Here is a 72,089-nt window from a genome sequence, read left to right on the forward strand (position 1 = left end):
ACGTGACATGCTCCGTGACGTTCTGTTCACAAAAGCTAAGAGATTTTTCCGAGTCTTATATTTCTTACTATGCAAGTCATTTTTTATAACAAGAACAGTCCATTTGTCAGAAATGACCAAATCTCGGAAATAGGATGGGTGGATAAGGGTATCCTTTCAAAGAATGAGCATGGTGACCATCATAACCCGAGTCCTCTGTCTTAGGAACATCGTTTATCCAATATGGATATAGTATGGGTGCCTTCTTTTTTCATATCTGATATGTTTAAAGTCTAAAGTAAACGACATTTTAGGGATTTAATAATTACATTAAGATATTCAACTATTTTTCGAACTGTTACTTGGCCATCTCTCATAACAAATTGCTCTACTAAAGACACATCTCTTCCCCAGCTTGCTTTCACTGTGCAACAGAACAAACATCATTTTTAACCATCTCCTTTCCTACACTAAAACAATCAATTTAATAAATGATTGAAATTCTGGCAAGCCTTTTGTCTTCATAAACCTTGTACAAATTATTATATGCTACTGTAAATGAATTTCCAAGATATACATTAAACTTTACAGTCGTTCCTTGCTGGAGTACGACTTAATGTACCATCTTTTGTCACAAAGCACCTTCATATTGACGTCATTTTCACATCGTGACGTCACAGTCAGGGAGCAACTAATAAAATATCATCTGCTATTTATAGAACATGTGTATGACTATATGTGTGCCAAATTTCGTTCTGATCTGAATTGTGGTTTTCTAAATATAGAGATAGTTCGCGAACTTTTTGATCACCCCTCGTATGTGACAAAAAAATTGGCTTTTTGATTGTTATTTTACAGTATTTTTTCAATTCTGGTTTGAAAAGTTTGTATATGAAAAAATATGAAGCAATAAATTTCCCAAAATTCACTTTTTTGTCCGTTCAAGTCAATTCTTTAAATCTAAGCCAAAAAGAATTTTCATATACGAGTTCTCTTACAAAAAATGCTAGATTTTGAAGTGACCCTATGTTACATTGTTGTGTTGCACTTCTGACATCTTATATGTATTTTATTTAACATTTTTTTTTAATTTATAACACACAATAACCCATTCTTACTTAGTAAATCAATTTGTCGTTTTGATATTTTCATCGTTTACGGCAGGTTTTTCATATTTTGAAGACCTTAAACATGATTATTTGCAAAGTGTAATATACCCATGGTATATAAATTGTATTTAAAAATATACGTGAAATGATGAAACTATTCCTGAATTGACTGTAAAATTTCTATAATTTGTTGATAGACATAGTGTTTTGAACATCAAATAGTATCAAACATTTTTTTCGACTTAGTTTTTAGTAAAGATGGTTAAAAAGCATTGGTAATTATAAAGCAGTATGTTGCACTCCTGACTGCAGTAAAATTTAAAATTAAAACCATACAACACAAAAATTCATAAAGTGTTGGCATCATCAAGTGGTAATGAAATTGTACAATACTTATAGTCCAATACTTCATAATTAAAACAGATGAAAGTATTTAAAATTCGCATTTTATCTGGAATTATTCCCTATTTATGCCCAAAAAACTAGCTTAAATGTATATTTAGAATATAAAATATATTTTATAGCATATTTTCCTTTAGAGGACAAACACAGTAGCCCTCCAGAAAATTCTACTCATCATTTTTTCTTTATTTTTATTCTTATTGGATAATTTATCATTCTAACATATTTGATGCACTCCTGACCAAAAGCATTTGGGCCTTTAAAGTAGATAGTAGAAATTTACATAAGAACTTGTTCTGTTGTTTCAATGAAGTTGAGGAGGAATTACTTTAATTTTATGACAATTTTTTAGTGTGTTTATTTTTAACATTCATTAAAAAGTCACAAAAAAGATAAAAACTCATCAGAATTGATAAAATTGAAAAAAGAAGGATTTTAATAATAAAACTGTCAATAATTTAGTATTTGATTATACAAAAAGATCATTATTAATTAATAAATACTTCTAAGCATGAATAGAAGTGTTTTCGTCACACAACTTGAATCTTTAAAAAAAAATGTGTTGCACTCCTGCCCATAGAAATATAGATCTGAAGCACAGACAGATCCTGTAATTGATAAATCTTTTTGGAAAAAAAGGTCTTTGTGTCTTTATTTTCAAAAAAAAATCAGAAAATCATATAATGATAATAGTTTTTTCATGCTTGGGAGCAAAACATCAAATGTTGCACTCCTGACATTATTGGGTATGTACATATACTTGACTCTCATTAATGCTGCTTGCGATTTATATAACATTTTTAAGTTTTAAAATGTATATCAGCTATTGTTTTACACTTCGAAAATTCTTTTTTGTCTTCATTTTCTTTTAAAATTTTACAATTGATGTTTTTTGGCAACACTACATTTTTTCTGTTGAACTCCTGACATGGTATAATTTTTTTAAACATCAGCCATGACCAAAACTCGATTAGACAAAAGTTACTACAGTCCACATTTAAAGCTCAATACTTTAAATATTATCAGGAATTTTTTTTTCAACATATAGCATTATTATTTATTTCACAGATCTCCAAAAAATATTGAAATTTCAAAATGTCACAAAAAGGTGTTGGTACTCCTGAAAATAGCATCATTTTTGGTCATAACTTTTTTTGTGAATTGAGATATCAACGAGATATTTGGCAGGTATTTAGACACTATCTAAAGACATATGCTGAGACAAAGAAATCTATTTTTATGTGGGTTAATAAGTATGCGTTTTGGTGATTTTTTTTAAATTCACCCTGTTGTTTAATGACAAGATGTCTATATACATGTAGTGTGGATGGGTCAGGGAGTGACCAACAGAAGTTGATTTTGATGTGTAGTACGCAGGTGAGTTAAGGCTAGGTATAGGCATTTCTATGCAAATAATCTAATTAAAATGCCTAAGGACTATATCTATTATACAGAGAAAGTTAAAACTTGTTGTCTTATACATACTTGGTACCCACGACATGAGATAGCCAGTACACATTATGACGTCATATTATGACGTCATTGTTCTTTACTACACAAAATTATAATGGATATCAACAAAAATGCTTTGGCGCAAGGGCATGCTCTATTTAATTTAACTGAGACAAGGTATATTTTGAAGCATAATATTCCAAAGTTTGCTGGTATTGCTGCACAAATATCAACAGCTCAGTTGTATAATTTCTATTTGTAAAGTTTTAAGTTGAATAAGGGTAAAAATGTACAGCCCGGTATAAGTTTCCTCAGATTCCGATAAAATGAAAAAATGCCTAGGATTTGTGCAGCATTTTTATTTATCTATAGAATATTCTTCTTAGCATTATACAAATTTTATGTAAAAATAAATAGGGTAATCCCTTGCGCCGAAGCTGTTTTGTTGATGTGTTTCATTACCTCCAGTAGGTAAGATCAGTGACGTCATAATATGACGTCATAATGTGTACTGGCTATAACATATCGTGGGTACTAAGTATGCATAAGAAAATAAATCAACACTTTCTCTGAATAATAAATATACCTCTTATACGTTTTTATTAGCTCATTTGCATAGAAACGCCTATACCTAGCCTTAACTCACATGCGTAGAGAACTCGTTTTAAAGGTTGGTCACTTCTAGTCGCCGACTTAAACGCGAGCAACATCGAATTATGGACGCCGACTTACGTTCAACAGCAAATAAACATGTCACTTCACAGGCAAACAATGAGATGATTTTGAGCCAGTTTTCCACTTTTTTGCACAGTAAACTGTCGACAGTACAGAGAAGTATTAACGAAAATCAAAAAGTTTCGCCAAGCGGCAAGAAGCTAATTTTGAGCAAGTTTGTGCAGATAATTACAAATTCAAACAGAAGGCCCATGGGCCACATCGCTCACCAGAGCACATTGGCTAGGAAAAAGAACAAATCAGTTCAGTTTTGAAAAGATTACAGGGGGGATTGAATTTTATACTACCTGAGGATGCTTCTATATCAATATAACAAAGGCTTCGCTGTTCTTGAGCAGAAGGTTTTTAAAGATTTTTTTTTTTCAATATATTCCCTTGTTAAAAAATTTAAAAATTTCGGGTCATCTTTTGAACAAACTTGAATTTACACTACCTAAGGATGTTTCCATATCAATATGACTAAACATGGCTTTTCTGTTCTTGAGAAGAAGATTTATTCCTATAATTTCCTATGTAAAACTTTGATCCCCCATTGTGGCTCCACCCTACCTCCAGGGGTCATCATTTGAATAGCCATAAATTTACACTATGTAAAGAAGGTTTCCTATAAATTTCATCTTTTTTGGCCCAAATCTTCTTGAGAAGAAGATTTTTAAATCATGCCACCAAATCTTCACTATTTCTGAATTATCTCCACTTGAATGATGGCGTGGCCCTTCATTTGAACAACTTGAATCTTCTTTACCAAAGTATGCTTTTTCGCAAGTTTTGTTGAAATCCCTTCACCCAAGGATGCTTTGTGGCAAGTTTGGTTGAAAATGGCCCAGTGGTTCTGAAAAAGAAGTCGAAAATGTGAAAAGTTTACAGACGGATGGACGGACAGACGAATTACAGACAAAATGTGATCAGAAAAGCTCACTTGAGCTTTCTGCTCAGATGAGCTAAATTCGCGGTAATGAAAAACAATACAAACACAACATGAAAGTAAGGGCAAAGTTGAAGGAGGCAAATGAAGAAGTCGGAGAGATCGCATTCAAGGAGTGAGACAAAAGATAACAGAAGGTTATGATTTAATTAAGCAGAAATAAAAACTTTATAAGCTGGCAGATTCGTCATCGGCTGGTTGGAGAGCTGTAGATGAATATGCAAAGAACCCCATAGCTTCAGACTCGGATGATGAAAAAAGAATTTCCAAAGCGCAAACGAGGGCGGAGAGAAAAGTCACGGAAGAACTTACCAAACGTCGATATATACGGGAGAAAGTGAGGCCCTACCCTTTTATCAGTGCTGCAGAAGGAAATACTTCATCCTCTACAACGGCCGATGTATGGAGATCGGGTCAGTGCTACAGGTGTCATAAGAAGGGACACTGGAAGAAAGACTGTACTGAGAAAATAGATGAAAAGATAAGTAGTTTTGTATTTGAATATTTTGACACAAAGCAGTCATGTGAGACGAACCCAGGTAAATCGCCGGTGGGTAGACTGAGAAAAAAATGTAGGTTAATCATTATGGCGTTCGATTGAAGCGAGCAAATACCATGGGTATCATTCCAATAACAGCGTGTCAGTTTGCTTGATCAAGTGTGCTAAACTTTCACACGTTGATTACCATATTACTCATTGATTGACTGGTTGATTTTAAAAAATGTACACATCTTTACATATAAAACACAGGACCTCCAAACACCACCGAGAGTATTGACCAATCGCATCGAACACGTTGAATGATTGTTTACTACGGTAGAAAACAACAACACGTGGTCAGTCAAAGCCTGTTTTACATGAATTGACTGGATAAAAATATTATAAGAAAATTTACATAAAAACTAGCAAAGCAACACTCCTGAGTACTAGTACATAGGTGCGGTATGCAAGTGATGGCTAAAAAAATACATTTTACAATACATTTGATCCACACAACAAAGTGCTAGAGTTTCATTTTAGATGTTCAAGAATGTCTAGTGCTTTATTGTGTTGATCAAATATCGAAATAAATCAAAATCTTTAAAAGAGTCTCAGCTACGACCGCGGAAAATTAACTGGCAAGATTAAAATTAGTAGTAGCTTCCGTCATTTCCATTGTATACAGTCAAAAGATTTTATGATAGACAATAACATTTTTTTGGGGGAGGAGGGGGGAGGGGGGTATAATTCTGCGGCACGACCATCTGGAAAAAAACAAACATTTGATTGGAATTTTAGTTTGAGATCCATTTTAAATCCACCTCAGCTACGCTCAGAAGCACAGTATTACTACTTGATCAAGAAGATTAATAATTTCAATTTAGGAATATATAGTTTGAAATTCATATAAAACAGAATTTTCTGTCAATTTTTTTTTTTTTAAATTAAAACGGGGACCTGTTTGGGGGTTGGGAAGAACTTGGAAGTAAATATAAGCTTTAGAGTTTCTTCAAAAGCCTCCCCGTATTTGTTTGTCAATAAAGGATGACTGCACTTAAGGACATGCGAAATTTGCTACAAAATAAACTTTCAAAACAAACATTTTTCTTTTCATTGCAAGAATGGTCAACATCCAGTCTACAACTTTATGTAATTACGGTTAATAAAAGTGTGTATTTACGAAGTTCGAATCTGTTTTCAAAGGCAGGGGTCATCACAATTTCTTGAATCTCCGTTCGATGATGAGGACGCCCACTTTTTTACTAACTATATACATAGTCAGCGCATGTTTGTCTATTGTTCTACGTTTAACAGTAGTTGCATATTTGCATAAATAATAATGTGTCAAAAGGAGATTAATAGACAAACATGCGCTAATGGTTAAAAAGAGAAAAAAAAACTGCTTCTTCTTACATTCGCTCTCTGTGTTGTAACCAAGGATTGTGACATATTGAATATTATAATTCACCACGTGATTTCTTACATCAGGTAACTTTGTGAATACTAAATTCCGTCACGTGACTTGTAAGGTAGCATGTTTTGTGATAACTAGGCCCCGGGATCATGAAAAGTCTTAAGGTTAAGTCAAATTTTTATTTTGTGATAAAATGATGTAGTAGTCAAACAATCACAAAATTTAAAATATTGTTCTATATTACTTTACAAAAGTGTTGTCATCTGCAAAATTAGAGATTAATTCAATAATAATTAAACATTTTACAGGCGATTGAAATTTTGACTTAAGTCTTAGTCTGTTTCATGATCTTGGATTAAGGACATTGTGATCGAACACGTTAAGTCATCTGGCATTGATATAAACCTGCTTTAATTACATTGACCTGCTCATATTGTTAATTTCGTTTTGAAACCTTTGTCGGAAGTGTATTTGTGCCATACAAAATGGAGAGGGAGATTGGAAAGAGAGATCACGTTCTTTTTTCCAAACATGTCATTGTTATTTATGAAGTCTAATTTTAGACCATTTTCTTACAATGTTAGCTCCACCTCTTCTGCATATCTAATATTCAATAAAGGGCAGGTAAGTGTAAATTCACTATTTTTGGAAAGCAGTAAGGACAAAAAACATCGAATCATTTTATTGTATCACAGTCTAAAATCATTTTAAGATTTAAATGTGGTTACAAATTGACAGGATTCTTTCATAAACATACAAAAGTGAAATAAGGTATAGATATAAAAGCAACAGAAGCAACCGAAAAAGACCCAAAAACAGGCGTTAAGTGCAGTCATCCTTTTCGGTGAAAAAAATATCTCTTGCCATTTTAGAAATAAATATATTCTGACATGTGAAGAAATGAAGATACATGTATATAATCTGAATCGATAAAATTTGTCCCCCCCCCCCCCCGGGAATTAAATGACCGTCACTTGAAAGAATATATTTATATCTTATTCTATATCTTTGCACATCTTTAAAAATATTGGAAAGAAAATTATGATTTACATTAATTTCAACTGCATGTAAATGTATTTGAATTGAAATCATTTGTCTTTCTAGTCATAAGTTTACAATTTGCTAAATAAATGAAAGTAGCTAAAATGGGTTGAAAATGAAATTCAAACTAGAATTTCAACCTAATGTTTTCTCAGACGTCCGTGTCCTATTGTCTCTTATCAAATGTTTTGACTAGGGATGTCAACGAATATTCGAACATTCGAATTCGATGAGTTGATATTCGAATATGAATTTATTAAGATTCGAATATTCGGTGTTTTTCAGATTTCACAAAAAAGTAATAAATTTTAATTAGAACAGTGCTAGAATTATCCCCGTTTTATTTACTAGCGATCCCTGACTGTAACAGATGGAAACGTAAGGCCGTGGAAAAAATAAAAAAATATCTTTCCTTTACGTCTCTTAATTCTTAAAAAAGATAATTAGCAAAATATTGACTGATAAATGTGAAAGAATATGTCCTTGCTTGTATTCTTTAGTTTAAAGTACTTTAAACATGAGGAAAACTGCAATTTGAATATTTCACACAATACCATAAAGCCAACTTAAATTTATTTAAATCTTTGCTTTCTTTTGTAGAATTTTTTTATTTGTCTCAAAGATTAAGAATAATGTTGCCTTAAAATTTAATAAATTTGCAATATTTCCCAAAAAAAAAATACAGAGAGAAATTGTTGAGAACCTGACAATTTTTTTCTTAAATTCAAAACTGGTTTGTCCTTTTCTCTATCCAGTTTTCGCTTCCGCTACGCTCCCACATACACCAACGTCTGGCCTACAAGATAGAAAAATTGTAAAAGGTGAAAAAAGATTATTGAAAATGGTTTTTACTCATATTAGCTTTAGTTACTTACCATGATTGCAATAAATTCATATTGACTGTAAATATGGAAGAAACGATGCATGCGATGTGTATACCTCCAGTGCATCAAGTGGTACTGCAAAATGAGTTAACAAACTTGTCTTCATCAATATATACGTGTTTTTGGGCTTTTGCAACTTTTCCTACGTGACGTCATACATTTCACGGTTGAGTAATTTTGAACACCGTAATAAACATTAGTATACAGTTATCAAGATATACCTCTGACCAGTTTTCATAATTTTCGGACACGCAGTCAAAAATATTGCGCATATTTATGTTACCCTGCGTTTCTTTTTCAGTATACATGTATTTTTCGGCTTTAAGGGGACAATCGATTAAAAGTAACAACTTCGACGGAAGTTCCATTCGGTCAATTGCCTAATTGAAGAACCCCCCCTTTTTTTCTGAGTACAGTATTTTGCTATAGTAAATTTTCCTTTAGATGCTGGTTGCCCCTCCCCGACTTTTTGATGTTGTACGGTCGAGCACTGGCAAATTCCAGGATTTGGACAGTATTCTTTTTTTTTTTTTTTTTTTTTTTTTTTGCTTGTCAGATAATTTTGGGAAGTCCCCCCCCCCCCCACTTTTGGTCATTCTTTTTTTTCCTCGTCAGATTTTTATTTTCAAACCGTTGCTACTGGCCTCTTGGCATTACCACTGAAACCGATATTAATACAGTAGGCAATCATAATCGTTACATTCACTGAAACTGAAAAAAAAAAAGACTGTTCTATTTTGGTTCGTCAGCTTGTCAACTTTACGTCGGTGTTACTCTCACTCGCGCACGTGTGCGTGGTATGCCTAATTTTTCATCATGTTCACCCCCCCCCCCCCCCCGAGAAAATGTAGCCAGTTTCTAAAGACTTTCTTGCAAACATTCGCATTTACTAAATCAACTGGATTCCTTATATTCCATCTCTTTCTCCAATCGAAAATCTGTGGGACTAACTAAACGGTAGAGTTTGAAGCTCGGAATGCCCTAGCTTCTCCCGTCTAACTAAGGGACTGCCCTGTCGAAAGGGTAAATAAATCAAGAACCGGGGGGGCACGGGGAGGGGGCGTGCCCCCCTCCGCCATAATTTTGCCGATATATATAGTACTATAGAAAACATAGCAATTAAAACCTCTGATCACCTTTTTTTTTTTTTTTTTTTTTTTTTTTTTTTTTGCTTGTCCAGGAATTTTTGGTAGTTGATAGTGCCCCCTCAACTGAAAGTGTATGGCTGTGCCCCCCCCCCGAACTGAAATTGCTTCCTACGGGCCTGTTCATATCCCTTTGAGAACGATATATGCACTTATGAACTCCTTGCAGAGGAGAATATACGCTGTTAGAGATGTGGGAGATAATGAGAATTTTTATTTTCACTTTTGGGGGTTTCGTCATATGAATTTCGTTAACTCATGAATTATCGGTCAAAATCAAATGAGATTTTGGTAACTTTTTAATTAAAGATGAGTTTAAATGTTAGATAACAATACTGGAGAATACCTTCGAAAAAATAGCATTAATTTACTTCAAACGTTATCTACGTTTCTTTTTCCTTTCAGTAAATAACCAAGAAAATAAAATGTTTTGATTAAGGGATGATCGTTCTAAAATAATTGATAAAACATCATCTTCATTGATATTAAATTAATTAATTATGATTTTAGCTTTTAATATTCACCATTCAAAACTTACAAGAATTCTGTACAACGAACGCTGAAGGAGGTGTTCAGAGAGTAGCGGAAGACAACTCTTGATAGAGAATGTGAATTTTCCTGAAAACCCTACCCTCCAGGGGACGTAGTGGTGTAAGCTGTATATTTCCAATCTTGCCAGTTTATGTGCCGTGGTCTTAACCGAAAAGGTTCAAGAAGATTCCTTATCCAGCATTCATAGCGATAGACCTACTCGTGACTTTCCAGGTGGTTCATCTTCGACTGACATAATCTTTATGTAGTTCCCGAAGCATTCCAAATATCCATACTCAAAGACGAACTACACTGACTTATAGGTGAGTTTCATATTAAAATGTAAATAATTTCAGGGGCCTGATTTCCATGTCACTTTCAACTTTTATCAGATTGACCCCCCTTCTCCCAAAAGAGAGAGAGGGGGGGGGAGGACTGTTTCAGTGATAATATTATAGGATTTGCAATCCCATAAAAAAAACGGTATGAATTCACTTGATTCATTTTTCGTTTCATTTTTTTTTTTCTCAATTTCAGTAAATATTGAATACTTTGCCGATAGCTGTTCAAAAGCTTTGTCTTCTCTCGAATGCAGATGTAGATGGGAATTAAACTTTGGAGAAAGAGAATTAAGTTTATAATTTCTAGATATTTATAAAGTAATTGTCGAATTTTTACTACGTGCTTTTATACTTTCTTTTTACATTGTCACTTTTCCGTCATCCGCCACTGCTTTCCCGAGAGAAAAAGAATACTGATTTTCCGCGACTAATCATACTGCTATTCCTCGATTCAATTTTTTTTCCGCGATCTATTTTAACATGTACCTCCGTTAATGAGGTAAAAACCTTACAACAGCCTTACAACTCCTTTTGCATCAGTTGAAATTTTGGCTTTGCATACTTTTTTCATTTGCTAAGATAAAGAAAATCGCCATTAGTTACTCGTAAAACATTGACTTTTTCTATAGGTGTATCCATCGTATACTCAGTATTATACCACAGGTTCCTTTTTTCAGCATTAATGATTAATTTTAATGACTTCAGAAACTATCATCGAGCAATACTGACCAAATTTCTTTGAAGAAATACGGGCAAATACAGGTTAATTATATATCAGCGTTTGATGCCAAGCACTACTCGTGGCCATTTAGAAATAGCGGAAAGGATGTATCAAATAGAGGAGATACCATATAACTTTAGTTTTAATCAATCTCGGAAGGACAGTTTGAAGAAGTCGTGGAAAAACAGATAGGGGAAAGCACCTGTTTACTATAACTTTTAGAGATCATTTCAGAAAGGAAATTTCGTAAAAAGCTTTCGAACATAATAAATTTGGTTTCATTCACTTTCATTCCTGTAATTTTTAAAAATGTTGAACACTTTCTCACTGACAAGAAAATTGAATTTTTGTAATTAAAAATTATAATTAACCATTCTTTCAAGTAACGTTTTCCCTCTGTAATTTTACGAAGCTGTAGTTAAGCAATCATTAACTTGGGGGGGGGGGGGGGGGTCATGAATCAGAATATGCATTTTCTTCACTAGTTCTCATAGCCAAGATAATTATTTTTTTTAATGAAGACGAGAACAATTTGAAAATATAACATCAATTATATCAAAACAAGGCAAAATATAATTCAACAGTGAAGTAAATAAAAGAGGATTTTTATTGTCAATTTACTCCTTTTTTTAATTTTGTTTACTCTGAGGTACACGTAAATGTAAGATCAACATTTTTGCATTGGCTAATTATGACGTTTGAAGCTGCATTGACGTCACAATTTTATTTACTTCACAACCTAACAGAAGGATCGAAGATACAGTATAGTGAGTAGAATTTTTTTCTCTCTTTTGTATCTTTTAACTCTTTGCTGTTTTTGTTGTCAAATGTAAGAGTTCAGTGTTTAAAATCAGCACCAGTAGAAATGTAGAAGATTATGCAACATTCGACACCTTGAATTTTTTTAAGTCTTGAAGAAAGCAGTTTTAAATCTGAAGTTGTTCTCCTGGGGTACGAATATAAGCATCATTTTAAAAAAAACCCCAGAATTTGCCACTATCCATTCAGTGCATTATATACGAAATATCAACTCATAAAAAAGGGTAGCTTTAATAATAAACCTTGTATTTTTCATTAATATATTAGTTGTCACATCAAGGATTTAATTAATATTAATGCAACATTAGAAATATAAAACTTGAATTCATAAAAAAAAAAAAAAAAAAAAAAAAAAAAAAAAAAAATCAGAAATTTCTGTCTGACAGAAATGCATCTGGGAGACAATTTTCAAATTCATGAAAAATTTCATCCCCTATCCCAAAAGAATAAGTAACAGTGTCGTGAAAAGGCAAAATAAAAACAAAATGAATATTCTTGTGAAGTTTTTCTCTAATACTGACGTCATAATTACATTATCACGAGATCGAACGTCACAAACAGTGTGACGTAACAATCATCACTACAACAAAACAAAACAGTGTTGAGCTTAGAAGTAGAAGGTATTTTTAGCCCAGAGCTTAGCAATAAATCTTCTTGTCACAGTTCTTTTAAGATGATACATTTCAATACTATCTATATCATGTATATTTCAAATTTCTGATAAATATAATTGTTTCTTCTTTGTGTAGCAAGCAAACATGGACATCGATATGAATGAGATTTTAGATTTCGGAGAGGATGCGGTCACAGATGTTGTAAGTTTAGCATTCATACATAAATAGTAACTAAACTGACTTACTATTTCTTTTTGTAAACTTAAGATTTGAGAATGGTTTCGTATGCTTATATAATTAACATGAAAAGCTAAATACATCAACATCTGCGTGTTATGCTTTTTCGGATCAAACTAACATTATTTCTGCAAGCATTTATTTCGCAAAATTGGGAAATTGTGGGGGGGGGGGGGGTATTAAGGCATTTTAGAATATGTCATGTTTTTGTATGCATTAAATCACCCCTCCGCGTTTTGAAATTATAATTATACGTTTTGCTTATCCACTAAACGATTGTTTTCAGGACTCAAAGCTGAAGATCTTGAAATTTAGTTACAGTTGGGCTGATGCCGTTGAAGAGCATGAGAGACTTATGGAGGTGAATATAGGGAGTAAAATGCATACAAGTTTAGTAACAAACAAAATGTATGCTTATATGAGAAAAAAAAAACTATCAAATTTTTAAATTCAATTGATTTCCATATCGGCATACTTTTAAGATAACTATTAAACAAAGTTTATAATTAGCGTTCTTAAAAAAAAATAGGAAATAGTTATATTTCCTGTAAATGTGCACATAGTCATATACTCTGATATTTTAGGCTCAAAAGCAGCAAGAAGAAATGGAAAGAGTGCTAAATAAAGAGACAACAGGAGAACAGACAAAAAACAAAAACAATGACAACATCAGGTATGACTGTCACTTACCCAAAGATAAATACAAATCTTATATCAACACATCATATAGTTTTGTCATATTTCAATCTTTCTTTTATGTAACACTGAGATTACCAATAACATTAACGTGTATTTCTCCTCGCAGAGAAGAAACATTTCTCGATTTTGGAGATGAACCGGTTAGAGATTGGGTAAGTGCTGTTTGAATTGCATCTTTAAATTAAACTCAATTTTGAAATTAATAACACCCTGAACACAATTATATATCAGTATGTACTGGACATATGTCACACATTTTACTAAATTATTTATTTCCCATGTAGATGTATTTATTCTTTACTTTCAGAGAACAAAGCTTCAGATTTTAAAGTTTGATTATTCCTGGGCCGAGAGAGTTGAAGAAGAGGAGAAAAAACCAAGGTATTTCAATCCATTGAAATTTATTCAGTGGTGACAGGAATTTTAATGTTTGTATATATATATTTCTGATAAAATCATTTATAGATTAAGATAGGTTTTTGTGATCTCTCCATTTATTGTATTGTTAATACTTATTGTCATTTTCAATAAATGACAATTCACAGTTATTGTTTTACGCTATTTTATCCAAGAAAGAGGTCTGTATATTTATATTTGGAATTTAAATCAAATACGTGTATTTCTGATAGTTTGTATTATTATCATCTGGCTAAAATTAAAAATCGTTACATCTGTCTTAACTAAGCAGATCATGTAAATGTGAAAACTTTGTTTAAAAAGTCGGAAATATACCACTATTCGCCCATAACAATTTTGGCCTTTTCTTATTTCCAGATAGAAAATGCTGTGGGTCAGAGAACTAGCATGGAGAGAAACAGACTTGAGCAGACTCGTAGAAGAGAACAGAAAGACAACTTAAGGTAGTAACTCAATTTTGTGTTACATTATCCAAATTTCAGTTTCCGTTCCTTCAGACTATTCTATTTCTGTGAATTATTTATAATTCCGAGTGATCGAACAATACTTGGATTTAAAAAATCTGATTGAAGATAATACTTGTAATAATGTTGATAAAAAATATATTTATAAAACCAAACTTTTTTCCCCTTATAATTTTAATTTTTAATGTTCTTTATGATAGATTGAATTATTATTTATAGATTTGAAAATATAATAAACAAATCACCATTGCAAAATTGTTTAACAACATTGATTTCATGCTGTGCTCCATTAAAGACCCGGATGTAACTTAAGGCAGTACAAAAACCTATTTTATATTTTAGTCAAAAAAGATATGAAGCAAAGAAGCTGGCAAACACTTCAGCAAAAAGAAGAAACTATTCTTGGAAAATAAAACAAGAGGTATTTTAAAGTGTTCATTCTTACATACGGTTATATGCATAAGAGCTATACATGCTTATTTATCAAGAACATTTTCTTTTCCTCTTGAATTTCTTAAGCTTGTATAAATCACATCTGTGACCAAAATTAACTTAATTAAAAGTCTGTCATTTTATTGCATTCAGTAAAACAGGAGAATAAAATACATTTATACACATATTTTCAGGCTGTCAAACCAACATCAACAGAACAAAGAAAGAATGAGAATAAATATTACAAGAAAGACCTTCCAAAAGAGGGTCAACAAAATATAAAATCCAGGTTAACAGAGAAACAGTCTTCACCAGAAAGGATGAAATTAGAGGATCTGGTAATAGCACATACACAAGTCTCAGAGGAAATTAAATCAGCAGAGCTTGGATTAGCAGTTACATGTAAACAACATGAACAAGCTCTCAAAGAGAAAAAGAAGTCAGAAAAGCTGGGGATATCAGATACACAAGTCCTCCCTAAGGAAAAGAAGTCAACAGAGCTTGGATTAGCAGATACACAAGTTATTCCACAGGGAAAGAAGGCAACAGAGCTGGGGATGGCAGATACGCAAGTTCCCAAAGAGGAAGAGAAGTCAACTGAGCTTGAATTAGCAGATACACAAGTTATTCCACAGGGAAAGAAGGCAACAAAGCTGGGGATAGCAGATACGCAAGTTCTCCCAGAGCAAAATACGTCAACAGAGCTTGGATTAGCAGATACACAAGTTCTGAAAGAGGGAAAGAAGGCAGCAGAGCTTAGATCAGCAGATACAAATGTTCTTGCAAAGGAAAATAAGTCAACAGAGCTTGGATTATCAGAAACACAAGTTCTCCCAATGGAAAACATTTCAGCAGAGCTGGAGATAGCACATACATGTACACACGTTTTTGAAGAGAAAAAGAATACAGTAGTGCTGGGGTTAGCACTTGAGCAAAGTTCTTCAAATGTAGCAGATCCAGGGATAACACAAACTCCCTCAGAAGAGAAGAGTGAAACATTACTAAAACAAGTTCATCCAGAGAATGAGTCAGCATCCACACAGGAAGCAGAGGAGAATAAGGAGGTGGTAGTTAAACAAGAGGTAAACAAAGACAGGATGTAACAGATCCAGAAAGTCCAGAGATGTCGAGGAAACAAGAGACTCCAATCAATAGGAAGATAACAGTTACGCAAGAGGTATTATACAATATTATAAAATTAAAAATTTTACATAATTATTAACTCAACTTATAAGTTTAAGCTGAAGGCAACTCAAAAAAAAAAATCTTGAAAATGCCTGTCTAAATTGAATATTTCTTTGCTATCTTTTCCCAGATTTATAAATACAAGTATAATTATTGAAATAGTAGATATGTAACATGTGACAACTTTGCATTTTTTCCCCAGCTTCTAAAGGAAGACAATTGCGATGATGATGATGATGATGATGACGATGGCCTGTTTGGGCCTAGAAAACTGTTCCTGTTTGGTGTTGATTATTTTAAGGTAAAATTTCCGCTTATTAATTTTAAAGCCAACTTTTATTTTGGTTTCCTGTGTGGATAAAAGGATTTAATCTTTATGTATTATTTTCCCCTTAACTTAGTGTATTTAATTTGTTTTAGGGTGCTGAAAAATCCGTTTGGTAAAAAGAAACAAAAGCTTGATGTGAGGAGAGAAAAATAGTTTGAAGGAAACTGTGTCTGATAAAATGAAATAAATATCATTTATTTACCGAATCAAGTGTTAATTATTTATAATCAAATTAAAGTATTTGATATTTAATCAATAACAATTATATCTTGATAAAATCAAAATACATGACAATGTACGAATGAAGTAACATACCTTAGGAGCTGGGGGAATGACCTTTTTCTTGATTAGTAGTTTAGTGAAATTTAGCTAAATCTAAAGCTGTTCGCATGTAACTTTTCATTCCTATATTTACTATATTGTTGTTCTCTGCTTTGGAGATGATTTATTAAATTTTTTCTATTGGTTGTCAAATTTTAACATCCTATTATGGCTCAAAACTAGCCCCAACATGAAGAAAGAAACTTTAATTTCTACTACATGGGGATAATTGTATATTAATATGACCATAGTATGTCATTGTTTTTCTTGAACAGGAAATTTTTGAAAAATTCACCCTTCACCCACAGATGTTTTGTGCCAAGTTTGGTTGAAATTGGCCTGGCATTCTTGTAGAAAAGTTGAAAATTAATCTGCTCACATGTACATTTATGTACATGCACACATATATACAAAAAGAAATGCAATACGTTGAACAAAATTTTATGAGAAAATCTGACTTGTCCTTTGGCTTAGATGAGCTATCCAAAAAAACAAACTAATTTCCAATGACAGGCTTACATGCCTAATGTTTATTACAAACATCACAGCAAAATGCATAGTTAATACAGAATATATATCAATAAATAAAATAAATTAAATTGAAATTGATTTTTATGTCAAATGTGTTTTTAACATTCATACAATGACCAGGCTAAACAAAGCTTTGTGAAAATGCATAATACAGAAAATGGATGTTCTGACTTGTGGGCTTATCTAACTGACCACAATAGACTTATCTATCATACTGTACTTCAACTGCTACAGGCATCCGATACGATACAAAAAAATTAAAAATAAATAATGTATACTTCAACTACTAGCTTCATAAAATATGTTTGAACACTGACATGAAATACTTCAATAGTTAACATCAAATATGAAATAATTTACCATGTAATCTCTGATAACGAAATAATTCAACTAAAGCTCAGAGAAGAATTACAAGTATTTCAACTATCAACCTTAAATACAAAATACTTCAATTATTGACCTTGTATATATAATTTTGTAACAATTATACATGAAGATGAAATACTGCATCATATCCAACAATGTAGTGGATTGTCCTTAGTTTATAGTGCATCCGAGACAACTCGAGACATATCACAGGTATTCAGAAAAGGCAAGGAAGTCTGCATAATCCATTTAATAGCCCAGATTATCAGTGGAAAAGTCATAAATATCCTCATCCCTGGCACCAGAATCCCCACCCCCCAGGAACTGGGCTGAATTAGTCTGCTGAACTCTCTTCAGTTCTTGGTTAATTAGTTCCTCGTCATCAGGCTCAAAATCATCTTCATAGTGTCTGGAAATTCAGAATCTCATGTTAATAATATGCCTCACTGGCATATTGTCATCTTTCTTTATACAGAATTTTTTTGTCTTGAAAGTGTCTCATGATAGAGATTTGAAATAGAATTTATAAGTTGAATTCATTGAAAATCAAAAATTATGAAAATACTAGTAATACTTAAAGTGATAATGTCGACAGCATGGAAATAAAAATCAAAGATTTTACATCAGGAATGAGCAGATTAACTACGTCTGAGATAAATCATAATGAAGGTGATTTAAATATAGAAACTATACGGAAATTACTCAGCATGAAGGATGAGTAAAGCATGGAAATTATACATGCATCACAGATAATTAAACAAGGACACAGGACTCCTTACATCTCCTCCTGGTCATTAGATCCCTCCTCTGCCACCAGTATCTCATACTCCTCTGCTGCATACTTCTCCCAGTCTGAGGGCTCAGTAGCATCACTGTCAAAGTCCTGTAAAAATAATACAGATTCACTGTCAAAGTCCTTCAAAAATACACAGATTCACTGTCAAAGTCCTGTAAAAATACACAGATTAACTGACCAAGTCCTACAAAAATTCAGAGATTCATTGTCAAAGTCTTAAAAAATCACAGATTTATTGTCAAAGTCCTACAAAATAGACTTCCAAATATTCAGTTTCACTGTCTAAGTCTTACAAAAATACAAAGATTCACTGTAAAAATACTACAAAAATATAGAGAATCAATGTCAAAATCCTACAAAAATTACACAGTTTTATAACTCCTACAAAAATAGACTCACTGTCAAAGTCCTTCAAAAATACAAAGATTTACTGTTGAAGTTCTTCAAAAAGACACAGATTTATAGACCATGTGTCCTTCATACACATATCTCTTATAGTCTAACAAATTTGTGTCTATTGAACATTTACAAAAAAAGTCCAGTTTACAACCAAATGCATTTTGTCTTGAAGAATTATGCTTACTTTTTGCAGCCAAAGTAAAGATTACTTTCTATCACTTAAAAAACAAAAGAAATCTTACCCTTGCATTGGCAAAAGGATCTCTTTGTTCATGATCCAAAAATTTGTCAAGATTGAAAAATGTATCAAAGAAGATGTTGGCCATTTTGCAGCTTTTGAGGTCTGACAGTGTTATTTTCCCCAAAACTTTAGGTCTCACAAGATCCAGCATCTGTTATTGAGAAAGCAATAATGAAAATATATTTTTGCAAGGAAAAGTGTAGACAGATACATGTAACTTTGTCACAGCAATCAATGAGACCACTCTGTTTGTACTAATAAATGCATACACTTTAAGGTATTTTTATACACTCTGACACTCACCAACAGGTGATAACAAATACCCCCCTCCCCCCATTCTCCCATAAAAAATGAAATATAAAAAAAATTACAGTGACTGGGGAAGGTTAAGTCATGCAAGAGTCCATCCCATTCTATGTTTGAGGTATAATTAAAGTTTTATTAAAGATTGGTGAAGAGTCTAAATTTCAGAATTAATCTAGGTTGAAGAACATGTAAAAGAATTAGCTAAAAGATACTTTTGTTCAATTTGAACTTTGTATATTAAGGAATATATAAATAACTTATATACAGGCAATGTTTTTTACAGAGTCACTTAAGTTTTTTACAGGGTCACTTAAGTAGGTTTAAAAATTCCATTAATTTGATATGTGCTTTTAAGGTTGTAGAAGATATACATATGTCTTCTACTCTTATTAATTCAATGTTAATGTTACCTGGCACAGGCAATCTTCAAATGGAAGTTTTTCTATTCCTAAGGACTCCATCTTCTGCATTTGTTCATCATAAAAATATTCCATTTCATACATAGAAATAACACCATCCCCATCCAAATCCATACAGCGAAACCAGTACTCAATGCTGAAAGTTCAACAAATTATGATACATGTAGCTGCAGACCTCAAAGGGATTTATCATTTACAGTCAGACTCAGTTTTTAAACTTAAACTATTAGTAATTTTTAAGTTATATGTTACATGTATGCAACAGTGACCAATTTAAAATATTTTTTTTACAATACATAACAGTTCTCTTATGATGTATATCATAAATTGAGATATATAAAAACAAGTAAAACTGTCTTCTCTCATCAAAAATAGTATGAAACCTGTAAATCTTTTCTATCATACAGTGGAATTATCCTTGTTTGTGGGGGACTAATGTTTGTGGCTTTAATGGGTCATCCTTACCCTGAATTAACATCCCCATGAATAATAACTTTCCTTAGGTATTGGTTTGAGGTTTCTTACGTAAATACCAGCTACCCATAACATAATGTCCCAACGGAAGTGAAAAATTTTGATTACCCATGACCATTGACCCCCACAAATTAAAATGATTCCACCAAAAAAAACAAAAACAAAAAACAATAAACAAAACAGAAATGTTACAGAGAAATCAGATTCTATCCTGGTTATTGATGGAGAATTACCTTGTGGGATGTTTTTTATCTTCTTCAGACATTAGGAACCAGACAAACTCCGGGTAGCTCATTCGTCCATCCTTTAAGTTAGTGCCCCTTAAAAAAGGTTCAATGGTTACATATTTTATAATTACTGTACATAAAATACAAATGTAAAAAAAAAAAAGTTGACCTTTGAACTTAAAATATGACCTTGCTCTGATACTAAGCCTTGAATTCGAGCATCAGAGAATCTCTAGCTCTTCTGCGTTTGTGAACAGTAAACTGTATAGAAATATGAACAGCATGCAGACTAAACAAAACATGCCCCCAACCACTACTGAGCAGAAGTTCTTCATGATAGTCAAGATAATCAGTCCCATCAATAGCAAAGTGTACCTTGTTTGCTACAGTCAGAATTTGCTTATAATTGCCTAAAGATATGAACACACTTGATTCTATAAATAAAGGTTAACATTCTTTCACATGAAGAAGGTCTTCAAGACATTTCAAAGATTCATTACACTAGTCTTATAATTATTCGTGAAATTATCAACTCACTTTAAATGACATTATATGTACATTGTGATACATGTAACTCAACAAATTATTCAGATAAGAAACACTTTAATGCTATAGTACTAGTGTATGGATTTTATTGTGTTGATGTCATTTTCACTTGGAATGTTTGTAAGTTATTATCTACTTAAAAGTTTAAACTAATAAGCCAATGTATACAAAACAATCACTGATCACTACAGCATTTTTGTTTTGATGAAACTTTTAAAATCCAAATGATACTTGGATAAATTGGGTAATACAAACTTATACATAAATGTACAAAATTGAAACATGTATTTTGCAAACTTATTTAAACAAAAATTTGAAAATTGTTCAGAATTTTTTTTCTTTACTAAAAAGTCTGAATATATCAAATGGTGTCAACGAAGTACAGATATTCATTTTATATTCAGACATTGAGTAAAATATTACTTACTTGATCACAGACCCAGAAAATATTCTGTCTATTACTTTTAATGATAAAGCTGAAAAAAAGAAAATGATAGAAAATAAAAATACTCAGTATCCTCAAGTGGTTATGATTGTAGCTAAATTGAAATACATGTACATGTATACACATCCACCTCACTTAATGAAGGTCTGAAGAGGCACAGTTCACAATTTGAATACCACAAATCAAGTTTATATTTATCAAATACTAGTGTACAATTTTGAACCATTTTGCACTGATCCAAGGAATGCCAAATAATCAGAAATACTGGAAACCCACAGAAAAAAACAAACCTTTACCATGATTGTTACAAGGTGCTAATTCTTAAATTTTTTTTGCACTGATCCATGCCTTGACAAATAATCAGAAATATAGAAACCTTCAGAAAAAAAAAAAAGTTTTACCATGATCATTATGGCGTGCTAAATCTTCCTTGCTGATATAAAGATCGTGATCCTTGTCCAGCTCCCAGAATTTACAGTAAATCACATAGAAATGTTCATACGAAAAGAAATCTGTTATCTGATTGATGTCATCTTCTTGTTCTAACAGTGCCAAAGTCTGAAAATACAAGCAGACATATCAATACTGTTATTCCTGTTGCTAGCTATAGTTTCATATCAATACCAAGTTAAATTGATTCACTTCATTTGACAACCTGAAGCTCTCAAAATTAAATACACAAACAGGCCTCGGTACAGATCTGAATGTATAAGACTACCATGTCTCAAACACACTTATCTATTCTCTATCACAATTTTGAGCTACTCAGAAGCTTCAATCCTTTCCTAACCATAAGGAAGTAAGAACTGTTTCTTTTATGAAGTTCCTGCATGTGATATAGTCAGTAAGAGTAACACACACATCACAGATAAATCTTTGCTAATGATTTCTAAGGTAAAGTGAAGGAATGAGCAACTGAGTTTGAGTTAATTAATTTCTGCATGAAGATAGGAATTTTCTTTTAAGATATATGGTAAAGTTAATTTGTAACATTATTAACAATTTTATATCCCAAAGCCAAGTATGATTATTGATAAACATAAAGATTTATCTAATATGTAGATAGTGTAGGTCTTCACAAAATTTTAGAAGCAATTAACATTATCTCTACGTTCACTTCCATAAATTGGTATGCTAAAAAATAAAATAGATAATTTCGAAAGCTTTTCTTTTGTAAATTATTTTATCATTGTTTTCTAGATCTGTTCCTGATGTATTTCATATTGAAATAGATTTATTATGATGTTTAGTAAGAGTTATGTCCCTTGTCAACACATTCACAGTATCTATGAATATATTTATTGTATTTGTAAATGATGTATTGTTTTGGACAGCAAATTTCTACTTAATGTTTCATAGACTGGTAAGATTATTTATTTATATTATCATTTTGTAATGTAGAAATTATTCGGACAGACCAGTATAAACATTTTAAAATCCACCATGCAGGTACAATCCACCTCTGATTTGACACATTTTAAGTTGAATATGTTTGATCTTTTAAGGGGATCCAGACAATCAGGAGAATAAAAATCCAATAAAACTAAACCTAAAATACAGTAAAACTTGTCTAATCCGAACACCACCGGTTCCAAAAAAGTTTGCTAGATTAGACAACATTTTAAAGAAAGGAATTTACTGAAAAGGACTTAAAATTTATGTCGTATTAGACAAGATTATTTATACAACATCCGGATTAGACAAGTTTCACTGTAGTACTATATTTTCTTTAAATATATATTATGATGATTAAACTGAAGAATATTGATCAGCCTACACTACAAATCCTGGCGCAGTTGGTCCCCCCAATTTCAAACATACTTCAATTGACAAAAGAACACACTGACATATAATACATGTATTTTATACTATGCATAGCAAAATCGTAATAATTGCATTCAATTTCTTGGGCATCATGAACATCTTACTACTACTTTAACAAAATTAATGCACTTGGCCTCAGGTGAAAATTTTAAAACTAAGACCTTGAGGAATGTGACATCCATTAAAAAAATAAATGCCTACAAACCTGTAAGAAATTACTTTTCCTGAGTTCACTAATGGTTATTCTTCCAGACCACGACCGATTGATGCTGTAGAAGATTCGCGCTATCACCTGTAAGTAAATATTGTGATTGGTGAAGATAAGCCAAACTTATAACATACAACAGTAGATACTTATATAATCAGAGCTCTTACTGTATTGATGTATCTGGAGTGGAACTCTGGAGCATCCAGAAGGAAGGTCAGTCCTGGATGTGAATCCACAACATCCTACAGACAGATGGATAGGGTTAACACAGAGAAACACTGAATTAGTTAAACACTTATCTTGATACTGTAAACATGGAAATTTACAAATGGAGAAAATTCACAGTCACTTTTATAGGTATACACAGGCAGTACAGACAGACAGACAGACAAAGTTTACACACAGAAACACTTGTCTAGTTACTGTAAACATGAAAATTGATGAATAGGTAATTCACACCTTTCCACAGTGCAGTCAGACAAAATTTAATGATAGCTGGATCTATGAATACTTTTTTCATGAGTGAGACATTGTTGATGTTTGTCTCTTTTAGAGAATACATGATCTTTTGTTGCTCAAGTATCACTTTAAAGCATATATTATCAGTCTTCTCACATACATGTAATTAGATACGTACATACACTGTATGGCATTGCATGCTTGTCTTTTAATCTGGAAGATTTTCAAAAGCTTGAGAAATTACATAATGAGGAAAATAATGAAAAATAGGAAAACCTGAATAAGATTGAAGAAATCATCCTCCTCTAAATAATTACAGTCCTGTTTAGCTGCCAGTTTCACAAACTGGGCGGCCTCATCATGGCATGGGAGAAAAACTCTAAACAAATTGACAGATAACAAATGTTAAAATATATTTTTTAAAGACACTGTTAACATTTCAGCATATTAATAAAGATTTTTCTGGTGATTCATTTTATCAATTTCTCATGTTGTCATGTTTCGTGACTATTTGCAACACGTACACCCTCACCCCAATGTGGCACAATTTAAATTATTTCATCAATGACAGTATGTTTTGGATGTGTTAAAAATGTCCAGGAATCAACTAATTAGTGAATAAAAAGTTATTTTTATATCCTTGGAAAAACAAAAGTTCTACAAAAGCTTTTGCTCCTATTCTTCATGCATTGAGTCAATTAAACTATATCTTTTAGTGTTTTATTTCTTCAGAAATTCTGTATATCTTTCATTTACAGGAAGAGGAAACTGGCAATAAATCCAACATCTTATTTTTACTTCTCCTATTCCCCCAAGTCTTCTTGAAAATATAAAGTCACATGAAATATATGACTTCATTCTTTGACCTCTTAAATCATTCTCTAGTTTCTAACTCTCTGATCTGATACATAACCCTTTACCTCATGAAGTAATGCTTGGATGTACAGTACCTGGCCAAAAGTGAGTCATAATTTTATTACTTCAATGAAAAATGCATTTTTCTAAAATATTATTGCAGTGTTATTTGTTGTCCACTTTTTTATGACTAAAACACCATAAAATGTAGAATTCTCTGCAGTTTCTTCATATCATTTCAGAATAATTTTATCTGTAGGGATTGCAGTGATATCACATGTCAAATGTGAATTAAAAATTTTAGGACTCATATTTGTTAGGAAATCATAGTAATATGAGGTTAGAAATTTTTGTATTGACGATTTAATAAATTATTCTCTATGATTAGTGTATCATTTTGTTTAGCAGTAAAAGACAAGAAAATTTAAACAATTCTGCATGATTCAGTGAAAAAAATCATGGAAATTGGGCAAAAATTGACCTCACAATAAGTTTTTATAAAAATTGGTTTTTCAATGAAATATATACATGTAGTGTAAAAATGCAATTATGACTCACTTATGGCCATATACTGTATGCCTTTCATTTCTGTGTTGAGCCATATGCTAATATATTAGAATATACATGTCTGAAACAATGACCCATAAAATTAAACTATTCTTACTTTTTCCACATGGAAGTAAAGCTCTCTTTGGTGATGTAACCCAATTTGTCCCCTCCACTGGCGTGAAACAGTAACGCCTTCCAGTACAAGGGCAGATTACAGGCCTGAAACAATAAATTGTCATATTTAAGTACATATGTCCTTACAAGACTGATCAACCCCACAGGGCACCCTCAAAACAAGGCATATTTAAAACATTCCAATGGATGAAACACCATTTTAAAATACACAAAGTGAGAAGGCTAGGTTGGATTTTGGCTTTTTATAAGAGGAAACTTTATATAAACTTTAGATCTGAGCAAGCATCTGAATCAATTATCATTCTAAGCACAGAATTAATTATAAGTTCGTTTTCTGTATAAAGTGGACTTAAATGCTTTCCTGACCTTGCATTTATTAATAAACAAGCAGTCAGTCATTCTTTTACAGTGAAAAAACTGTTATAAGTGGAGGGGGGTAAGAACGGAGGGGATAGAGTGATTAGACCCTACACAAACACTTAGAAAATATGGACTTCATTTTAGTAATATTAGGAGTATTTGAGCAAACTACAAAATAGCTAATAAATTAAATCAGTTGGCAACGAGATCAAAGGTTTTATGTCTTAAAGAAATTCTTCATGTGATTGATATCTATGTAAAATTTCATCCCTTCTGAAATCAAAATTGAAGCAACCCTTATAGCTAATATTAGGTCCGTAAGACATCATTTAATACATATATCATTGTGTTCAAACTCACTTTGAACTTTCTTAATTATCAATATTAATAAAGTTCATATCACAATACTACCAAAGTGGCTGAGTTACCTTTGTGATAGTTTTCATGTGTTGTTTAAATGCTTTCCCGTCCTCCAGTTTGCCGATCTCCTGAACAGCCCTTTGGAGACCGTCATCTTTCCTTTGGTTTGTCACGGGTTTACCGTACGGATGATAAAACTGTGGAATTTTCACGTTATTCAGATTGTTGTACAGCTGGATTTTGTTTTCCCTCCGCTTGCTTTTTTCTGGTTCCTTGGCACCGTGTACGGTTTTTACAGTGGGACTAGCGGTGATAAAGGATGATATGTTTGTGTTTTCCTTGTCCGGTTCATTAGGACTTTCCCTGGGTTGTGACGCTGAATCGTTGTAATCGAGCGGTAAAGCATCTTTTTTGCTTTCCTTGGCAGAATTTGGCAGATTTAACTGTAAGGAGAAAAAATATAGATAAGATTAACTCAAAATAATACAATGAATAGCACTCTCTGCTAAATTAAGGTTGAGGTCCTTGTACATGTGTACATGTATATATTCAATGGATACTTATTCTAATAATCAAATATAGTAAATATATCATTTTTTTTTCATTTTATAGACTGAATTAAATCTAAAATAGTCTGAATCTGAGACAAATATCATATTTTGGCTTAAATAACTTTTCTCAATGAATAATGCAAAAAAAAGCAAATTAATAAAAACTAAATTTCTTCTAGCTTATGAATGAAATTACCTTTGTAATTGTACAATATTTCATTGAAAATAAATGCCTTCATTTGAATAGAAGGAAATTAAATTTAAAAAATCATCTAATTACACATGTTACATGTATATGTTACTGTTAAATACTGGGAAATATACCAAAACAAAGAGAATCTATTCCATAATTACATGTCTGAAATCTTTAAGTACAGTATATATTCATTATCTTAAAGAAAGTTTTTTTTATTCCTTTTGATGAAGTACACACAATTGTGAATTGTGAGCAACATCATTATTACAAAACAAGGTAACCTAGCTCATCCAGGAAGATAATCACCAAACAGGCTCTTTATAGACCTATACAACTGAACTACACCAATATATACTGACCCTCATCTTGTTCAATCATGTACATGCAAATATCAGAATAATTCTAAAAATAACCCGTATTACTAAGACTTAGTACATGTTGTGGAATGTTCTGTTGGGAGAAGTCAGAAGGTCTTGTTGGCGATACTTTGGCCACTGGTATCCAGGCATTCTGGGAGTTTCCTTTCCGTCTGTTATAATTCTGAGGAAACGGAAAAGTCACAGGTGTACACCGACCATAGTGAATAGCTCCACACTGTGTCCCCCATCCCTTAAAATCACTTCTTAAATCACATTTTTCACAATGATGTAAAGATCTTTTCCACTTTAATTCAATTCTACAGTTGTAGTACAGAGTGACACGAGAACAGACATACTGTATCTCCGCAGAGTTCTTAGGCATCATTCTATTACGCAGTGTTACTGAGATGGGAGGTATACACTTGAACACTTCCTGGCTCTTCTGAATCTGTCTGTTCCATCAGCTGTGTATTCATTAACTGCAGGATTTGGCAAGCACCATCGTTAAACTAAGCACTCTCACCTTTGGATGTCCAAAATCAAATCCAGTGGCTTAAATATTTTCAAAGTAAAACTGTTCTCCAGGAGATAGGGGTGTAACCCTTAAGAACATCACTTGCCAGGTGGTAAAGGCACCTCTTCCACACATGTTACACTGATAATGAATTCCTAATCATCATACACCACTGCACAGAAATATTATAATAACAATTCATAATTCACATCTCCCACTGTACTATATGGTCAAGACATTTGAACCTGTTAGTTCATTAGAAGACCCTGTCTGGCAGACATAAATGTGTGTAAATAAAAGCAGAAGATTCTAAACTTAATCAAGGAATGTGGCAGCTCTAACTACTACTGCTGCGTGTGTTTACCAGTGTATGGCTGTACACTGATCTTTTAGCACACAACCAAATACCTGAGCTACATAAACGCATCTTGTGTGTATTAACCATGTATTAACCTAATGTTTTCCTCTTGGTCATTTCATGGATCACTAATTGTTCAGTCACACTGGTTTTTGTCTTATTGCATTTTTTTCAGCCTTTAAACAACTGATATAAGAAATCAGATATGGGGTTTCCTTTATTTCAAACCTTCTCAATTACTTATAATTTTCATAATTAAAATTTTTTATCAATCATAGAATTGTTAGAAACATACCGTGTACAGAGAAATGTATGAAATGACTTATTTTAAAAAATAAATCAAAAATACAGCTAACGTACCTGTACATTCTAATGCTATACGTTCTATTGCTGGTAATTTGGTCAAATTCCAATCTTCAACAACATGTTTTGTATTCCCATAAACAATTATCTTTAAAATTTGCCCAATTATTGTGCTCAAGTCTGCAAAATTATTATTCTGAACTTAAATTACATTGTACTTACTATCTTTAAGTCTGCAACCCCCCCCCCCCCCCAACCCCCAACCCCAAAATAAATTCAGAAACTTATTAAGCTAAATGTAAAGCATTTGTGAAATTTTACTGTGAAATTAATTATCAAGAGTGTATAATTAGCTGTATTCCCCAATTCTTACTGTCCTATGTTCATTCATTTACTATATGGAATCAAATGCCCCCCCCCCCCTTCAATAAAATTAAGAAAAACAACATCTTTTCACTGTGTCGGCTAAATTATAAGACCATATAAATTAGTAATATATGATATTGTGATAAGATAAACAAACATTTACAGTTTATTTAAAATTTATGTCTTAATTGATGCTTGAGAATGTCAGGTTAATTTTATACTCTTTCACTCCAGTATGTGAAATATAAACAACTGAAGACATTCAATTTACCAGTCAAATGACAGAAAAATATATAATTAGGGTACCGTAAGATATCTCGCAGGGACTTCGGAATAGTAAAGTCCTTCAACACTGTATTACATTTTACAATGATAAGGAGCTATAGATAAAACTTAAGCCTCCATAACAGCAGGTTTCATTTATCTATTACTGAAAAGCTCTTTTGAACTGAGCTTTATGTAAAAAAAAAAAAAAAAAAGAAAAAAAAGAAAAAAAAAAAAGACTAAAACCCACACACTGCAATATACATTTCAAAAAACCATGAAAATCTCAGGCTAACAGAGGACTCTCTCTTACAGACAAAATAAGAAGATTTTATTTGTTATATATCAAGTATATGTAGATCCTATCATGTTCAATTCATTCCAGCAACATCTCCAAGATGTTTATAGCACTATCATTACATTCATCTATAGGTATAAACACACCAAAGGTTTGGGTGCTTCATTACTTGTACTTTTGTCTTTATAATAAATCAGAGCTTTTTATAATAAATCAGAGCTTTGCATTAATTTCCTCCTCTCTCGTGAAAACATTTTTCTAATTTGTTGGTGAAAAATGTTTTGAAATGTCAAAAGAGGAATAATTCAAATTTACATTTTGACATTTAGAGTAGCTTTCACTTTTTTTCACTCCTCAGATATGATTTTTGACTTATTTATGATCATATTGTTTCATAAATTCATATATTGTATATAATTTTTTTTTTGTGGGAGGTGGGTGGTTGAGGTTGCAGGGTTGGAGTTGTTGCCATATTTTCCATCCCTCAAATTGCCATCACTTAATTTACCTTTGTTCTGGTCAAAATGTTTATATGGCTCTATTCTTCTTTCAATTTTTTATATAGTATTTATTATTAATTTATCTTTATTACAGAATAAAATATTCAGGGGGAAAAAAAACAGTTAGAACCTTTCAAAAAATGCAGAATATGATAGTTGAAATCAGAGATTTCACCATTACAGGTGTAGTGTAAATATTAGCAATGCATGTTTCAGATTGATCTGCATGTACTTAATATTTAGTATATATATATGTATGTACTGGTGTACTGATATGGACAGGTATTGACTCACCCTAGGTGATCCATTAGAAGACTTGTTCTTGTTTGACAGCGGTCTCCGTGGACTTCTGGGGTTGGGTAACTTTGTGGAATTTGGAGAGTAAGGCGGTGAACTGGGTCGTAACCGTGGCGACTGTTTACTGGATGACCTTGGTGAAGTCAGAAACTGATGGGTGATGCTTTCTCCATGACAGAGTTGCCTTAGGTTTTCTTTTAAGTGTGACTGGGTCTCTGGATCACTCAACCAACGAGCAAACAGCTCATCAACTTTGCTTTTTAAGAGAGGTTTTAATGCCATGGCAAGATTATTCCGAGAGCCTGCAAAAAAAAATTTTAAAAATAAAATATAGAACATATGTAGCCATCTTCACTAAGGTTAGGTGATTTTGGTAATGCAATGTAACAAATACTAATATGTATTGTATACAATCTTAACCACTTTGATGTTCCTGTCTGGAGTCAATTTTTTTTCTTTTTTTTTTTAATACAAACTCTTGCTTAATTTGAACATCCTCTTTTTTCTAAAAAAAAAAAAAAGCTTTTAAATTATATCAAAGCAAAGATGAAGTTCAATTAACTTGCAAAAAAAAAAAAAACCAATCAAACAAAAAAGGAAGGTTAGATTTTATCCAAAGCAAATGCTCACGTTATACAATCACCTGTTACGTTCCATTTGCATAATTTACATGTACTAGTAAATAATGGGAAGGCTAAGTTATATTATTTATCTTTTTTCACCTTTATTGCTTGCTTTATTATGGGATATCTGCTGTACCCTGAGTTCAAACCATTATCACAAACAAGTAGAGAAATATTTAGATTTCAAAAAAAAATTAATTTCTAAATCTCTGTCCCCTTTACTAGAGTTGAATATCACCATGAACATCATGCTATAATTGTGATATTCCATTCCTATATTTTAACATTGCATTTTTATTTTACTGGTGTTGTAATGTCATATAACAATTAATACACAGACATACATGCATTTTGATATCATATGAAATTTGATGCTTATTTGCACATATTAATTCAAAACAAATCATTTAAGATCAAGCTATACAAAATACATGTGTATGAACATCGGAAAATGAATTCAATGAGGGAATCAATCTTCAACTTGCCCTCTAGGATGAGGTTTTCAGAGGCCAAGATAGTAAATATGATTTCATATGGCAGTATTCAATTATTCTAACACTAATACATAATGGCTTAAGCTGTGACATCACAGACGAAGGGATATTACTTAGATATAGTTTTACGATATGTCAAATACAGCACGGAAATTCTAAGCAATTGTTCTACATGGAAGTAATAAGTCGTACCATTATATGTGTTTATATGATATGTTTTTTACTAGTATAATTACTGAAGAATTTCCTGTAGAGAGCTGTAGATTGTCTATAATTGGAGCCATTCCCAATTCAAATAAGGTATATCACTTCATCTTGAAACAGTAAGACAAAGGAGAGTTGTCGTTCTTAAGAGACTCTAGTGTAAAGAAAGAAGGGATTCTAGTATAAATGAAGAAGGGATGCTGCATTAAAAAGTATTTATCATGTTTATTAGTGTCCATAATTGCAGCATTTAATTGAAAATTTTTACTATGGTTACCACCTATGTCTAGCTGGGTACAAGTCTAATCACTTTCCTTAACCTTAGTCACTAATTTAAAAGCTTGAAACACTCGGCCTACAATACTCACCTGAGTTCCCCTGACCTCCTGATCTTCAATACAAGATTTTTTTTTAAAAATTCCACCTTTATTCATATTAAAATTGATACCCCATATTGTGGCCACTGAAGCCACAAAGGGACATGATGTAACCTAACTTGAATCACACATCCTGGGGATGATTTAGGATCATTATGACAAACATGGCCTTCCTGTTCTGCAGAAGGAGTAAACATGCACTAAGTGAAAACCACTCCCAAAAATTAAAGCCAATTCAGTACATCATATTGGACAGATCTTGAGACAAATAATTTCTGAAGATGAATGTTCTATAAGGGAAACACAGTGATGCATCAATTCAATTATCTTTCCCAATATCTTTATTGCAGGGGTATTTATATATTATTGTCTACATTAAAATTATTCTGTTCTATTAGCTGACATTTTCCTTACAAAAATTCCCAATCAATATTTTATATTTATTTATCATACTGCTTTGTTTTAAACTGAACATTTCTCACTGTAGCTACTACTGATAAGTGGAACTCTGATAATGACTAGTCTTTTTTATACAGCATAATTGTCACCAGGCTACATTGTAATTTGTCTATGATTTTATTGATACGGTGAATCTTATTTATTTCAAACACTGATATCTTAAATTAATACCAGGGATAAGTCAAAGTAATTTGACTGTCACAACCACTTTTTCTTAAAGTTTTTACCCCTATTATCTTGAATTCTAGGATATCTTAAAATATTGGTCCTGTCAAGTTTGAGGTTTGACTGTAGTTTGTGTTTAGCAATTAAACCAATGTGTCTGATAACTGTTTTCCACAAAACAAATAAAATACAATCACACCGTAGTACATTTTTTTTTCAATTTGGTTGGAAGGAGAAATAAATAACAGAACTCAAAATCCTGCATTAATTCATCATCTCAAGCCATTGTCTGGAGTCAGCTTATAGCCCTCTCTTACCCATGGCTGATCACAAAATAAATTTTATGGTGCTTTTTGGTTTTAAATATGATTTTTCTAAATACTTGCTGTGTAAGACAGATGATTTATAAAGTTCTTCGAAACAGAAAGATCATTTCCACTTGGCAATGTCATATATAGTGATTTGTTCAATTCCTATTGCATTTTTTTTTATTTTGCTAAATTTATTGTCTTGCAGAGATTAGTGTTGTACCAATAATCAGAAAACATCGATTGTCGACGAAAAAATGCCACCAATTCCAATGATCGATTATAATTTTTCGTAATCGATCATCGGAAACATACTTCTAATACAATACATTCCGGAATTATCCATTTCTGATTTAAAATTTATTTCTTCTTAATGAAAGAAAATGGCGTCTGCATCTGATACTACTCAATTAGCACGAAGCAGAGGTGATTAAGAACTGAAAGATGCATATATAGGACCTAAAAAAATTATGTTTGTTTACTGTAACCCGACCGACCCATTCAGTTTACCCCTGGATGGATCTTTTTTTCTGCCAAATCTGTGTTTGCTCTTTGGTTTGATTAATCAGCTGATTCTTTTTACTCAAAAAATATTAATTGTATCTTTTATTTGAGATATAAAATATGCAACTTAGTCAACATTTACCTTAAATATAAAGAGTAATCAATTCCCCCCACAACTTTTTGAAGTTCGTTTTCTGCTGCTAGGCAGCCATGTTGGGATCCACTGTAAATATAACTCCTGGATAATTTAGTCCCAGGATGTTTGACCCCATTATTTATAAGGAAAAAACAAATCCCGACCTACCGTCCCTTGATTTTTTGGGGATGTTACAGGAAACAAACAAATATATTTTTTTAGGCCTAGAAAGTGTAAAAGAAGCAAAACAACAAAGAAAATAATATATTATATATTTTTTATATTCATGTTAAAGAAATAATACGAAATAATTGTAATAGAATGCTTTTTGTATACAAAACTATGAAATCCGATTATAATCGGTAAAATCGCATCGGAAGCAGTAACCGATTCCAACCAATGATCGATTATGAAAATTAACCGATGTCCCATCACTAGCAGAGATTATCAAAGCAACATATATTAGCAAACTTGATTCTGATTGAATTAAGCCGAGTCAAACTAAGCCAATAAGCCAGGCAAAAAAATCAAGTGACCTAGCTAATGAACTGTAATGGAAATATTGCATTTCTATCATTATCTAACATGGAAAAGGACACACTAATACAATCATATTCATTTCACAAGAGTACCTCGGTCATCCCCGGTTTTACCTGGGTATGCTGGATTGTCAAAATCAAGTATTGCTTCTAGATATATTTTAGAATGGCTCCAATATTTTCCTCTCAGCCCCTTAAATTTCAAAATAGCCCCATCATTACATGAATAATGGGGTCATTGGCCCCACCAGTTGTTTGACTTTCCAAGATACTGTTCAACTACAGCTAGAATAGGTGAGGATCAAACATTTAGGTTGGGTTTGTGATGATGGCTTTAATAATGCTTTGTCCACATCTTTTACATCAAAATTACTTAAATCATAAACCTTTTAAAGGGAATATAACGGTGTTATACATAATTCGCAATAATACATTTTTAGATTTCATCAGACTTTAAGGATATTGAATAATTTAAATTATAATTTCTGAATTTGTTTATAAAATCATTTTTGTGCATCAACAGGATCTGAATTCGGTAAGACAGTTCAACGGTTTCAACTTTAACAAGGCGACCGACTGACCGAAGTTATGTGTTCTTCTTGTGCATTGTCCCAAGAAATTTCTTGTAAATCATGAATTAATTCATACAAAATATCAAAAAGAATCTGTAAAAGAGAGCTAGAGATCTATAAAATGCTACAATAAAGAGGATGAATGAAGCAAAAATTACTTACATGCAAGCAGGGTCTTGCCGTTGTTGAAAAATCTGTAAACCGGATGCAATAATGAGGTAAATTATTTACAAACGGAACCCGCACGACAACGTGTGATAATCCCGGAATCTGCGCGTTGGTATCAATCTTTCACAGGAACTAAGAATTCGTCTTTACAAACGGGGAAAAAACCATATATGAAACTTTATTTCGTGGTTGTTGAGGAACACTTTCAACACTCAGGCCCGTATGTAAGAAACAATTTCATTTTTCGGTGTGTGTGTGTGTGTGTGTGTGGGGGGGGGGGGGGGGAGAGAGGGGGGGTCATATTTTTTCGAGTTTTTAAAGGGTCAATATCACAGATGCTTGTGGACAGGACCCCCCTTCCCCCGAATACACACCCTGGGTCTAAGGATATTTTTATTCGCATGATTTTTTAATAAAACGTTAATTCTACGTTATTTTTTGGATTTTTCATATGGAATACATTGTAAATGTGTAGTAGAAGATTAATTTATGGAAAAAGACGAATAAAGATATCTTTGGTCCCAGAGTGTATACACCTGTGGTCAATATCAATGAAGCAAAAATTCTTTGACAGCAAAAAAAAGGTAATCAGACAATATTACTGAGGGGGCACAAGCATAAAAAAGGTATGTTTTCTATAGTATAAAAATATTGACAAAATTATTGGGGGCACCCCCTCCCCCCGGTTCCTACGATCATGACACCACGATCATGACACCAGCGCTATGTTCTATACTTAGTTACTGAAGTCCTAGAGGAGAGCGTTTATATGTATATAAAATTACTGGAGTACATGTACACGCATTGCAGAAGCTAACCCTCCCTTGATTAAGCTTGCCATAGCTTACTGGAGTACATGAACAACATAGTAGCTATCATGGTACTAATGTTGTTGATATACTTAGCAAATGCTCAGCTACCGTTAAATTGTTACATGTATATTGGTCATTTATATAGTAATCTGACTTTTCCAGAGAGAATTAAAATATTGTAGCTATCTCCCCATCCTCACGATGTCATTGGTCCCGAGTCCACTGGACTCAGACCCCCTAATATTGTGAGGATTCTATCTCCCTCCTCAAAGAATAAGCTGGATTTTTTTAAAATTATGCCAGCGTCGAATTCGAAAGGATCGGTCGGAGACAATGGATCTTTTTTCCAACCGTATTTGACAAAACTAGCTAGAAATGCGTTTCTTTGAATGTGTATCTGTAGACAGTCTAAATAAAGAGTCAAGGAGACGAATGGTTAAAAATTGCTTTAAAGAGGGAATTAGTACGCAAATACATTGCACCACTATATTATAAAACAGCCATGTTATTCCCTATCCCCCCCCCCCCCATCCCCGATGAAGAGATACCAGTCTGTACACACATGTAGCTATTTTTCCCGGCATAGGAAGGTGACACAGTCACTAAATATATTAGCCATTTTTTCCGAGGGAGCAGTCACATCGACAACTATAATTCTTCTTCTAGAAAGCCCCCCTGTTGTGTAGTTCTGAGAGGGAGGATAACTATACATGTATTAAAAACTTACTTACAAGCAAAAAAAAAAAAAAACGGAACTACTGAAATAGTCAACTTTTTCTGCTTCAAAATTTAACATGGAGTCCAAAAATTGGATAATTCTTTTTTTCTGATTATTAAGGTAGTCCATCCCACAGATTCCAAAAACCAGCAGAAACTTACCAAACTGCTTCAAAATTGTATCAACCTAATAAGTAATTTTCTGCAACAATCAATATAAGAGTTAATCATATTACTAGTAAATATAGGGGGAAATTATAGAAAATCTCAAATTTCAAATAATTCAAAAATTTCAAATAAACAAAATTTTAATGTGAATAAACCCGCGATGAACTTATCAATGTACAAATGAATGTACATGTGTGTGTTCGTGGGCGAATAGTACAAATTTCGTACAAAGTTGGACAGATACATAAATACTTTTTCAAGCAATATGAGCTTCAACTTTGATGTCAAAAATTTTTGATGCAAAATTGTAATTAACTATTTCAATCATAGAAAAAAGAACGTTTATAAACTTCTGTTGTTTATTTTTGCAATGGAAGAACTCTTCAGAAGCTTTGATTGAAGCAAAATTACATTATTGTCGTCCTGTACAATATTGATTTCTTATATAACACTATATATTTGATTGTACAGAATCCTTTACTCTGAAACAATTTGATACTTTATTTCCGTCTAGTTGATCAAAAAGGTTTTAAAATACATACAAATTTATCATAATAACACATTTTAACAGCAAAATAAAATTCTCAAAAATGCAGCTCATATTGCTTTCATATAAAGTGTTCCAAACTACGGGAAGTTAGTAAATGTCTCTGTGTATGGTTCTCATAGCCTATGTTAATTGTCATACTTAAAAAAAAAAAAAAAAAAAAAAGAAAAGAAAAGAAAAGATCATCGTTATGTACATGTACGATCATGTAATATATATAATTGAGTATTTTTTTTTTCTGCTACGGTATAAAACGCAAAATTCTACTATATCAATGTCAATTTGAAAATAAGGTTCCTAATATTATTTTAGACACGTAAAAAGCAATTTCAGTTAAAAAGGAGTGGGGGTACAACAGAAGTTCATAACAAGCAAATTAAAAAACTAAATAAATAAATAGAAAATAAAATAAATAAATAGAAAAGACCATCAGACATTATTATTGAAAGAGCATGACCCATAAAGTGTCGGTTTTCTATACTGTATAGTATACAAAGGAAAAATTATTTTGGGGGTTGGGGTGGGTGTCCTACCCCCTACCCCCACCTAACCCCGGTTCCTATATATATCTGCTTTATGTTGTCATAAAAGGGCCTGGACACAGTTGCATTGCCGTTTATGTTTACAGTTTTATATTTCTATTTTTATTATAAAAAAAAAATAACCAGTCCTGAATTGAATGAAATGAAATTACATGAACATTCTTAAAATTCAAAGATTAAAACATTCTTCATAACATCATGTCAAACACCCGTGTTTTTGTAAACAAGGGCACGAGCTCTGTTATTGTTAATGGTTTACGTTTTAATGGATGTGTTCAATTTGTTTTTTAGTCAGCACACATCACTGAGCACGGACTGACATCAATTTACTAGTGAGTTGGTTTTGCTTTCTCGCCTTTCTGCTCTGAATTTTCTGGATTATAGTTTTAATATTTTGCCTTAATAAACAACAAATTTTCCACTTTTCTTAGATATTAAGGATAAAATTTACTTCCTGAAAGTACAAGGATGTGTGTCAATCAAACGCGTCCCGAAATTCGTAGTTTTAATAATTAATAAAAGAAGTTTCTAAACACGCTTTTATACAATTTTGTGTGAAATGCTCTAGCAACAAATAAGTCATTATGTTATACTGAAAATTTTAGAAAATATTAACTTCAAATCTCTGGCCAGACCCCTTTAAAATAAATTATGAACAAACGTGTATTGCCATTTAAAGATAATTGAATTTTCTCAGAAAAAATTCTGAAAAAGAGGTTAAAATACGTTATTTAAAGAGGTAAAATTACAGTAATTGAGTATATTAATGATGCATTCAATATCAGTTACACGTTTGAGCACCGACTATGTCCTGAAATACAAAATACCTGAAATATCAACAATCTCGTTTGAAGTCATCATTTCTCAAGTTTTATGGTCCATACAATGACCTTGTCAGCAAATACAATCTAACATTAAGTCAAATGCTGACTGACGTTTTTCATACTAATTGTTAGGCCATTATTTACACACTGAATTGTCGAGGGATTTTTCCGTTTTCCCGATCATGACAAGGAGCACACGGCGGGTGTGACCGGTTGGCAGGGGATGCTCACTCCTCCATGGCACCTGATCCCACCTCTGAATTTTTTGGAGGTCCGTGTTTGCTCTGCTCCCGATTTGTATTGTCTAAATGGACTTTGAGCTTGAATACTGTTCGTTATCTCTATATTTCATGCAGTAAAAAGTGCATTATTAATATTGTTATGTTATTACAGTAATAACATAACAGACTGTGACGGTCTTTAACAGTAACTGTTAAAGACCGTCACAGTAGCTCAGTCGGTAGAGCGCTCGCTCCGTGATCGAAAGGTCGTGTGTTCGAATCATGGCCGCGACTGATATAAGTCGATAAAAAATAGGTAGCATCTGTTCCTTCGCCAAGCGCTCGGCACTTTGGAGTGAAATTTGCGGGTTCTTCGGATGAGACCTTTAAACAAAGGCCCAGTGTCACGGTAGGCGTTGGCACTATAAAGAACCCTCAGTGCTCAATGGCCCTCAGTGCCGAGTAAAGGTCTAAATTTGAAGCCCTTCACCGGTATATGGTGACGTCTCTATATGACTGAAAAATTCTCGAACGGGACGTAAAACAACATACAATCAATCAATCTATCTTTAAAATTGTTTTGAAAATATTCTGTATACACGGAAATTTTCGCTCCGGTTTCGTCCTCGTCGCATATGGGTGCATGGATTTAAAAGGGGTTGAATTCAAATAACGGCAGTATTAACTCTTTAACACAGCTATGTTTTGGCGAATTTAAAACGGAGCAGAATCGTTTGTAAGCATAAAAAGACAAAAATAATATTGGGCGAAAATAACCCTGTACACAGTATGCATTTCTCTCCTCAATAAGAACTAATCCAAAGGTCATTACTTTAGACTATATCCAAAGAACACCTACCCATAAACCAAAGTATACACATTAACTACAATGCTAACTGATAGCTTTTTTTTTCAATCATATTGAGTACATACTTCTTGTTCACGTTTGGAATTACATTCTGAAAAAATCTGACACGCAAATAAGAAAAACCCTAAACCGTCCAAAAAGTGTGGGGGGGGGGGGCAACTTCCCAAAATAATCTGACAAGTAAAAAAAAAACTTCCCAAAATAATCTGACAAGCAAAAAAGTCTTCTTTATCTGTCTATGTCCTGGAATTTGCCAGAGCTCGATCTTACAGCAATAAAAAGTTGAGTTGTGTGTCTGTGTGTGTGTGTGGGGGGGGGGGGGGGGGGGGCAACCATCAGGAAAATTTATTATAGCAAAATACTATAATCTAAAAAAAAGTATTCTACAGGGCCTAGCTGTATGATAATTGGGCAACATTATTACATGTAGCATGTACTCATTGACAAAAAATTGCTAACTAGTGAGAGATTGAAAATTGCTAACTAGTGAAAGACACAAGTAATGCAAGTCAAAGTTTAAAAAAAAAATGGCGACAGTCAGTGCAAAACAATGCACGCCACTCTTAAGGTGTTAGTCTTCACAGAGATAGAAAATCAAGTTATTATGCATTTCCGTATCAGTAAGGTCAACTTAGATAAGACAAAATTCTTCAGTTCGTGTTCGTGTATATTGAATGAAAAATGACTTCTCTTGTTTACACTGTGATTTTCTTTCTTATTTTAAAGTTTTGTTTGCCCTGGACAAAAAGCGAAGCGACGAGGGACGAACTTGCTCTGTTGATTAAAGAGGTTCTAGTGGACTATAACCTTCAAAATGGATGCAGTTCACTGCGTGAAGATGTCTCTTTCTTGACAAACGAAAACTTGGTTCTAAGAGAAGCTCAGTCGAAGCTTGAATCTGAACTAGACGTTCTGAAATCGCAAATCAAAGACACTTTGTCCGAAAACCGAATATTAAAAGAAAATATGAACCTGTTTGAGAAAGAAATATCCCGAATGAGAAACACGAAACTCAAGGATGAAGGCAAAGATTTCTTTGAGAATAGCACTGGCAAATACGGTTTTAGCAAGCACCCTCAGCAGCAAAGACGCGGAACACGTAAGTATTGAGCATTATTTCCATGGTTTGTTCCACTTTTCATATATTACTTCTGGAGCTCCATTGTACCATTTGCTGCAATTGCCATACATTAAATTTGCTTGCAGAAAACAGAGAGCGTTTGCTGGGATCAACCACCGGGATACCAGTTAGTTCGCCAGTAGCATTTACAGCATGGGTGTCCGCAAATGTCGTCAATCCCGGAGATAGACAAACGTTTGTTTATGATCATACAGTCACCAATATTGGAAACGCTTACAACAACCACAACGGCATGTTCACTGCCACAGTCAAGGGCATTTATGCGTTTTACGCGTCTATTCTCTCAGCGGCTGGCAAGTCCGTGGAAGTAGAAATAGTTCGAAACAGCATAGCTGTCTGTCGTCTATTCAGTGGGGATATGGACTTTTGGGGCCCAGGATTCAATATGGCTGTTATTGAATTAAACGTGGGAGATGCTGTTTGGGTAAGAGTCCATGAACAGTGGCACGATTCGGGCGTCGTACTTGATTCCGCCTTCACGTCGTTTTCTGGTTTCCTGTTGTACGAAACTGATTAATTATATCATAGCAAACAAAATACGTTTCATTGGTTTATTATTTCAGTTAGCAGAGTTTATACAATAACTATGATTTCTTTATCTCTGACACTAACACGGGATCGTTTGCAATAATCTTTGCACTGTTGAGGCAAAGTGAATACTGAAAACTTAATTTGTGAATTGTCAATATTAAAAAAATCAAGGCTTTCAATCCATAACAGAAGCGTCTCAGTATTTTCGGGATATGAAAATCCGTAACAGCTCTGTTAATCAAGACGTCAATGTGGCACAGTCTTGTATGGTCTGTGACTATAGAGGTCAATGTAACATAGTTTCGGTGCTCTGTAACTATAGAGGTCAATGTAACACAGTCACGGTGCTCTGTGACTATAGAGGTCAATGTAACATAGTTTCGGTGCTCCTTGACTAAAGAGGTCAATGTAACACAGTCTTCGCGTTCTGTGACTATAGAGGTCATTGTAACATGGTTTTGGTGCTCTTTGACTATAGAGGTCAATGTAACACAGTCACGGTGCTCTGTGACTATAGAGGACAATGTAACATAGTTTCGGTGCTCCGTGACTAAAGAGGTCAATGTAACACAGTCTTTGTGTTCTGTGGCTGTCACGTGGTCAAGCTGGCTATCTCCATAAATCACACAAATTCAACTAAGTTTTATCAAATTTATTTACAAAAATAATAATAATAATAATAAAGAAAATTTCAAACAAACATCCACACTCTGATCCACACACTCTTCCACACTATTAAACAAAAAAAATAATAGCAATTGGTAACCAATAATCAGACAATTAACCAATTAACCTATTAACCACTTAACCCCGGGTATAGATTTCACTCAAAGTATCAATGCCAAACATATCCCACTGGAGTCGTCATCTCCATATCAATGATTATCATTGTCATCATCACTATCATCAGTATCGTCGTATGAACGAAACCATATCAGGTTTGCCAATACGTCAGTGTTCTTATATCGAGCTACACAATGTTACGTGGATTGACTTATCTGTATCTGTCCACCATCACTGAATCTTGACCCACACAGCATCCTTCCGGGCCTTAGTCTGGAACCTTTCGTTGTGTCTATACGATCCCCTCAGCTTAGTACACGTATCCAGCGCATGTCATACCAGTGTCCTTGACGCTACAATGACGAATGTTTTTAAGTCACATGTCTCAGTAAATAATGTTTGGCAACACTACTATGTTTGGCGATTCATTCTCATAAATAAATAAATCAATACGTATAAATTATAATGGTTACCAGTTAACATAAGTCAAAACAAATTATTGCCAACATGGCGCACCTTACTTTCGACTTCCGGTCATTCACTTCCGCCCAGACATTTAAACCAAAATTTAAATGGACAAAATATTTCACATAATGTAACAAATCTGAATACAAGAAAATTGCGTACAATAACACCTTTAAACTCTATCGATATAATACAAAAGTCCATTCGAACACTCTCGCTAACCGTCACACCTGACTGAACAACAGGTAAAATGGTGAGAGCTGGCCAAGTTCAGAAATAAGAACGAATACGTATTCAGTAATAAATTTGCCTAAAAAACTATATACATAACGAATATTAATAATATTATAAGTAAATACTTACCACGGACCTGTCTCCGTGCCAAAGTCAAGATACTGATTGAATGGCAGCTATTTGCATGTACACTAGCTGCTTCAATTGTAGAAACGTGTCTGCAGCTACGCTTCTCTGCCGGGAATGACCAGGCCTCAATTGTTCTGGTCGGCCAAGCTATTTTGCAAGGGCTTATGGGTAGATGGGGCATAGAGACAAAACGCAGGAAATTCAAATAATATGTACAAGTATAATAGTGATTGTTACAGTGACTATAGAGGTCAATATAACATAGTTTTGGTGCTCTGTGACTATAGAGGTCAATGTAACACAGTCTTGGTGTTCTAGGACTTAAGAAGTCAATGTAAGTCATTATTATACCTCTATTAAGAATACTCAAATTTGATTGGCTTGTTAGAAGGCTTTTGAACTCAATAATGACTCAAAAAAGTATCGTTTACAACAATAATGATCTAAGAATCATTTCACGTGGGGTATAATGACCGGTCATTAAAAATAATGACCGCTAAAATGACCTGTTAATCCAAATTCCATTCAAATAAAAAAATTATGCATACAGTAATGACTGTACATTACAAAAAATGCCATTATAAAAATATGTATAGTATTTTTAGGATACGGAACATGATTGGCCTTAAGATGCGTCATAACATTTATCGTTTTCATTGAAACTTTCGTTACAATGTCAAATTCAACGAATATGCAGACTCGGCTCTCTTGTACAGTAAAAGTCTGCACCAGACTGCCATTGTGCTCGGGAATGGTATTTGTGAATTTATAGAAATGCATGTTACTGACAATCACAGAGTGTTTTAATAAATCGGCGGTGCAAAAACTTACAAGACTTGCAGGCGAAAAGTAAACAACTTTACTAATGAATCCTGATCCCGATGGAACACTGATAATGACAGTTCGTAGCTCTAATACACAATTGATTATTTTAGTAATTAAGCCTACAAAAATTGCCTTAACTTATATCGGTATCATAAAACAATTGATTACCCCTTATGAGTTCAACATGGTGAAATGAGGACCCTCGTCCTGGCCCACTCGCTGACCTGACCTGACCTCGGCCGCTACGCGGCCTCGATCAGGTCAGGTCACCTCGTGAGCCAGGTCTCGGGTCCTTATTTCACCATGTTGACCTCATAAGGGGTAATTAATTGTATAATGTAACACAGTCTCGGTGCTCTGTGACTATAGAGATCAATGTAACACAGTCTTGGTGTTCTAGGACTTGAGAAGTCAATGTAACTCAGTCTTGGTGCTTTGTGATTATAGAGATCAATGTAACACAGTCTTGGTGCTCTTTGACTTTAGAGGTCAATGTAACACAGTCTTGGTGCTCTTTGACTAAAGAGGTCAATGTAACACAGTTTCGGTGCTCTGTGACTATAGAGGTCAATGTTACACAGTCACGGTGCTCTGTGACCATAGAGGCCAATGTAACACAGTCACGGTACTCTGTGACCTAAAATGTCCATGTAACACAGTCTTGATGCTCATACAGTTAAGATGTCAATGTAACACAGTCTTGGTGCTCAATATTCCATATTGAGGGACTATGACAAGCGTATACTAGGCTCCAAAATCATAAACTGAGAACAAACTTAAGCCAAAATTTTGATTTTGATTGTCTTAAATTTTATTTAAATATGTGCATAAAAATTTTCAGGTTTCTGTAATATTCAAATTCAAGCATAATTATGATGAAAATTTTGCTTTATTATCAAAATTTTTTCAAAAGTTATATTGATTTGAAATGTTGATTTAAGTCTGTTCTCAGTTTATGGTCTTGGGGGCTGTAGTAACCTACATTTCTGATTTTTGAAGGCTTTGTGACTTGTACCTATATTATCTGAAATATTAATCTTAACATTACAATACTCTGAAACTTAAATACCTATACATGCACCGCTACATCACAAAATTACATAATAATGAAAAATTTAATGCATCGTTTTATTAAAAATCGAGTGCTTTTTTTGCAAAGACACCCTGGATAACCCAGACAATCCCAAATAGTTCAAGTCTTCATAGACATATCGTTTTATCTTCTTTTATTTATAAACATTGAATATCAACGAAAACTAAAATATTTCAATAAATAATTCAAAAAGTACGATAAGTTAATATCACAGTTTATCAACAGTGTCTGACTCAAGTACTTGTTGTGCGTTGGAGACCCGCTAATTTTTCCATTTCGCATGCATGCCTTGAATACTGATATTTCGATTGTCGTGATCATCCAGGCTCATTTGGCTTTGGTGCATGAGATTTTGTCCATCTTTCAGAAACAAATAGCTTGGTTTAATCTTCAACTGATTCATTTGATTCGCCTGTCTCCTGTCCGTCAACTTCCACATGATCAGCATGTTTCTCCGCATGAGCAGTGTGTGTCGCCACATGACCACCATGTGTCGGCTTAGGTGAGGGCCTTGTCGCCTGTGTTACCACTTGTTCGGGCGACTGGACATGCGCTTGCTTTTCGGCGTTCGCGCAGGCGTAAAAGCATGCTCTTCGCTCCAATCCGCAGTCACGTGCGCAGCTAAGGTATCCTGTGCGAGAGGATCGGAACAGCAGACGACATGGAGCAGCACACATAACAGAGTCGTAAATACAGTCCAAACGACAGACCTGAAGTTTAGATCTTCCTTGATTGGCGTAATTTGGACGTTTTGCATAGACCACCGCCATAGAGAGGAAAAGAGCTAGGAATATTAACTTCCGCATCTGAAAAAAATCAATTAAATATTAAAACCATACTTATGAATTTATAAATTAAATATTGCATGTATGGAGAAAATCTTTCTGACGACTTTTTTTTTTTTTAGTCATTAAAGATCAATGGAACTTTTTATTGCTTGATTTTTTTAAAAGTATCTTTTGCTGTCAATACTGGTGAAATGTATTTGTTTTATAAATTCAATTTTTTAATTTTTATTTTTTATTCATTGTTTTTAATGCCTAATAATTATTCTTTAATGAAAGTAGGAAGCGATCTTTAAAGTCCGCGGCGATGTGTTGCAATTTGCTGCCACGATAAAAAATTGGTCTGCATAAAGAATTTAAAAATATTTCGTGTCAATCTGACAGGGCTTTGCTTGATATTCATCATGAACCAGTACTATTTATTAAACGTGATCACTCACAGTTTCATTTGCAATATATTTTTATTTTTAGTCTTCTTTGAAAAAAATATATTTATCTCTAATTTATTAGTTTTTTCGTGTTTCGAATTTTCAAATTAATATAAAGTTGCGTGTATATATGTACAATTCCAGTTAACGCCAGTTTTTGCCGCTTCATCAATAAATTTTGCTGTTCAGAATATCCTATATAAAAACATAATTAATATCACTAATTAATACTACCTTTCCAGAAATATATCTTGGTCTCACTTAATCCAATGTGACTACCAAATATTATATTTCCCTTCACATAGGCGCTGATCACAGACTGATGAAATAACGTTAATGATGTCTTTATATACATCGATCAAAATTCTATGATTGAAACTGACTGTAAAAATAGATTCCTCTAAAATTTGCAATTTAAATGTTGAGCGTCATTTTTAATCTATTCCAAAAACTGACACAAGGATCGATGGGTGAAAAGGAAATCTTTTGACAGACCAGTGATTCATGTGATGTTATACAAAAATAAATTCATTTTAACAGGTATACAATGTACTGGTTCATCATTTTTAAAATTTGAGTTATTAAAGGTGATGAAAAAAAACAAAAGAACGTGTTTCACATTCGCTCTATATGCAAACATGAGCACTGAAAATACACTTTTCAAAATCATATCATTGTCGTCATTTTTAAACAGGTTTTTTGAAACAAAAACGTATCGGATTAATTGACAGTTTTTCATAAAATATATAAGAGATTTTGTCGCTTTTCAGACCCTTATTAGCCCCACGGGATGAAATAGACAATTGAGCTTTAGAATTTTCATTATTACCCCATTGTAAAAATGACTTTTTTCTTCAAAAACATGGTCCCCAAAACTCACCGGTTTTAATCATCAACAGGAAAAAGTGCCAATTAATCTCATGCTATAAAAAAAAGTTTAAACCAAAAAAAAAAACAAAACAAAACAAAAAAAAGCAACGACAATTCCAAGAAATTTGTTATGCCAGCGCCTGAATCCTTGTCAATTTCGGATAAGTTTGAGTCATCTGATTGAAGATTTAAGGAATCATTATGATAATTCCTGAATTTATTAACTAGATGCAGTTGTCATCAGACAGTGTAATACACCGCACATAAAATACTTTCCTTGTACCTGGCTTAAATATTGAAAAAGTAATAAAATTTAATACTAGTGGTTATTCAATAATTTACGTAAAATGCTCGGCTGAGCATGTGGTCCATGGGACTCCTATGTTAGTATTTTATACAACATACTTATTACCAGTCTGAAATTAAAGAATTTTAAAGATATATCACTTGTCAGCTTTTGAGAAAATTTTAGTCAGAACTTCTGATTTCAATATTATCAATTACAACTTAGTTTTTATAACATATTTGAATTTTAACAATGCAAAATTGAATAATATTCATTAAAAAATTGCTAACAAAATCGGCTAGAAATAAGATTTTCAAGGGACTATTTTTTGCGGTGTAAGGATATTTAAATATTTTAGAAGAAAATTCTCAAAAGCTACCGATTTGTTCTCTCCAATATGTTGAAACTTTGGTCCCACATGAAGTTTCACGTTATTATATACGCTAGGAATATAAGTTGCAATTGATATGTTTAGAACAAATTTCAAAAAACAATTTTTTCAGCAAACTTTGCCTAAAATTGCAGATACTAGTACATTGAAAAGTTCAAGACAAGAAATACCTTGATTTTAGCCTGAAATTTGCATAATTTGACACATTTCTCAAAATTTACATCTCAGACCCTAAACTTTTATTTCATATTTGGAAATTACACGATACTTCTAACCGATCTGCACTAAAAATAAAAAGCTTGATATAAGAAAATGTCATATTGAGTTGTTATAAATATCAAAACCATACATGTATTTAACATCTACAGGATATATATATATATAGAAGTCATAAAAACAAAGGAAATAGAGAAACAAAAACAACTAGCACTACTACTAAACTACCAAACACTAAATATTTACAGTGTTACATGTTTAATTTAAAGTTTATAAACAGTTGTGAACAAAGAAATGCGGAGCGCTATGAATTGCGTCCGGTCTATCGGGTGTACTCTGCTGAAGTGCAATTTACATAATTGAACGAATTAATTATCGCTAATTAATTACGACCAAGCAGTAAATCGTACATTGTCTTATTCTCTCAAAATAGCGTAACTATACATGATAAAAAGAAATTAAAGAAAAATAATATATAAGGGCAATTTTTAAATATGAATTTGGATATATTATAAATTTGGAAATCGGATAAAAGAAATAAACAAAAATGTAAGCTGTAAATACCCAACCTACCCAAATATTTACAGCTTTGAAAATTCGAAGTGAGAGTATATAATTTTATTGAAGGAAAGAGAACAGGATTAGTGTCTTTATCATATTTGGTGATAAAATGTAAGTGTTTATTGCAAGATGACAGAGTTCTTCCGCCGATTAATAGGTGCAGATGAACGTCTATTTTTACAAAACAGATGATTAAACATTTCATTAAGAGTTACGACCGCCTTCTTAATTTAAAAACGGCAATTTCTTGCATCAGTGTGACCTACTTATTATTAAAAAATTCGTATCACAAATTGTTAACAGTCAATCACGGGAATTTCTACCCATATAACTATGACGGGGGCTGAAAGAAATAAAAACAAACAGGCTTGAGTGTTAAATAAAAAAAAATAAAGAAATTGTATGTTTTGAGTTTTTGCAGGATCTTATGGATATTAATGAGAGGTAAATCACGTGGGATCAATCTCATGAATAAACTGCACGCCATTTCTCCACATGTAATTTAAACACGGATGTTTTTTTTAAATAATAACTCTTGACATATTTAATTCTTAGTTCTTGATATTGAGGACATTTTCTCATCTGATATACATATTTCACATTTTCTATCTTTTCTTTCTATGTTACTATAACTTCCCCTCTATATCTTTAAATCATGCGCTGATAGTCTTAAACGAGTAATAGGTATTCTATACTTTGAATGTAATGGTTTTCTTAAATACGTCTGTAGTACAACATTATCCACTAAGTGTTGATATAAAAAATATTTAGGAGAATTACAAATATCTATAATTGATAAAGTATGACGTATATTAAAAGACCTGTTGGTCTCATTATATCTGTGTTTAATGAATCTTTTTTTTTTTATTTGTTTTCCAAAAAGAAAAACATGACAGCTTTGCATTTAAAGTCATGATTTTTCAAAGTTTATGCATCTCTTCCTTATCTCTTCCTTTCGATTTAATTAAAAAATGTCTAAAATATGAAGACATTTTCGTTTAAGAATTAATTACATGAAGCCATAAATTTCACTCACTGTTATTGTGGCTTTTTCATGTGTCAGGATCAATTAAATATTTAACATTTAGTCTCCTTGTAATTATTTATTGTCACTCGTAATATATTTTGTGGGGGTTTCCCGCAGTCAGTTTGCACGTATAACGTTTATTCTATCTGGAGACTATCTTTTGGAGAGAGAGAGAGGGGGGATAATCTTTATAATCAGACAGGCCCGTAGAACGCGGTGGGGGGGGGGGGGTGTTACATCGGGCGAGAACATGAAAATTATCTTCACCTGACTGCCAAACATAACACTCTTTTGGCTCGTTTTTAGAGAGAGAGAGGAGGAGGATAATTTTTATAATCAGGCAGGCCCGTAGAACGAAGGGGGGGGGGCAGTACATCGGGCGAGAACATAAAAATTATCTTCATCTTACTGCCAAACATAACACATATAAGGAGTTAATCTCTTAAATCACTTTCTTTTCCTTTTTTTTAATGAAGAACGGTGATAAAATTACAAGAATGACTCTCGTTTATTTTTACATTTTTTTTTATTAAAACAGTGTCTTTAGATGCCATTTTAAACAAATATTACGGAATGAAAAGAGGTTTTGTTTAAGTTGGAATAAATTATTTTAATTGTGCAGGCATGTGCAGTATTGTTCTTTTTTAAACACGATCAATTATACGCCTTTCTCTCTCAATAGCTCATGTCATAATTTTGAAAAGCTTTTTTTTTTTTTCAGTAAGCTCACCTGAGCCAAAGTCTAGCTACTTTGATCGAAATTGTCTGTTTTTCTGACAGAAATTGTCAGGCATAGTCTGTTTTAATGAAAATTTACCAAAAATTGTTTTTGTATAAAGGGAATATTAAAAAACATGCTGCAGGATGGAATCCTTCAAGGGGAGATAATAAGAAAATGGTAAATTAAAGTAGATTGGAGTAAAAAAATAAATCTTTTTATAGAGTATCAGAGGGCTAAAAACAATAAAATGGTACGTAAAAACATTAGATTTAAATTTTTTCTGGGCTACAATACAATTTTAGTCAGAAAATTAAGAACAAACTAAATCCATAGATATACAAAGCCGATGTTTGTCAAATTGAAACAGATCAACGTTTTTAATGAGAATACCATTGCACATGTTCGCAAGCCACGGGTTTTGTGTCCATTCTATTTCCACAAACCTGGTTTGTAGAAATAGAATGGACACAAAACCCGTGGCTTGCGACGATGACTATTACAGTGTATTAGGCTTTTTTTTTTCGTAACACAGGGTTATATTTCCTATACTTACATGCAAAAATATTGTATTTGTGTCACTATATTTAAAAGTTTAGAAATTGAATTATAAGATTGTGGCGATCGTATGTATTAAGATATTTTATTTGTAGTATATATCGCATAAAAATCTACCAATTGAAATCCAATGTTTTTTTCTTGACTCCATGCATATACATGTATTTGTTTATCCGTATTGATGACAGGTAACTAAATTGAATTCCACAAGGATATCTCGATCTCTTTAATTAAAACAAAATCGCAATACAGTACAATGGAACCTGCCAAATAATGAGAACGGAGTACACATTTGAAATTATTTGATAATGTTCTTCAACAGCAAGAAAAAGGGTTTGATTTTAAACTCATTCTTCAATTATAAAAATGTCACTCAGGTGAGCATTGACGCCCATGAATCTCTTGTTGAATTATCATTTTCTCTTCAAATTTTCCCTTAGTACAATACGTTTTGCATAAAAAAAATTCAGACTGAGTATAAAAGTGGTAAACTGAGGGAGAGGAAAGAGACACGTGTTTCAATAATCAGGGCCGTTTGAACCTAAAAATGTAGGTCAATGTTTTCGAATTATGAGCATTATTTCAAAGAAAATAACAAAATCAGGTTAGTGGAATTTACATGCAGGTTTGGCGTCTACTGAGTATATATTACTTTTTTGTGGCTGTCGTATTTTTAGTTGTATGTCATTATGGTTGTGCAAGGAATATGCAATGCTTTCATCAGTTTACATTTCCTCATGCGTAAGGTAAAAACTTATTTCTAGAAAAATCCTCCCAAAATATATGACAGGTAATTATTATCTATCTTATTTTATAACAGGTAAATCATTATTTGATTGTATTTTAACAATCATTTATGCGATTTTCCACCGCCGAATGTAATAAAGTTTTAATGAAAGAGTTACAAAATTATTCCTGATTGTTTTTTTTTTTTATCGGACTTAGGGATGGATTCTTTTTCATATTTATTGAATTTAAAGATTTTTTTCACAGTTTCAAGAGGCCGATATCACTAAGTGATGGTATCTGTAAATTAAAGTGGAGCGTTTTATTTTAGTAGCAAAGACAGGTCAAGGTCATTATCTTTTACCTCAATTTTATTGTTTCCATTTATATGGTACCTACTCCTATTTTGAAATATTATTTTATTCTTTTTGCGTAAGAGAAAATATGCATACATATGAACAAAGCGCAGAATGTATGGTCCATAAGTGAATGTATGTTATATTCATTTGATGTTCAGTATTTCTTACATTTCACACAAGTTTCAATGATAGGTTGAGCGTATACTATGAATTAAAAACAACACTAATATGTGCAGAGGCCAAGATACAAATACTGAAATGTTTTGTAGAAATTTCATGTCTGTATGAAGCTAAACCAGGAAATGAACAATAAATAATATTCCACGATACATCAAGCCCACGTGATGGAATCTAGGACTTGCCCCCAAATGATTCCAACAATTATACAATTTTCAATCAGCTTCTATATGCATAAATTTCATCTTTTTTGCTAAATTTGGCAGGATGATTTTGATCTTTTATAATGAGGTCAACGGGAATTTGGTCCCGAACTGTCATTTCTGATCGAGTTACTTTTTGCTGTGTAATATATAAATCATGATGGTATGAAAAATGAAGACATATTTTGCGTGGTTGATAATGATAACTGTTTAGATTAATTAATACTTAAAATATCATTATGTCTTTTAATAACTTTTATTTGAAATTATTAAAATTAAAAGTTATCTGTATTTTTTTGAAAAAAAGAAAATTTCTGAATTTGCTCACGACGGCCATGGCAAGTAAAGGATGAGTGTTTCCGAATATGACATCGGCCCTGAGTGTACCCATGCAGACCACGAAGGGTTTCACCGGAAATTCATCTGTCAATTAGGTAATTAAAATAAATTCATATAGTTTAATTTATATCATAGATGAATTAAAAATAAAATGAAATTCCAGATCTGCTCAGTGGTCTTTATTAGAATGAATAATCACGTTTGACTATGGCCATTCTGAAGCTGTGATAATGTACAATGAGCAAACTTACAATAGATGACATTTCCAGATTTGTGCTACTAAATAAGCCTCGAATATTTGCAAGAGGGTATTCATTGGACAAAATAAAATGAAGTCATGCGGCCTGTATCAAACGGAAGAGTGATCAAGTAAACAGTTGGGGTCTACCAGGTTATTTCCACTAAAGATGCTGAAAAAGAATCATTTATGCTTGTGATGGTGCTGATTTTGGAAGGACGTACGGCCTCAGGTCCAATATTAACTTTCTGTGGATGTTAAGGTCTGACGACATGTTGCTCGAATATATCTGTTTCGTATCTCTTCGTAAAATATAACAAATAAACCATAGTTGGCATTATCTCGAGATTTTTAAACTGTTTTCAAAATGCCTTAGTAGATAAAGACACCAAAACTTGTAATATTGGCAGTGGTAGTGGTTTCTTATAGGATATTATATAGCAAATAACATCCTCTGGCATCTTGCAGAAATGCCTGTTAAGGTACCTTCAGGAAACTTAAATCATTAAAGTAGCAATACTTCAATGACAAATTCTTGGGAAAATATATATATATTGAGAAACGTGTCGTCTGACCTTAACTCTGTCATACTTTGCTGTGTGTGACCCATATTTTAAATGATCAGATTAAAAAGTTTGGAGTAGTAGCCATTTTGAAGTTACCGACAAACGCGACAACCGAAAAAGGTACAGGATATTAGTGCGCAGATGCACCTGCATTTTAGATGCAGATTAATTCCATGTGTCATTGTTTGCTAATATATATACTCGTTTATAAAGGGAAATCCTCAAGTACTCCTTGAGTTATCTGATCTGGTCTTATGTTACTATGCTCCCAATTTTATCATTTTTCCTTTCAGAGATACCATAAAAAAATCAAATGCCGAGAATCTCGCCAAGGATTAGAGATGACGTAAGGAATTATTGCTGCTAACAAAAAAATATTCAAATAGACATGGCGACTTTATTTATTTATCTATTTATATATTTATTTTTTATTGCAGTATTAATGAGTAATACATGTATAGCGAATGTTAGTATTTTAACTTACTGTCATCGTCAAAAACTTCCACAAAATGTTTTTTTCAATAATATTAAAGCTTCCTGTTTCAACTTTAAAGCTTCCTGTTTCAACTTTAAGATCACGATATCTTTTTTTTTTTTTTTTAATAATAAACATGTTTGTCCGGGTAAAGGGCATTTGAACTTATAACGATCTGAAAAACAGCACAGATCCATGTCTGTAATTGGTATGCATGTCACATGGAAACGAGTTCAGGTTTCCCATTAATAAATATGAAATGGCACCTCGTGATGTTAATTATAATATCATTACATATTATTATTAAATTATCTCCCACCTGTCAAAATATCAAAGCTTGAAAAAGTACACGCAGTTTGATGTTTCCTTATTTAGAGTGTTCCTTGTCAAGGTAGAAAATTAACTGATGGAAGTCCACAGAGAAAACTAACTTCTGAAACATATGGTTCTGCAGGCTGTGCGACTTGCAACAAAACAAACGTGGACTTTTTACATTTCATTTCAGGCGCGGATCCAGGAATTTTTTTCAGGGGGGTCCACCCCATTCAAAATTTTCAACCCAGAAATTTCTTGTCTTGACACAAAAAAACAAACAAACAAACAAAAAACCTAAAGTCCATTCTCAAACGAGAAAAAAACAAAGTTTTTTTTTTATTTGCTTCAGCATTTAACCCCCCCCCCCCCCCCTAGATCTGCGCATGCATTTTTAGTTATTCAACATTCATCAATACCGCTCCGTATTTTTCTGTCATATTACAGTTATTCGTGAATAAATATGATTTTTATATTATTATTAAGAATATTAGCACATGCGTCGTTCTGAAATGCGCATTGTGCAGCTCATTATGCTTGTAAGAAAATTAGTCTTCAGATATCTATAATACGAATTCATTTTCATAATCAACATTATCTAATCCAGATTTATTTTAATGAATTAAAAAACATAAAAAAAAAAAAACAAACATAAGAGTTTAATGTTTTCCCCGCGAATTTTAAATGCCACTATCTCTAATAAAGAGAAATTTTTTTTGTAATTACAGGAAAATTTCTCCTAATTACGAGATATCACGTATTAAGGAGAAAATTTTCTCGTAATTACAATAAAGATAAAAAAATAAATAAATGAATACATATAAAATAAAATTAAAAAAAAAACACGAGTCAAGATTTTCAGTGAAGGTAGAGGGAGGTTTGTAGATGTGCAGATGGGTGCCCAAATCTTTCTAGAACAAAAGGCGCCGAAGCTCGGTAGGTTGAAATCTATTGTTCTAGCTCATGGTCAATGGATGAATAAAGAAAGTCTTGAAAAAGATTCATACTATAACTACAAGTACTGCGAGTTTCTGTCTCATTCATTTGACTTTCTTACCCCCCCCCCCAACTTTAAATTTGTTAAATGATAGCAAAAATATCAATGGTAATTATAATTATAAAAAAAGGTTAATGCTGAGATTTCTTCGATTTCTTAGATTTCAAGAATTGCATAAAAGAATATAGAATCATGCAGTCCAAAATGTCTGCAAGTCTGCAAACCAGGGATAAGTGTGTATTTCCCTTTCAAGAAAAAAATGAAATAACTATCGAGTTCAATATAATTTGGTACAATTTAATTAATGTTTACCAAAAGAACCATTTCCCGTGTTTTTAAATTTTTTTTTTTATTTTTGCATGAAAATTTGACACCACAATTGAGCTATAAGCCCCCTAAAATTCCCTCTCAAATCATATAATTTTTTGATTTGTATTTATTGATAATAAATAATTATATTAAATGATAGTAATGTTGAGGTCGATAAGTACATATACACCTTATTGGCCCCAAAATATTTAAATATCAATTTTCACAGAAAAAGAATAAAGTGGCACAGATCTAGAAATTCTTGAGGATAGTAAAGAGACGGAAAACACTACTACAGATACATGCAAGTAGCCATTTAAACTAATGAAAGACAAACAGTCATCTTAATTCAAGTAACTCATATGGGTCAATGACTCAGATCACATACATTTTGAGAAACTCAAAAATCAGAGAGTACTGTAAATATTTCATCATAAATCAAAATAATATGGTAAAATAAGACAAGTTAGTCCTTGGAGTTTGCGAAATGTTTCATTAAAGTTGAATCACCCAGAAGATACGGTAATTTTTCCATTAAAGTTACAAAAATAGATGACATTTTAAGACAATTTTCACGTTGTTTCATAAATTGAAAACCGCATCTCGAGAGTATTCAAATCAAAATAAAATGCAGAAACTTAGAGCATATGAAGCAGCATCTCTCTCTCTCTCTCTCTCTCTCTCTCTCTCTCTCTCGTAGAAGAGACCATGGCGATATAAATAATGTAATATTTTTATAGGAAATTTATTTAGCGTTATTAAGGAGTATCACAAAGGGAAGTGAGATTAGCATTATGCACTTTCCTTTTTTATTGATTTAAAAATGAAAGGAATCGTTTAACTGGCTGACAGGCTTTAACTTTTCTCTCCGTTTTTAATTCCAAAAAGTCATGCTTATTAACAGTATGATAATTGTCTGTGTAAATCACCTGTAAAAACAAAGGAAAGGTATATGTTACTTATAACTACAAGAAAGGATATTTAAATTCAGACACATAATTATTGTTAATATCGTTATGCGCTTAGATTATAAACTTAGATAAAGTTTAGCCAAAACACTTCCTTTAGCAGGTTGTATAGCACAAGATGTCCAATGAACAAATATCGATAACATATCAAAGTACTGAAAGTACTGGGAAGCGGTTAGCATTCTTGTATCTATTTACAACGAAATCCTAAAATGTTGATAATAAAGTACTGCAGAGTTCATATACATATGAGATCAGACAGAAAAACAGAAACTCTGAATAGCACAAGAAGTGCAGGTTTATGTCCAATGAACAAATATCGATAACATATCAAAGTACTGAAAGAACTGGGAAGCGGTTAGCATTCTTGTATCTATTTACAACGAAATCCTAAAATGTTGATATTAAAGTACTGTAGAGTTCATATACATATGAGATCAGACAGAAAAACAGAAACTCTGAATTTTTCAATATTTTATTGAATGACAAGGCCAATACCATCCTTTCCCAGGAACACACTGACGTCATTCTCCTTTCAATGAAAAAAAGGCGAGGATAACGAATAGCAATCATTTTCGTAAATCCATGAAAGAATATACAAATCGTAAACAGGACAAAATCACAGACCCTATGGAAACATCAGAGGTGGAATCAGGTGCCTAGAAGGAGAAAACATCTCTCGACGAGTCAAATTCGCCATGAGCCCTCTGTATAAATCTTTTAGGCTCTATTCATAGGCTCTAAACTTATTATCTCAATTAATTCATTTAAAATATAAAAACAACTTATTCCATCGTACCCGATGTTTATTAAAAGAGAATATTTGTATTTTATGTTTTTTCTTGCATTTTTCTTCCTTTTTCCAGCTCAGATCTAATGGAAGCATCATAGAATGTAGAAAGGTCTCTTACTGTTATGTGAACAATTGGTCTATTTTTATTTATTCATCTTTTTTCAATTAATTTAATTTTTTATCCTTTTACCGAGCACGACAGATATGGACACCCACCCACCCACCCACCCCCTCAAAAAAGAGATTGAAAAGCCTCCGATTGTTCTCTTCTCTGAAAAAATTCAGTTTCTAGTTTTCATTTTAAAGATTTTAATACTGTTCGTTACCTCCATATATTTCATTCAGAACTCCTTCCTCAAAGCTGCGGACATGTACTTCGCACCGCGCTTATGGGAATATCAAAGATTAGCGTTAATTGCGCTTGATTGCGTTGAGTTCTGTCTAAATCTAGGTCGGAGAAAATGAGCAAAATTTATTCGGATGATATGGAAAGTTGATAGTAGGGATTATATATTTTTAAGGGATAACGTATTTGCAAAAACTATATGATACTTAAATAAAACAGATAATTAAGTTTGAAGAAAATGTATCGTAATTGGACCACGAGTATAAATGAACGCATGATGTTTAAAGTTTAATTGCTGCAAGCTGGAAATAAACTATTGATGCCGAGTTTGTAGAATGGCTATTTTGATATTTGTAGAGCTGTAAATTATAGCTAATTAGTGAATGTGATCGTTAATTATCTCATAAAATACATTAGGTTTGTATTTTTGACTCCTGACATATGAGGATTCCCATTTCTGAACATGATAGAATTTCCTTTAATAATTTTTGCACCTTCTGGTTTCAATATGAATATCTACTAATAGTTTGGTTGCTTAAACAAATATGTTCGGGGAAAATTAATATTGATTGTTAAGTTTGATATAAAATCAACAGCCCACTGCTAGCTCTGTTACAAATTGACCCGAAGTCAGATATCACGGATTCAGCATGACATTTCTATTTTGTTTAACATGAATTAATAAGTATGCATGATCTTCAAATTATCTAAATCAAATTCGTATTTTTGTCATTGATGTATATAAAAAAAAAAATAGGTATGGCCTTCATATTATATATTCTTGTAGAACACATGTACCAATACCCTGAATTAACGGGCCTGAAATGAATTTATGAAGAAACACCAAGAACTACTTTCTGCACCTTAATTGATAAAGTTTTAATCAAGCAAGACAAAAACAAACAAACAAACAAACAAAAAACATTATCTTGGATGTCATATTGGTTTAGTGTGTAAGAGAGGCCGTTTTCTGCCCTCTGCAATTAAATCAAATATCATAAAACACAAATCTTACGTCCTTAGTTTTACCAGACTTCTGTCTGCTGCAGGTTTTGTAATATGTAGACGTACATGTCTAAAGATGATCGTCCACCCTATCTTTTTTCTAAATTTTATCTCAATACTGTAGAACGTATTCCGGATAATGTCACATCTCCCATGTTAACTTACTTAACTAACTGTGTTTTTACTGTTGTAAGAATGTCACTGGTGTTCAATAAGCCACTCACAGTGCTATGTGTCATGTGGATCATTTATGTTTACAATCTGTGTGATTTTTTCCCTTTTCTTCCTTTTTATCTTTATGTATACATAGGTACATTTTTATTCCCCGTATCGAAGATTCCGGGGTATATAGTTTTTGCCCTGTCCGTCCGTCTGTATGTCAGTCTATCTGTCTGTCTGTCTGTTTGTCCGCAAAAACTTTAACCTTGCCCATAACTTTTGAATGGTTGGAGCTATGGCTTTCATTTTTCTCATGTGTATTCCTCGTGACAAAACCTTTCCTTGGATACCACCATATTTGACCTTTTGACCTTGACCTTGGAGTTTTACCCCAAAATTTCACCAAACTTTAACTTTGGCCATAACTTTTGAACAGTTGGTGCCAGGGCTTCCATACTTCACATGTCTTCACAACGCCTTTCGAAAAGGCGTTATTACGCCTTTCTAAAAGGCGTTGTTACGCCTTTTCAAAAGGCGTTATTATGCCTTTCTAAAAGGTGTTATTAGGCCTTTTCAAAAGGCGTTAATATTACGCCTTTCCAAAAGGCGTTATTATGCCCTTTGAAGAGCCATTATTATGCCTTTGCCAGGATACAGGCAGATTCAGATTGGGACTTTGCTTGCCATGTATTAAAAATTCATGTCAATTTTGAAAATATTTTTCTCTCCTCTTGGAAAAAAGCAGGCAAACTATTTGCATGGGTATAATGAGCAATTAGCCTTCAACCAAATTTGTGAAATCCATGACCCTTTGTAGAGGTGTGTCTGGCATCAGAGAAGGACTAAGTTGGTTTAACACTGAAAATACATTACACATTTAAAAATCTTTTTTTCCTGGAAATCTAACTGCAATATGTTTAAATTATTTTTTAAGAAAGTAGCCCTTTATTTAATTGTGAAATTCATGTCCCGAGGGTAAGATTTCAGCCCCCGGAGTGGGCCAAGTTAATCATGTATTGAAAATAAAAGGCGTAATAACGCCTTTTGGAAAGGCGTAATAACGCCTTTTGAAAAGGCGTAATAACGCTTTTTTCGCGTTATTACGCCTTTTTTGCGTTTTAACGCCTTTTCAAAAGGCGTTATTACGCCTTTTTGAAAGGCGTTATAACGCCTTTAATTTTTTTTTCTCCATAGATTGATCCTTATAGGCTTCCGTAAAAAGGTAAAAGACCGAGGTCAGAAATTCATACATGTATATTGCACAAATATTCTATTATTTGATTGTTTGATCCGATATAGTTTAAGTGCAATTTCCGTATCACCAGTTCAAATAAGAAAAAAAAAGCAATATTAAAAATGTGTATTCCAGTTTAATAGAATCCTTTTTTGTATCATTTTGTACATAAAAATTATACTGATTCTATATATTTATCAAAAATAAAAATGAAATAAAGTCAATGTGACCATCAATAACACTCAATCACAATTTTGTTGATTTAAAGAAATCCAATTTCGATTACAAAAGCTGATTAAACTGACATTCATTGTTGTTCCTTAGGCATCAAATCAAATCTTAAATCACTTTAGATCAGGTAAATTTTATCGTTCAAGTCACTCGTAAAAATTAAAGATAGTGAAATTTCTCTTTGTTCATTCAAATAAACGACACATGCTGTTTTTATCAAATACACCAAGTGTGATTGAAGACAGTAAAAACAGATTTAGGAAATTAATTGTCTGTTAATGGGTCTCATAAATCATCTCTTGTTAATATTTTTGTCATTTCTGACAAATGTTGCACCGCGTTTTCCCGGTGTAAAACACAGTGACATTCGCAAAATTATTGAATAAGACCGCGGAACATTAACTGGCAAAATTGGAAATATGCAGCTTACGTCATTTTCATCTGTTACAGTCAAAACATTTAATGATAGACAATGAAATGGGCGGGTATAATTCGGCACGGACGTCTGCGGAAACATCGGATTGAAATTGCAATTCGAAATTCAATTTCAATCCACCTCAGCTACGCTAGAGCGCACGGTGTTACTGATTGACACAGAAGACAAATAATTTGAAATATATATAAATCAGAATTTTCTATCCCATGTTTTTAAAGAAATATAAAGGGACAAATATTTGATTTCTGTTTGGTATATGTGTGTTTGGTGGTTGGGCGGTTGGAGGGGGGGGGGGGCTGAACGATCTTGGAAATGAATAAGAACGTTTTATTTTAGTTTGGACGACCCCTCCCTGTTTTTTGTTTTTTTTTGTCAAACATTTTTCAGAGAAGAAAAAACTAAAAAAAAATAAATAAAAGCACCTGTCGTCCTAGAAATTTTAAAATATATTCTTCCTGTGAAGGCATGATCTGACTCGACAATTTTTGACACCCCCCCCCCTTTCTAGAATCAAATGGCCATCCCCTGAAAAAATAATCTCTGTATTCTAGGACTTTGACGTGTCCTTAAAATTATAGGCTAAAAAACTCATATAAATATGAATTTCAAACAATATGTATTTGGGAATTGAATTTATTTGTCTTTTGAATCATACATTCACACTTTAGGTTTGAAAACAGCTCAGATGGATTGAAATTGAATTTCATATTTTTTTCAGTGAAGAAGAAAATAAATAATGTCTTTTGTCATCCTACAAATATTTAATATATTCTTTCATGTGAGACATAACCATAAATAATCTGATTCGACAAAATTTGCCAGCCCCCCCCCCCCCAACTTCAAATGGTCTTCCCCTAAAAGAATATACATAAAGCTATATCTCCTATAACTTTTGTTTGTCCTCAAAATAAAAAATTGTTATACATTAATGCCCTGTTCACACGGAGAGTTTAATTCGAATTAAACGTAAGTTACTGCGAATTAAATTTGATCTGCGTTCACACGGAGAATTTAATGCGAATTAGTTTAATTCGAATTAGTTTACTGCGCATTAAATTACTTCGCATTAGCTCCGTGTGAACGCTAAGCGAAGCTAATTCGAATTAAATTTTACGCATGCGTAAGAGCAAAATTAAGTCACCTGCCACATGACGGTGGTCAGTTATAGGTATACCTATGCCATTTTTAGTGCAAAACAAAGGAAAATTACGTTAATCACTGAAATGTGAATAGACACTATGACATCATGCCAAATGGATTTGCTCTGCATAAGGTGACGTGATTTGAAAATGACGTCATAATAGCCCAACTGAAAAGCCTTACTGTAGAAATAAAATTTTAATTCGCATTAGTTTACTTCGCATTATCTGTCGTGTGAACGCAATTTAATTCGCATTATTTTAATTCGCATCATTTTACTTCGCATTAATTTACTGCAAATTAAACTCTCCGTGTGAACAGGGCATAATTTCAAACTATACGCATTTGGGAACTGAAATTATTTGTTGTTTCGATCACACATTATAACTTTGCGAAAAATAGCTCAGGTGGATTGAAAATGAATTTCGAATTGCAATTTCAATCCAATGTTTTCGCAGATGTCCGTGCCGAATTGTGCCCGCCCATTTCATTGTCTATCATAAAGTGTTTGACTGCGACAGATGGAAATGACGTAAGCTGCATATTTCCAATTTTGCCAGTTAATGTTCCGCGGTCTTATGACGTCATAATTATATTTATTTAATTAAATTTGATATTTATTTTTTGCTTTCATCGAACGTTATACAGAACTTCTGAAAAATATCAATATGAAATCTGCATACTATCTAAACATTCATTAATACTAAGATTTTACTATGAACCTATTGCTATGCATGTCCAGTAGTTCTTAGACATTAATTCAAGGGGGCACTTTCAAAACCTACCAAACCGAGCCCACCCCCTAAAAATTGTAATGAATAAATAGCAAAAAATAATGACCTGTAACTTCATAGGCGCAAAATGAAAGTGGGGGGGGGGGGCTAAACCAACAAAAAACGTTGGGGGGGGGGGGGGGGGGGCTAAGCTCCAATTTTGACTATGAACTTTCTATGGCTCAGATAGGAGAGGTAAAGTTTGATTAAGTAAGTATGTAATCGTAGTGACATTGTGCATTATACACATGAACCCTCTAATTTATGCCAGTAAAGAAAATAAATATTAAACTGTACTGCACTCGGCCCATTGGACTTATAAGTTACTTTTTCCATTATACTGATAAATTTACACATGCAGAAGAGTTTTTCTACATGGTCAAAGGCTGTATGTACAAATTTGGCTAATTTTATCTGGTAATTTTGATTTAACACTGAAAAATAATCCGTATCATTATTATTTGGATGATTATTATAAATCTATCAAAATACTTTTTCCTTATATTATCATAAATTTGAAAGTCATATAATTGAGAAGCGTTTTTTTTCCATCTTCGACAGAAGAGCTTGAACAGAAAACACACGTCCTTTCACATAAAACGACCATGCAGTTTCCATATACGAATAGGAAGAATGCCACATCTATAAGCTGTGTCAGGGCTGAATGTTCTTGTTTTGAGAATCACAATAAGATTTAAAGGATATATGTGTCCTTAATTTTGGAGATGATCGTATTTTAACTTTCCAGTCGTTTTCAGCGTATTGACGAAGTTTTTGGCACACAGAATCTGTAATCACCATTTCCCTGTTTTCTTAGAAGCTGATATTTAGCATATCAAAAATATTTTTAACGACTCTGTTTAACCTGTGAGCATCACACTCCCTGCATATTGTAATCCCAAATGATTTTTTTTTTGTTAATCTCTCATTCCCCAATTGAAGAATTTGGTTCCAATCTTCATTTAAGTTTTTAGTATTACATGTATTAGGGAAATGGTGTTTAACGTTAAATCATTTTAGAAATTGCAGATCCAGGAATTGAAGTTGGGGGGGGGGAGGGGCGCAAGAAGTAGGCAGGGGTCTTGGGGCCGCCTTGATTTTAGCCCCCAGTGGGTCCAGGGCGAAGCCCAGTTGGGTACCCGGGGGGGGGGGGCGAAGCCCCCGGAAGCTCCTGGATTCTAGAGATTTTGTAGGGTAAAACTGAGGTCTACCGAGTAGACATTTTGATATTTATGATTTACGCTAACTTTGACAATTTTAGGGTGCCCCCCCCCCTTAAAGTTAGAATTATTACCTATTTTTAAAGTTGGTCTGTAAAATGATACGCCTATGTAAAATGATAGGCCTAATTATATAAAGAGTTATCTTTCGTTTCATTTACTTTCTTGGCAGCGTCTGCTCGATAACATGTGGCACGGTAGGCCAGTATCGACCATGGTATGTCTGTTTGGATCGGGATGACGAGAGATAAGTTGACAACACAATAGAAAAGACATGTAGGTATCTCTGTTAGTAGGAGTTCAAAGTTTGTGTGTATTTGCATTTCTTATTATATAGTTATATGTGTAAATTAAGCCCCTGATTAGATGTTAACTTCCGAGGAAATTCGACCTGAATGGATCGTTTGATTGATCCTGTCAAACGGTATAACCTATCTTTTGAACTCCTGGTTATCTAACTGTAACAAAAATAAATCTTTCACCACTTTCTTTGGCGTATATCACTTGTTAAGGTAAATAAGGACCCTGGGGTAGAGCACTGTTGTCACTCAAATTGAACTCTCTTTTGGGTATCATGTTTGCATGTGTAATAAGAAAGAAGAAAATTTATGTTGGATCGGGACTCAAACCCTATAGTCTGTCCCACGACCGGAACGTCACTACTTTTTGCAAGATATCTCAAAATATATAAATACCTTGGCTTTCAACCTAGGTTTGATCGGTAGATTGATTTTTTTCCAAACTTCCTGCATTTATACGAACCCTCGAGGTCAACCAGTGTATTGACACGGCGGTAAATTCAAAGTCTACGGGGATTTAACATTGTCAAAATGGCAGCCACTTCGGAAGGGGATCCATCATTATTCGTAATTTTCCGTACATTGCCGTCAGTGAGGCAATGACGTCACGCAAGTTCGGGAATCCTCTGTGCTTATCGACGTCCAAAAAGCTATAAAGCCCGAAACTTGCCAAGTATATATATAGGAGAAATTACGTCTTCGACAAAACTTTCATACCCAGGGCCAGACAGAATTTCACAGAAGGGATCAAAGATTTTTAAAAACAGCTAGCCTATACACTGCATGAAGAAAAGAGGTATGTCTCAGTTCATATCTCATAAGATTGTAATTATCATGTTAAAAACAATCGAGGCAACTGCAAATTTAGCTCAAGTGACATGACTGCTTTTATTGCCAAAACGTGGAGTCCTAACTTCTAATAAGCGTAGTCATATTATTAAGATTATTAAAATTAATTGCTGCTTTACCTTACTCCTTAGCCTTCCACATAAATCCAACTCCCTAGATCCCTAGCTATAGTTTGTTATAAACACGGTCAAAAGAAGAATCGTATTACTTCTATGTGAACAATTGATGTCCGTAACTGCACAGTATATCCTGTTTTTGTTAGACTTTCAACACTTTAAACACATAAATCCACAATCAATATTATATTTTGAATCTCGGTGCAAAACAACAATTGTTGTCTGCATCAAACTACGTCACCAATGGAATTTGACCTTGCCCTTCGAAAACTTCCTGTAATATCGGCATTAGGTAAATTCAGGCCCTTGGATATATTTTTAGTGTTTCCACAAATATAACAGAATGCCAAAAATTAAATACTCAATCCTACACACAAAAACTACATAACACAAGTGTAAAAGATTATACTACTTTTTTATTTTAATTTTTCCTTTTCTTTTTTCATCATCTTATTTTTTTCTTTCGGTAGAAAGTTCAATAGTTTTACATTAAAAAAAAGGTTATACATGCATATATATTGACACTTTCAATACAAGTCAGAGCCAGCTGCTAGTTTGATTCTCATATAATAAAAAAAAAATTATTCATAAAAACAATAGATAAAATTTTTTAAACAAGAATTTAATTGCAGGATACCAAAATAGCTACCTGGTGAAGGCACAATATAGACAAGCACAAACAAACAAGTACATAAAATAAATTCAGCCATAAGTAGCTGCAGATACATCCTAAGTAATTTTTGCTATATGGACTGTAGATACATGAGCAGTCTGGGCAGCTTAGTTGTTAAAATACCTCATTAGTATACAAGCATTTGTAATGCAGAGGTCCTGGGTTTGATTCCCAGTCAAGCAAAATTTTTTTCCTCATGTATTTGTAAATTTTCAAAGTATGTTTATTCATTATTCCATTCCCTGGTACATATGGCTTCCTGATATACATTTTTTTTCTAAATTGCATAATACCATGGAATCATTTTAATTTGTGGAGGTCAGTGATTGTGGGCAGGCATATAGTTTTGCTGTTTTGTGGACAGGACTTATTAAATAAGGTTAAACAAAATACAATCAAAGGAATTAATGGATTGATTAAAATGTTAAAATAAGCATTTGTGGAAATATAAATTTATGGGTATGGCTGATCCATGTGATAAAATCCAAGAATGTTGGTCCCCCACAAACAATGATGATTCCACAGTAGATGTCAATCAGTTTTTGTAAGCTACCTGTCTGAAATGGGCAAAGTAATTAATCATACTCAGATAATTGTTTTCAAAATTTTATTACTGCTTGTTTAACAGCTAGATACAGGTATATGTTTTTTTTAAAATTATCAAATAGAATTGCTTCAAACTTTAAACACATTTAGTGAGATTACAGGAAATATTGCAAATGATTAATGAATTGTCTTTCCTTTATTTAAAGATATCAGATCAAATTTAGAAGAATAAATGATTATGAAAATTGAGTGCCCAATGCTGCTGGTGTCCATGCTTTTGAAAAAAGAAGTAATGACTCAGAATCCATAGTGAGAAACAAGTCATGAATGAAGATTGAGAAAGAGTGTTTATGTTTGTCTCCACTAAAACTTCTGTGGTAAATGGTTGGTGTCTGGCTCATCCAATGATCAACCCATTGGCAGACTACCAGGTAATCCTTCATTCAGCCAATATACTTTGAGCCTGAAAAAAAAGATGAAACACATTTTAATCCATCATAAAGATTCTGGTGCATGAAAAATACTTTTAACTCTGTGCAAAGTGAAATTTAAAGGAATAATGAAAATTCAAATGATTATACTTGAACTTGCATTATATGTTAACATGAATTGATACATATTAAAAAATGCATGTTTATAGTCAATTTTCAATTTCAGGTTCCAACCTGAAGAATACATGGGAAGAGTAAAACCTTTTTCATTTAAATAAATACTTACTAGCTATAGTCTAGAAGAATGTCCTGAAACCTGAATGTTTAGTCCACCATCAGATGAATTTCAATCACATTATTCTGAAAAATTGAGTAGATAGTTTTCTACATGCATGCAAGTCTTAAAGTCACACTGTCTTGTCATAATAACTTTGCACCCCATTTAATTATACCTTCAAAAATGTTATTTAGTAATTAATAAAGGCATCATCAAATATTTTTGCTTTGGTTATTATTACATTTCTTTGATCAATGATTTGTCTTTTTAGCTCACCTGAGCCGAAGGCTCAAGTGAGCTTTTCTGATCAAAATTTGTCCGTTGTCTGTCGGCGTCGTCAGCGTCGTTGTTGTCGTAAACTTTTCACATTTTCATCTTCTTCTCCAGAACTACTGGGCCAATTTCAATCAAACTTGGCACAAAGTATCCTTGGGTGAAGGGGTTTCAAGTTTGTTCAAATGAAGGGCCACGCCCTCCTCCAAGGGGAGATAATTACGAAATAGCAAAAAATTAATGGCATTATTGAAAAATCTTCTTCTCAAGAACCAGTGGGCCAGGAAAGATGAAACTCATGTGGAACTATTGTCAGGTAGTGTAGATTCAAGTTTTTTCGAATCATGACCCCCGGGGATAGGGTGGGGCCACAATGGACGATCAAAGTTTTACATAGGAATATATAGGAAAAATCTTCAAAAATCTTCTTCTCAAGAACAGCAAAGCTATGATTGGTCATATTCATTTGGAAGCATCCTCAGGTGGTGTAGATTCAAGTTTGTACAAATCATGACCCCCGGGGATAGGGTGGGGCCACAATGGACGATCAAAGTTTTACATAGGAATATATAGGAAAAATCTTCAAAAATCTTCTTCTCAAGAACAGCAAAGCTATGATTGGTCATATTCATTTGGAAGCATCCTCAGGTGGTGTAGATTCAAGTTTGTACAAATCATGACCCCTGGGGGTTGGGTGGGGCCACATTGGACGATCAAAGTTTTACATAGGAATATATAGGAAAAATCTTTAAAAATCTCAAGAACAGCAAAGCCACGGTTTGTCATATTTATGTGGAAGCATCCTCAGATAGTGTAGATTCAAGTTTGTTCAAATCATGAACCCCCCCCCCCCCCCCCCCCCACTCCCTTTTTAGGAATAGGCCACTTATGCATTTAAGCTTTTCAATACTAAACTGATTTTTCCTTTTTTCCTAGCCACAGTGCTCAGGTGAGCGATGTGGCCCTTGGGCCTCTTGTAAATAGTTAGGACTGCAATAGGAAGATAAAACTGAAAACAAGAGGCCCATGGGCCACAACGCTCACCTGAGTAACTCTGGCCTTGATGTTTTTCACCTGATTTCTCCCCTCCCCCCCCCCCTTGTAGTACATATTGTGGCCCCTCTCTTACCCAGGGGTCATGATTTGAACAAACTTGAATCTACACAACCTGACAATAATTCCACATGAGTTTCATCTTTTCTGGCACATTGGTTCTTGAGGAGAAGATTTTTCAATAATGCCATTAATTTTTTGCTATTTCTTAATTACCTCCCCTTGGAGGAGGGAGTGGCCCTTCATTTGAACAAACTTGAATCCCCTTTACCCAAGGATACTTTCTGCCAAGTTTGATTGAAATTGGCCCAGCAGTTTTGGAGAAGAAGATGAAAATGTGAAAAGTTTACGACAACGCCGACAGACAACGGACAAATTTCGATCAGAAAAGCTCACTTGAGCCTTCGGCTCAGGTGAGCTAAAAATAATTATTTCTAGCCCTGCAAAAATGTTCTGAATTTAGAAGTTAAAATTTTTGGTGAATAAAAAAATATTTACATAACTCTCTTTCATAGTAGGTTTCCCGGCAGAAAATATATTATGCTATGGATACAATTACCATAAATTTTTTATTACAATAGAAAAACTATTCCTTCATATGGGTGTTAAAAGATCTGTCTATATGAATATTGTTGCACTAAACTATTGCAAACAAAAAATTGCATATACCAGTGAATAGAGTTTTGAAAAAGAAATACTCAGATGAGACCCTACAGTATACTAGGAAACAGATTTTTCAAATTAAGTCCACATTTGAGCAGTATGGGAACTTTGAGACAAAATAAAGCTGCTGCCTGAGAAACACAACACAGCAATTTGGAACACTGAATGTGGCACATGGCATTACTTGGAAAATTGCCTCTGATGTCAAATTTTTTTTCGGGGGGGGGGGGGGGGGGGGGGGGGGGGAATGTCTGTATTCAGAATAAATGATTCAGTTTTATCTTTACGTTTATACTGATGAAATTATATAGACATGACTTGTTCTTTATTTTTTTTCCTTTTTCCTCTTTTGCTTATGTTTTTATTTAAACTGGAAAGCCAGGACATGATTGCTAAAACACTCTTATATTCATCTACCTAGATAGTTATTCTATACATCAATACATGTACATAAATGACCCTTAGAACTCGGTCCCATAAAATTGACAAAACTTTGGGCTAAAGGTATATTTTAGATGTTAGAACTTGTAAAAAATACACATTTTTCAGTAATTAATTAAAAAAAAATAATAATAATAATAATGCAAAAATTATGTGTTATATATACATGATATAGAAAACTATATTGATTCCCCAGGGTGTTGACACTACAAATAAATGTAAAAGGAAAATGCATTTTACATCATGTAGATTGTGATTCACTGTCAAAAGCATGAAATGTTGAAAAGAAAGTATAGACTTTCATATATTGAAAATAATGTTTTTAACCAGCTGTTATTTTCTTTATGTAATCTTGGTGTTATTTAATGCTTTTTTCCTAATTGTTTAATCAGCTGATTGTGTCATTATAACCATAAAAGTACCTTTTTACGTTTTTAAACACATGCTTCTGTATATGGGGCACTGGTTAAAATGCCAAATATACATATACTGATTATACATGTACATAAGTACCACACGTTTTGGCATATTCTTACAATTTGGAAACACTTCTTTCTTGTGTGTACATTAGGTAGTAAAAACAACAACAACAAAAAATAAACAACTTACGTTTTTAAAAACACATTCTTGCATCATCATGGCCATTTCAACATCTGTATCCACAACTTGTACTGCATTATATTCGGCCGCGGACTATTTTCTCGGCGTTTATGACAAAACTCGTTATACAGTGTTAAATATATTTTAATTCAAATAAATACTCACATTATTAATAAGAACACTTTAAATTACGTCCTTTGATTTTCTCAGATTTTTTGGAATTTTACTTTGGAAAGAACGACTACTCCCTTCATAAACTGGTTCCCCGCCCCGTAATCTAGACGCTAATGGACGAGTTTACCATGTTAAATCCCCGTAGACTTTGAATTTGCCGCCGTGTTAATACGCTGGTTGACCTCGAGGGTTCGTATAAATGCAGGAAGTTTGGAAAAAAATCAATCTACCGATCGAACCTAGGTTGAAAGCCAAGGTATTTATATATTTTTAGATATCTTGCAAAAAGTAGTGACGTTCCGGTCGTGGGACAGACTATAGACCTCTGCATCACGAATCAGGTGCTCTAATCACTTAGCTACTCACTACCTAGACTGATACATGTATCCACAATTAGGCTAATGTTCAAACTAGTACATTCCTCCATCCTTGAAATATATATTATCTTTCACTGTAGAAGAACACAACTGAGATTCTATAGTGACTGACAGGACTTTAACCGAAGGTAACAGGAAAGGAAAAAAAATTTAGCTGGATTCTGAATCGCACCTTGGACCCCAGCATCACTAGTCAGATGCTTGAACCACTTAGCTACCCAGGCCAATATCTATCATCCATATAGCCCAAGCCACTACCCATGATTATAATGGGCAACTAGCCGTCTTCAAAGATTAAAATTCACACCCTCAGGTCCAGGGATCAGGCCTCAGGGTGTGGCTAAATTGATCATAAATTAGAATTGTTATACAATGTACCCATCTTTACTCTTGAATTTCAATTGATAAGCTGCATGCATGGTAATGATTAGAAAGTCCTCATGAGACTGTTTGATTATATGTCACACGTACAAAAACAGAGTTCCAGTTGATGTCCGATCTGCTTACAACAGTTTAACAGTGATTGGTCAAATGCTATAATTATGTGCTTACTCAATTTTTCAACAATTTCTATTTTTTAGTACAGTGATTTATATTATGTTTGTTGAATTGTTCTATCGTTTTGATCCTCCTTCTTTTTTTGTTTGTTTGTTTGTTTGTATGTTTGTAAATCTTTGCTCCTCCGGGGGCCCAGATTGGACTAATAAAATCTTGTATATCTTGTATTTGTAGTGGTTGGTACAGAGGGGTGATAAGATGGGTGACTGGAGACCATTTGTATATGGAGGGCTGGCATCCATAACTGCAGAGATAGGTAACAGATTCTCTAATATGTACCAGTCATTGTACAGTCTCTACAGAAAAATTAAAATTCTAGTCTTTATTTACTTTTTAAGTCACTTGATTCACTCAGGTAACTTATTTGTTTTATTGCTGTTTGCATTTGTGTGTTGTTTTCTATAATTAGCAAATTGTTGAATTTTTTCAGACTTCTCTGGAACTCCTGTGCTTTTTTAATTATAAATGAATTTGATCAGTACAGATACAATTAATTTCTTAAAACTAACTTTTTAGGTCATACGAGTCACTCACTATTGTTATCTAATCCTGTCTGTTATAACACGTCATTCATAAACTTTTGAGCAATAATTTTTCAGCTTCTTCTCTCAATTCCAATTAATTTTGGTATTTAAGGGAGCCGACTGGGGTTTTATTGTGTGAAAACTACTATAGAGAAACTCTTTAATTTTATACAATATGTACTTTACATTGACTTCAGTATACATGCCAAGTTAAGTGAAAATCTACCATCTGGTTATTTTTTAGGGACCATCTCAAAATACAGGTATATTTACTATAGGATTATATAGGAAAATACCATTTTTTCGCACTTCGGAACAAATTATACAAATGCTACTATAGACTTTTTGCTCAAATTATATTATTTGATGGGTAATACTATATTGTACATTTTGTGCAAGAAACACAAAATTCTACCGTCTGGTTTCCAGAGGGGGGCATCTCAAAATGTCAAAATTCATGATATTTTCCTGTTTTTGTGGAGTACAACAAAACATGACAGATACCACAGATTTACATAAAAAATTATAAAAATGATTGTTAGATTCTCAATTTCCTATGTTTAAAATTTCAAGAGCATGTATTTTATACTTTTTATTTTATGGCATAATCAATGACACCTCTTAAAGAACTTTGGTTATTCATAACGTCAAAAACACACTATTACGATGTCTATCTACCCATCGTATGAAAAATCTTTTAAAAAATCATTTATTTTAAGAGGTAATTAGATATTTTAACCTGAGATTTCCTAAATTTG

At 33.1% G+C, this 72,089-nt stretch overlaps 3 protein-coding genes, 3 long non-coding RNA genes and 1 pseudogene across 7 annotated transcripts in view; 4 read left to right on the forward strand and 3 right to left on the reverse strand.

Moving 5' to 3' along the window:
• The first annotated feature begins 3,658 nt into the window (after positions 1 to 3,658).
• Positions 3,659 to 13,455, forward strand: LOC133188710 (uncharacterized; annotated as a pseudogene).
• A 34-nt stretch (positions 13,456 to 13,489) lies between these two features.
• Positions 13,490 to 13,899, forward strand: LOC133189098 (uncharacterized). Its single transcript, XR_009721405.1, has 3 exons — positions 13,490 to 13,503; positions 13,636 to 13,681; positions 13,837 to 13,899. It is a non-coding gene; the product is annotated as an uncharacterized LOC133189098 (long non-coding RNA).
• A 3,277-nt stretch (positions 13,900 to 17,176) lies between these two features.
• On the reverse strand, positions 17,177 to 34,802 carry LOC133188633 (serine/threonine-protein phosphatase 2A regulatory subunit B'' subunit beta-like). 2 transcript variants are annotated; one of them, XM_061324132.1, is made up of 14 exons: positions 34,726 to 34,802; positions 30,180 to 30,484; positions 26,245 to 26,619; positions 25,437 to 25,540; positions 24,194 to 24,296; positions 23,626 to 23,700; positions 23,456 to 23,542; positions 21,828 to 21,984; positions 21,409 to 21,457; positions 20,442 to 20,528; positions 19,726 to 19,870; positions 19,011 to 19,160; positions 18,353 to 18,456; positions 17,177 to 17,982 (listed from the first exon to the last, which is right to left on the reverse strand). In XM_061324132.1, the coding sequence occupies exons 2-14, from the start codon at positions 30,462 to 30,464 to the stop codon at positions 17,823 to 17,825; spliced, it is 1,881 nt and encodes a 626-aa protein (XP_061180116.1). In that variant the 5' UTR covers positions 30,465 to 30,484; positions 34,726 to 34,802; the 3' UTR covers positions 17,177 to 17,822. The 2 variants fall into 2 exon arrangements, with proteins under 2 accessions (XP_061180116.1, XP_061180115.1); XM_061324131.1 differs by lacking the exons at positions 30,180 to 30,484; positions 34,726 to 34,802 and adding an exon at positions 27,359 to 28,115.
• A 9,850-nt stretch (positions 34,803 to 44,652) lies between these two features.
• LOC133189099 (uncharacterized shell protein 1-like) lies at positions 44,653 to 45,437 on the reverse strand. The gene has a single exon (XM_061324528.1). The coding sequence runs from the start codon at positions 45,435 to 45,437 to the stop codon at positions 45,015 to 45,017; it is 423 nt and encodes a 140-aa protein (XP_061180512.1). The 3' UTR covers positions 44,653 to 45,014.
• An 18,230-nt stretch (positions 45,438 to 63,667) lies between these two features.
• The window catches only part of LOC133189102 (kidney mitochondrial carrier protein 1-like), an 18,334-nt gene continuing 9,912 nt past the window's right edge, over positions 63,668 to 72,089 (forward strand). The window contains exons 1-2 of the mRNA XM_061324529.1: positions 63,668 to 63,753; positions 70,982 to 71,063. Of these exons, the coding sequence (XP_061180513.1) occupies positions 71,006 to 71,063 (58 nt within the window). The 5' untranslated portion in view covers positions 63,668 to 63,753; positions 70,982 to 71,005. The remainder of the gene's footprint in view (positions 63,754 to 70,981; positions 71,064 to 72,089) is intronic.
• On the forward strand, positions 64,518 to 66,889 carry LOC133189101 (uncharacterized). The gene is made up of 3 exons (XR_009721407.1): positions 64,518 to 64,572; positions 66,167 to 66,391; positions 66,618 to 66,889. It is a non-coding gene; the product is annotated as an uncharacterized LOC133189101 (long non-coding RNA).
• Positions 65,890 to 69,751, reverse strand: LOC133189100 (uncharacterized). The gene is made up of 3 exons (XR_009721406.1): positions 69,708 to 69,751; positions 66,678 to 66,751; positions 65,890 to 66,423 (listed from the first exon to the last, which is right to left on the reverse strand). It is a non-coding gene; the product is annotated as an uncharacterized LOC133189100 (long non-coding RNA).

Source organism: Saccostrea echinata, unplaced genomic scaffold, assembly GCF_033153115.1.
Source record: "Saccostrea echinata isolate AGI-Se365-2 ecotype Australia unplaced genomic scaffold, CSIRO_AGI_Sech_v1 ptg000016l, whole genome shotgun sequence".
Lineage (NCBI taxonomy): Eukaryota > Metazoa > Mollusca > Bivalvia > Ostreida > Ostreidae > Saccostrea > Saccostrea echinata.

What these genes read in the sequence shown, in the direction of transcription:
- LOC133189099 (XM_061324528.1), bottom strand. Translation starts at nt 45,437, where the DNA reads ATGCGGAAGTTAATATTCCTAGCTCTTTTCCTCTCTATGGCGGTGGTC.
- LOC133188633 (XM_061324131.1), bottom strand. Translation starts at nt 27,667, where the DNA reads ATGATGCCTAAGAACTCTGCGGAGATACAGTATGTCTGTTCTCGTGTC. An exon ending in AACAGAACATTCCACAACAT is followed by an intron (nt 26,620 to 27,358) that starts GTACTAAGTCTT and finishes TTCTCCTTACAG; the next exon opens with TTAAATCTGCCAAATTCTGC. An exon ending in GATAAAAAACATCCCACAAG is followed by an intron (nt 19,871 to 20,441) that starts GTAATTCTCCAT and finishes TTGAACTTTCAG; the next exon opens with CATTGAGTACTGGTTTCGCT.